Source organism: Polyodon spathula, chromosome 8, assembly GCF_017654505.1.
Source record: "Polyodon spathula isolate WHYD16114869_AA chromosome 8, ASM1765450v1, whole genome shotgun sequence".
Taxonomy (NCBI): Eukaryota; Metazoa; Chordata; class Actinopteri; order Acipenseriformes; family Polyodontidae; genus Polyodon; species Polyodon spathula.
Window position 1 is genome coordinate 42,972,346 of NC_054541.1, and position 72,089 is coordinate 43,044,434.

The window sequence follows — 72,089 nt, forward strand, 5'->3', positions numbered from 1 at the left end:
GTCTAGACAACAGGACAACACCATTGGGTCAGAGGATATTGTGCAGCACACACCTGCAGAGGTTCTACAACCACCAGCTAGAGTAACCATGCCAGATGAACTTGTTCCAAACAATGCGGACACTGTCTCAGAGCAGCTTGCTTTGAAACCAGAGGAACAAACTGGGAGTTCCCCAAAGGTGGGCAGGGACAATCAAAGCATGGCACAAGCTGTGCGTCGTTCCCAAAGAACTGTCAAAAAGCCCGGTTACCTGAAGGACTTTGACTTTGTAAATAAAAATTAAAAAAAAAAAAAAAGTTTGAAATTAAATGTTTATGTACAGTTAAGGATGGACTATTGTGTGTAGTTGTTGTTACAGCAATAGTTCAGAGGCATCTAGTGTATTAGTGTTACATTTTGTTTATAATTGTGTTTAAACTGTTTCCAAATTTTAGAGAAGCTGAAATCTTAAGGGGGGGAGAATGTAGTAATGTGAATGCTTATGTATATAATGCAGTTCAAGTTATGCCACTAGAGGTCAGTAGCGCCCTACATACTTACCCTCTATCTAGGATACCGTGGGGTCGAGGAAGTGCTTAGTTAGAGAATACTAATGTGTAGGTGTGGCAGAGCACAGCTCAGCCCTTTAGAAATTGGCAGGGATGGGGTTAAATTCCCCTACCTGCCTGGGTTCATTGTGTTCAGGTGGCTGGGGTTGATTAGATGATTAATTAATTGTGTATATAGGAATTTGTCGAAGTCAAGCCTTCCTAAATTGCCAGATGTTTCGTTCCCCCCACCTTACAGTAGAGATCGGTAGAGATATGTAGTGAATTTAACCCCCTCCATGCCGATTCAAAACAAAGAATAGTACAATCACAAATAATTAAAACCACAATAATTAATAAAAATCATAATGAAAACAGTAAAAATGATAATAATAACACAAATTATACAGGGCGGGCAGGCACCCCATCACATTTGCCCCCCCCCCCCCCCCCCCCCGCAGCACACATGTTCGCACACGGCCAACTCCCCCTTAAAGTCCGACATGTCTCTTTTAAAGTTCTGGGCAAATGACAGAGGCTTCCACTAGCCCACAAGGGCCAACTCGGCAACCCTGGGTAGTAGCTGGTTAACCCCGGCCGGTGGCACGCAGACGGCATCCCTAGGCAGTGGTGGGGCTGGTGTTGCTATCGGTTCCTCCAGCACAGGGCAAAGGCTGCCAGTTCCTCCAGCAGCAATGGAGGTCTGCCCTGCCCTCCTCTCCCCCAAAAAAACAGGGGGGTGAGCCTGTAACTCCTCCCCTTCAGGCTCTGGAGACGGCGGCTCCTCTTCCGTCTCTGGAGACTGCAGTGTCGGCTCCTGCCCTTCTGGCTCTGGAGGCAGAAGCTCCACCTCCTCTGGCTCACAGGATTGTAGCTCCACCCCCTCTGGCTCATGTTATTATAGCTCCACCCCCTCTGGCTCGCTGGACGGCAGCTCCACCCACTCCTGTACCTGAAATAATGGTATCTCTTCCTTGTCTTCAGCCAAATAACATAGCACCATGGTTGTACTATCGTGAAGGGATGCCGGATAACACTGTCGCTCCCAGACCTCCCATTGCTCCCCATCTCGACACCACAGCGCGTTGATAACCAGTGTGAGGTAACTGAAGAGGGGCATCCCACCTATTTGTGCCCATCCTGCTCGCAGAGACCAAACCAATCAGCCAGTGGCCCCTTTGGACACAGACACGGACACAGACACAGACACAGACACACACACACAGACACAGACACAGACACACACACACACACACACACACACACACACACACACACACACACACACACACACACACACACACACACACACACGTCAAACCAGAGCAGACCAGACTAAGCATTCCTCCTGGCTTTTATAATCTGTGGCCGGAGCCCAATTAATCAATAATTAACCCCCCCCCCCCCCCCCAATTAAGGCTCCAGCCACATTCTCACCCCCCCCCCCCCTTTAAATCCCCCCCCCCCCCCCCCCCCCCGCCGATCCAAAACAAACAATAGTACAATCACAAATAATGAAAACCACAATTATTACTGAAAACAACAGTAAAATTATTATAATAACACAAATTATAGGGGGCGGGCAGGCACCTCATCACAGGTTCATTATAAGTTGAAATATTAGGGTATTTGGGGGAAAAATGTTTTAAAAAACCTATCCATCATTCAAATGTTTTTAGAAAAAAAAATCAAGTGACTGGTTTAAATTTATAATGACTCTCTTCAAGTCTTACATTTTAAATATTTTTTCCCCACTAGGGGACAGTATTTGACTTCATACTGTTCCCTGCATTTGCTATAAACCAAACTTGTGCAGACACTGGGTAAAGAATCAACAGCCATGCCTTTAAACACAGAATCACTTCATACTGTGACTTGTTAGGTAGGACAAAGAAACAAATCCCTCCCAAAATGTATTATTAATGCAGTATCTACCTGGCAGGTATTAAGGGAATAAGGAATGAATGCTGTTTTATTATACTAGTATGCAACAGGATATTTAAAAGAGTTATTAAAAGCACAGAATATTCCTGTAGGAACAACCTTATGATTATGATAGGCTTTCGGTGAGACAACCAGAAATAGAATTAAATATGTTTTTACCTGTTTATTTGTTTAGTTTTTTTTATTTTTTTTTATTAGCTCAATCAAGAACAAATGCAGTGATCAAAACCCATGAAATAAAGCACTGATTACCTGCAAATCTGTCTGTTCAAAACCAGCTGCTATCTACCTTTTCAACAGGTGTTCCTCTAATAAGTATTGGGACATATACATTAAGAACGACTGGAAGTGGAACATTTGTCTGTTTTACCCCATTGTGATCCTTTGCTAACTAAAACATTCCTGGCCACTTTATTAGGTCCTCTAATTAGTATTGGCTTGGGCCACCTGATCCCAACCTTGTCACTCATGTCATACTCCACAAGATGCTGGAAGTGGTCACTAATGCAATTGGTGAGGAATGCAGAGGAAGTTCATCCCTGGGGATTGTGGGTCATGCTACTCAAACCATCCATGCACAATTCTGGCATGGAGGATGTGTGTATTATTGTCTCGGAGGCAGCCATCCCAGTCAGGGTACAAGTGCATCACTGTTGTGTGGAATTGATGTGCAACAATGCTTATGTAAACAGAAGCATTTGTTTGGTCTTCCAGAGTAAACAAAGTACGAGGAGAACTTGCCCTGCAGCAGGGTGATGTCAAAGCAAGTCAGGCTATTAAAGCGGCGGGGTTGTGTATTGGTGCTTTCTGAAATGATTTACATGTGATATGTGATATGCAGAGGTGAAACTAACTTTCATTTCTTACCAGTGCTGTACAATTGTTCAGTCGTCATCCCACAGTAAACGTTTTTGTAAGCTTCTTGAAGGCACTGCAAATTTAAAACTTTAATAAAAATTGAGGTTATGTTTCATTTTGAGTTAATCATTTTTAACCTTAAATATACAGATTAATACTAACAATTACAACACTTAATAGATTAATATTTTACAATTGTTGTGAGTTTTGTCCAGTTTTTTCGCTTAGATTTTGGTGTCTGACCAAATTTATCAGAGCTTTAGTTTTTGCACTGTCCATGTAATTAGGGTTACCAGATTTGCACTGTGAAACCTTTCTTCAAGTAGCTGACACTGTACTAAATCTGAAGGCGTTAAAATAACAGCATATAATGATGTCATTTTTTTTTTAAATTAAACATCAGTCTATTTATTGCAGATGTTAACAGCTCATTATTTTCTTTATATTATCATCTCAAAACATGTTAAATCAAAATTATTAAACAAATAATCTAGAAGAATGTTTCTTTTATTTTCGAATGGCGCTAACACAACCTAATAAATTACTCTTCTATTACCTTGCTGAGCACACCGATGCAGTTTTATACTTAAAAAACTTTTCAAAATGCAGTTTAGGGGAGCTAAGTACTATGCATTATATATAAAAAATATGTATTCGCTAAATTATACTATAAGTGAATTATATGAGGCAGTTAACATGGGATACCAAGTGCTAGTAAATATTTTAACATGTTATTGGATAGTAATGGACTGTTGAACTAAAATTGTTTGCTCCAAAGCTGGTAGTATCAGCTTTCTTCCATCAATCCTACTTTTTTCTAAGTAAATAAAATAAATGAATGTTGAATAGCTCATAACTTTTCTATTGACATTGCTTTCACGGTTTCATGTCTACAGATTCTGATACATAAAAACTCATTGTAAAGTGGTGTCAAGGCCCCACATGAGTAATTGACATTAATAAACTAAGAAATCATACCATCCCTTGTAGCTATGTCAATGTATTCATATTTTCATCCAGATCAATGTCTTCATGTTGAAAAGAAGTTATACCCTGCAAATAATTTAAAGCCGATTCTACAGTGTCAAGAGCTGGCTTTGTGGATCTCTATGGGCCCCCCAGAGTCATCAGTGCATTCATAAAGTACTTTATTTTCTCTTCTGAGATTATTTGCTTTTTGATAACTCAAACGTTCATTCATTTATTATTCATAGAGCATCACATTGGATACAATTCTGGAGTCATGTTTTTTCTTTGTGTTTATTGATTATTGCACACAATTCATCAGAATACTAAGACCCAATTAAACTATTAGCAGTCAGTTTTGTGTCAAATAAATTCTTATTTGAATCCATTATGGTTTGCGTACATAAAATTCAGACATGAACAGGTTAACTGGCTTGTGCAGGAAAACACAACTGTCATCCTTTGTTGTTTTTTCTAATGTGAATATTACAGTAGTAATCAAATCTGAGACATGGATAGTCAATTTTAAATGATGAGCAATTATAGTTACATAAGAAGACAGGCACACTTACATTATCTGCTAATCTACTAAATGGATTATTATTTGCCAAGTTATGTAGTCACCCCTGACTATGATGCTGGTAGCACTAATTTTCTTGCTGGTTTACCCATTTGACATTTCAATTTCTCCTGTATATACCCACAACAAACAATAGTTCTATGCTTTAATTATGTACTGTTCAAGGCCACAAGTGGTAAACATAAACGCACATGTAGATAGAAGTTATTTTGGTAGATTACAGGGCATACAAAACCACGTAACACCATGGCAACAACTGAGCCACTGCTCTTACATGTTAAGTACTTGTGGAATAAGGGTGTACTTACATGGTAATGGCCTTTACCACATTGTTACCATTATTACATTAGGTAACAAGATGTTATTCACAAGATAGGCTATAATACAAAAAAAAGAACTGGTAATATTTATTAATTTACTTATTTTGTCGACATTATGTTTATGTCCAAATGCCATGTTTAATAATTAATCCGTTGATAAAAAGTGGGGGGAAAAAACAAGATGGTTACAATTGAAGGCAATGCAGATGCCAGTGTTTTATGCAGTAGTGTAAAGCAATTATATGCAGGCCACCAGTTTAGCATGCAGTTTATATCTATGATAACAACTGACAGGGCTGCATTTATCGTAATATCTCAGACAGGCTTCATAAATTCTGTATTTATGTTATTTACTGTATATGTTAAGAGGATGATTCAGAATCAGAGGCAGAGCCACAATAAATTTCTTGTTTAAATTTTAAAGTAAGTTGTAAAATTGTTGAGATACTTGAGTTGGAATATTGTTTCAAAATTGTATAATTCTACAAAAATAACATATTAAAAGCGTTAATGCGAGGCCGAAGGTTTCTCACTGATAATTTACCCTTTCTCAGTCAAAACGGCAAGTTTCTCAGTGTCTAAAAAGCTTATATATTGATTCAATTCCAATGGGGCAGTGGCGACTGTCTATCACAAGTCTAGAGTCAACTTAGAGGAAAGGAGGAGGGACCATCAGCACAGCAATCAAGAGGCTGTTCACATTGGAGCTCTCATGGTTATTTTATTAATCCGAGCCACTTCCGATAGCAGATTGTTTGCTCCAATCACGCCCGTCTGAATACCTCCTAAGCATTATTGTTTCAGACCAGAGAGAAAAGAGCTGCAGTCATCAAATTCTTTGAAAAAGGGATTTCTCAAGGATATACTTTGTAAAAACACACATTATACTACGGCTGAGTACCGTTTGACAACTATCGATAGTCAAGCCTGAGCATTGTCTTTGTGTAAAAGGATTTAAGGAAAGGGAAGCTTTTATTTTTCATTAAATTTGGAATCTGCAATTATTTTTTGCATTAAATGCAGAGCTTCTCAATAAAAACCCTGCAGGCCTCATCCATGGTCTTAAAACTATGATTTCTGATCATGTGTTTTACTTGTCCAAATTCTTGGCTGAGAGTCAACAGGTAAGATGCTCTAATACAGATTAGTGAGTCTCTCTAATACCAGGGACGTGCACAGTAATACGTGGGATACTGAGACCTCAATTGTTTTTTTAGTTTTTTTTTTTAAAAAGGATGCAGGGAGCAGTGGAACCATTTTTACATGTTGCATTGCATAAAACTTCTTTGTAATATAAACAAAATTATTGGATAGGGATGAAAAGGGGAAATGTGGTCTTTTACATCTGTGTTTTAGAAACTCACTGCTGTTATTTTTTTTTACATTTTATTATAATATCCTGCGTGTATGACATAGAATTCTGTGTAAACGCGACCTCTGGAGATGGCACCCTACAAAACTTCAAACAAGACCTGCATTTATTCATTTGAACTACCCCTGAGTAAAATTTATGAAAAATAACCAAGATCGTTCCAAAAGTTGTATCTTTGGTTAGGAGTATTAAGCATCTTGGCAACGTCGGTCCCTAGTGAGCAGGTATTGAATAATGTTGAGCAGATTGTAAGCAAGAGCCAGTCATCACTTAAATTAAAACAATATGTGGACAAAGCAATGGGCAACACTCTTGTTACTAAACTGCTGTGGACAGTGATAACTTTTTTTAGATTAATTTTTCTTTCTCTTGGTTGGTTGTTACTTTGACTGGTTATGGATTTAAACAACATTTTTATTTTTTTTGGATTTTGCTTTTACCCCCAACTGGTACGATCTACAATTTTCCAGAGCAGATGTCACCAAGCTTCCGATCTCTGGAGGACAAAGACCAGCCCTGCAGGCATCCACCTGAACTCACTAGGTGGCTGGCCAAGCGTGATGGTAGCGTTTTGCCTCCCTAACCTGCTGGAGTGCCAGAACAGATACAACATTTCTTGTGGGATCCCCAGCGAAGACCAGTTACTTTGTACAGCCAGGATGTGAACCTGCGCTCCCCTGACTATATGACTCACCCTGCACATCATGTGGCCGTGGTTTTACCAGGTGAGCCATTTGAGGATCTCCTAGTTTATATTCATTTTATTTAGGGATTTTAGCTTTTTTGAAGGTTATTCTTTGTCTGTGAAACTAATTTTGTTTTGGTGTTTCAAAAAAAAAAAGAATAGCGACTAGCATATACTTTTTAAAAGTTATTTATTACATTCTGAGACATGACTCTTCAGGAAATTAGAAGTGTAGTTGCTACTAATAAGTTCCAATGGGGAAGTGACTTAGTACCGTGTGAAGTATGTCAGAAAATGTTTTTACTGAACAATAGCTTTCAACAGCAACTTACTGGCATGTAAGCAATCCAATCGTAATGATTTTATTACCCAAAGTGGGCATAAATCAGTTGTATTACTGTCAATATGATTGAAATCAAGTGTGACAATATAAGACAACAGAGTAATACTCCACTTTTTAAGTCTGAACACAGCTGAACAAGTTTCCCCTAATATGAAACAGCCAAAAAACAAAACAAAACAAAAAAAACCCCAGCAGTTTACTGTTGTTTACAAATAAGGCCATTTTTGTGATCTGCTTTCCTGAACCATAAAAAAATGGTAATGATGATAGAATTTGCAGTTTGCCATTATCACAGTTTGTCTGCTCTTATATTACTCAAAACAAAGAGGACAAATAGAAAAATAAATTTGCAAGCCAGTACAAAAATTATAAGAGACATGATTTATCTAAACCTGTGTAAGAAGAATTAATTATTACATCTGACTTACTGAAAGGCATCCATTTTCTATTTTTAACTGTGTGTAAGCAAACTTTAATTGGTATGAACTAGTCCCTATCATACATTCTGAGGATTCTCAGCCCTAGTTCAACAGAACATCAAATGCACTTACAAACATCAAGTATTGTAGAAGATACACAGGCTAATAGCACAAACATCAAACGGAAACTTTTAGCCAATGCACCACTGCACAGATCTAAGGCAGAGAACTACATCAGCCTCCAGAATCTCAGATCAAATATTCCTGCATTCCCCCCTCACCCTTTGGGGCCTTTCCTCTAATGAATAATTCAGACTGCAGTGCAAAGTACTTTGCATACTGACAAGATTAAAAAGAATGTTTTGTCTGGGTTAAATTTACAATCTGAATTTTTCCTTTCAAATGTCAAGGGGTAATTAAATTAAGATGGTTTGCTGTGCAAAAGGGACCGACCCTGTCATAATAATTTCATTTTTCTTGGTTGAAGGGGATACTGCATTCATTTCCACAAAACCTTTGTTCTCTTTTAGCATGCATTACTTGGCTCTCGCTGTCCCATGGAAATACAAATTAGAAGCAATTACAGTGTTTTTCAGCTAGGTAGTAGTTTTATTTTCAGAGAACTTTAAATAAATGTAGAAGCACATGCTTCAAATTATTATTGAATGAGAAGCTGTGTGCTAAACAGACCTTTTGGTTTTAGAGAAAGCGCCCCATTTCTCCAGTCCTGCTACACATTAAGCAGGCATTTCAAAGAAGTAGTGGGATATGTATCCTGATAAACAAATTAGTGGACAAATATACTCTCAAAAGCTCTCCATCCCATTGCCAGTGTTTAAATTGCAAGATGTGTCTGCACAGGTTGCAGTCCTCATAAATTGCAAATCTACTATGCAGGCACTACATCAAATACCAACATGGGGAAGGTGCTGAATAGCAAACACTCAGGAGTCTCTTCCTTGCTTCCAATAATATCTCTCGACCGTCTGGCTTATGCAGTGGGGTTACATGGACCTGAACAATGAGAGCAAAAATTGCTGAATGACAGATGAATGTGTAATGCAATGTATCAAACTGAGATGTAGGTCCCATGCTCTGAAAAATATTCTTTTTATACATTTCCAGTTGACTAGCTCTTTCCAGCATGATACTTTAATGACTCTTGGATTTCAAGATGAAATAATCTCTGCTGAAGCAGTGGTGTATAAGCAGCTGCTGCTGCTGCTGCTGCTGCTACTGCTGCCTCTCCTCTGCTACTGTATGCACTGGAAGCAGCGTGAGGGATTTGTTGATTTGTATGCAGGATCTCAATGCTGAGGATAATGGATTTATGCTCTGGCAAAGATGTGCAGAGCCTCAACTGTGAAAAGGTGTGTGTTACCTGTGGTTTGACAAGACACCACACTCTGAATACCTAGGCAACAGAAATGAGCTATCAGCCTCATTTGCTTCTTTATAGGTAAAGTTGTTTCAAAATAGTAGGATAATGGTAAATTGTGTTATATTATATACCTTATCAAGCTCATAAGCCAATTAGCTTGTCTATAGCAAAGCCATCACCTGATGGCAAATGAGTGCTTAATATTATCAGTTGAAAAGCAAAACCTTGTGTTTCATCCCTTAAATATCAGTGGAATCATTTAATTAGGATTTTTTAGTATCCACATTTAAAGTATTACATTATGGGTCTTCTAATTACACTGTAACAACATGGGAATTACACCTAACAAACATCAAACTTTTTTGCTGTGAATAGCCACAGGAAGCAAGCTTGTGTAGTGTCAGCAGGGGGTGTATTCAAGTTCTAAAAAACACAGGAAATGTAAGTTTCCAGGAACAAATACATTTCAGTTAACCCATGTGCAGTACAATATTGAGGTGTAGAATTACGATTTCTGACAAATGAAACACAAACAGTTTCTGACAAAGAGGACATCATTTCTGCCAACACAGAACTTATGATTGCAACAATTATATATACAGTCAGCACTCGGATACACGTCAGTGGCGTTTTTTTACGCAAGAACATAATTATATATATATATATATATATATATATATATATATATATATATATATATGTGTGTGTGTGTGTGTGTGTGTGTGTGTGTGTGTGTGTGTGTGTGTGTGTAATAAATGATTGCATGTACCAGTTTTCTGATACAAAGCCCATCTCTTCAATATTACAATTTATTTGTCACAGGCACGTTTTTTTTTTTTTTTTTCTCCCGCATGCACAAATTTTCTTTATTGTGCAGTTACACTGCTCTTCCTCTAGTTTTACCTGATGAAAATGCAGCAACATTAAACAGTTTTAGATTCTGTGACATTTTGATTTCATTTTGCTGTTGGGTCGTTAATGGGGAATTTACATATTGCTACAATATGTACCGGATTTAAAAGTATGTACTGTATTACAGTCCATCAGTCTGTAGTCGACTCTTTTGGCAAGTGATATTTTCAAAATCATATCGTTCTGAATTAAAATACTTCTTCTGTTGAAAACATAGAACTGTACCAACAAAACCAACTACTGTACATTTAAATGGAAGCCTACTTATTTTAAAACAGTCCTTTCAGTTATGTATTTTTGACATGGTATCTGTTTTGTGTTCTCTGAAAAACGGACAAGGGTTGGAACGGGCCAAAATGAAATAATCAGATGTACGTCATACTCTTTTAACCATCACTGAAGTCAGAATTTTATAGGGTCAGATATGTGAGTGCTGAGTGTATAACAAACAACAGCAACTCTGTTTCTGAATCTTAAAAAATGATTGAACACTTAGTGGAATGAGGAGATCAAAAGTTATCTAGTATTTCTAAAGCAGCAATTAATTTAGTTGTGAAATGAATACACCTCAATATTGGAACAACTGAACTTAAAACATAAGAACCAGGATAATGGCTTACACAATCTATACTATCTGAAATGTGAACCTGTCCTGCTATGTGTTTGACTGAGCTTACAGCACACCTAACACTTTCACATATTGCTAGATAAGGTCAACAGGAAATCATGTATTGAATCAATGCATTAAAGTGTAAGATATTGCAAGCATCTGTTTCGTCTTGTATCAAGAGGATCTTGTGATACCCTTGGACATTTACCTATAACTCTCAAAGGACTAACAAGAAACTTGGAAAGGCTACACGGCTGTGGACTTTTAATTGTGACTGATGGTACTGCTTGCTGATTCATGATTTATTCACCGATTTCATGGGAGTTGCCTGTCTAAAGCAACATTTTCCTTTGCTAAACATTATTTGCGACAAACAAAGTGATAGAGTGGAGTCCTACAGTGTATTTAATTAAAACAAAAAGGTTTAAACTGAAATCCTGTAACAGGAAAGCTGGCACAGTAAGTTAGCATATTGACACAAAAAGTAATTGTATTCTGTTTGTTGCAGATGCCTGGTAAATTAGGTCAGGTCAGGTCCTCTCATCTGTGCCCCAGTATGCGTTTCTCTTAATAACTATATGATTCGGGGCCAGTTCAACACAGCAGGAACTGCAGCTGCTTTCGAAAACGGCTCTGTTTATTGGTGTGCCAGTGCAAAAGGTACTATGCTGATCAGTGCACTGCTGGATATTGTTTTACAGGTTGTTCATCATAATGACTTTGTGGAGTCAGCTTTTTGACTTGGTCCTTTTGAGAAATAATTTTCAGAATGGTAAATGATATAGGTAGGTCTACCCAGTCAACAAGGAGATAGTATTCTTGTCTATGAAATAGACAATAACAATAATGAACAAGTTGCAAGACATGCATGCTGTTTTGTGATTGGGTAGAGTGCTTTGGGCATCTACCCATTTTGGCTGTTTTAGCCAAAGTGAAGGTCATGTCTGTAAAGGCACAAAAATGTTATAAGCATTTGTTTTGTTACAATATAAACAGTACAGGAGCCACTTGGATACAGGAAGAATCATGTAAACTATTTATTTAGCAGTTTCCTTTTAGTTTTATACAATTACAATTATTGTTTAATTACTTATTACTTTTTCTCAATGGTCTTCACAATTGATAGTGGAACTTTGATCAAATAAATCAATTGTTTAAGAATAATAAAAATTGACCTATATTAAATCACATATTTAAATGACAGTTTGAAAGTTAAGCAAATCAGTGTAAATGAGTCCATGATGAGGAGCATCAACCAGCAATAAATCCTATGAAAATAAATAAATGAATAAATAAATAAATAATAGCTAGATTATATAGATAGATAGATAGATAGATAGATAGATAGATAGATAGATAGATAGATAGATAGATAGATAGATTACTTCAATAGATACAATAATAACATGGTAAATATGAATAATAGTAGTTACCAGAAAACAAAGCTCAGTAGAAGGGATAGACACGCAAACAAAGTTTCTTATTAAAATGAAAAAATCTGTATTTTAGCACAGACCTGGCTGTAGACGGTTTAAACTAGGAGGGGGTTAATTGTTCTTCAGAAAAAACGTGACCTCCCTCCATCAACACTATTTTCTTTGAGCTAATAATCCACTTCCAGGGTGTATTGGATCGCTTCGAGAACATGTGTGAGCATGCAGATCATCTGAATTTTCTTATGGGAGCAATTAAGTTAATATGCCCAGAGACCTACAGTATAGGTGGTCCTGGGCCTTTGACAAAATCTGTTCTGGGCTGTTTGGGTGATATGATCATGAACCATGCTGGGGCTGGATAACAGCTGATCAAAAGCAATCTGACTGAACAGATCTTTGAACATGTGTGCTCTTATAACACATTGGTATACCCAAGCTATTTGGATATTGATCAATAAATTCTCATTTCATTTTATGTATCTGAAGATAGAGAATTTTATACTGGAGAGATCCATATGAAACACACAAATTTCTTACAATTGTCCTGTCACGATCAGAAGGTATTTGTCCTGCTTTTTTGATTGTATTATTTACTACTTTGAAGATTCACTGTTAAGAATCTCTTGGTATTATACTGTATTACAGTGCTTTTAACAACTCGTCAAGCAATTCCTATTGAAAAGATACTGCATCAATGCAAAGGAATCAGCATAAAGGTATCTGTGAAATTCTGTAACTCTGGAACAGTAAAGGTTCATATTGTGCACCAGAGAATTTAGTGATACTGTATTATTGTGACATTACATTGGGCCTTGTACACGTAGCTCATTCATAATTTAATGCCTGTTTTTGTTTTGTTTTTTTTTACAGCCAGTCTTTGTAAACACGGTTTTGCATTCGTGAAGTATTTTGTTTGTAGGTACTGATGCAAAATATAAAATGTGTACAAATGACTTGAAGAAGGTGACTTTGCTTTGTTAATGCATTGTTTTTCACTGGAGCAGGGTAGAAACCCTAGGTTGTAGCTATTGAAGTGACTGCAAACCCCAAATCTTTTAGATTGAAATCATCTGGAATCTCAATGAAAGAATAGTCTGTTCACTGAAACTATATGCTCTGTGATTCCATTGAGATCATGTCTGATCTAAATGAAAAAAACATTGACTTGAAGATTTTTGGATTAACTAATGAGAATATCATGTATTTTTAATTAAATGTCCTTTTCATTCAAACCATTAAAAAAAAAGATAAAAAGATGATAAGAGATGCATTTCAGCCACATTTGTAGGTTTTAAATGGTTTTGAATTGAATATAAAAAGATAATTGAGTATACTATAATATTGCTGGATTAATATATAGTAGTAAGCTATATTTTAAACGTTTTACTGCAGATTACACCAACCTCAATTAATACAAATTCTGGAATACATACGTAACATAACATCCAAGACTAGTTTTTGTTTTTTAAGCGTGCATTTATTGGCAAGTCACTTTATTTACTGGTACCTTTGCAGACAAAGTACACAGTGTAATTTATCCACTGTAAATGTAAATGTAAAATCATGAACAGTTGTAAATCTTAAACCAAAAAACAGCCTTCCTTGGTGCAGCACAGGTGAGTAACATCCAAGCAAAGCAATCAAATGTCAATAATTTTCCAGAGACTTCTAACAGCTGGTATGTGATAAGTATAATATATGGAGTATAATGTGTGTTTGTTCCACTGCTAATGAAAGAAAACATATCAAAGCAAAGACTCAAATAAGTAATCCCAAGATATACAGATATTCATATTTAATAATAGTGTTGGCACAATCATCTTAAATGTACATTTTAGAGCTTTTTAAAAATCTGCTGGTGTATTTTTTTGTTACCAGACTCATCTGCCAATGCCGTTGTCAGTAAAATCAAGCAGTGTTTTGCATATGGTTATTTTGGTGTACTGTAGGTGTCACTGTAGCACTGCTCAGACCGGTTTCCAATTAAATATGATGAAATATATGAAAAAAAAAATTAAATAGACACCCAGCTTTGTATCAGTGAGACAGGCCAAAAAATAACATGCCAGATTGTAAAGGTACAAAACATTAAATGCAGACAGTGTTATTGCACCATCTACAACAAAGCAGAACCTACAACACTGGTCTTGTATTCTTTGTGATTTTGTGATTGTTGAGCTTTATTTAAACGATTTAAACAGTGACAGATATTAATCCTACCACCATCCACAAAACCTGATTTTTTGCACTATAAACAGTTTTATTATATGAAGTAAATGTAATATGTTGGAATAGCAATCAATGGCATATAGCTCTGCTCCTGTTTGATCATTCAAATAGAGGCTGACAGTTAGTGAAACAGCCTCAAATGGTGTCACAAATATCCAATGGTAATTTATCCATCAAAACAGACATTATATTACTTCGAGTTAAATCTTTGGTAGGGTGATTATGATCCCAGGAAAAAGTCTCCCAAATAGTAGAACAAGAGTCAATAATTAAATCAGGTTTATTGTTGAAAATGAAACTAAAAATTAAATTATTTAATTTCACTTTGTTGTGTTCTCAGTCAAGTTCAGCGACCCCTAAAATATCCTTGTAGCTGTAGGGCTTTTTTAACCAGGCGCAATTATTTAATCACAGTGCCTATAGGAAGTATTCACCCCCTTGGATGTTTTCAGTTTGTTGTGTTACAACCTTAATTTTTTCTTTAATTTACACAACCTAATCAACACTTATTCAGTGTGTGAAAAAATGGGGGGGGGGGGACCAATCAATTAAAAATAAAAACCTGTAAAGTCTTCATTAGATAAGTATTCACCCCCTTTGCTGTGACACTCCTAAATAAGCTCTGGTGCAACCAATTGTCTTCAAAATTCACTCAATAAGTTAAATGGAGTCCATCTGTGCAATAAAAGTGGTTCACATCATTTCAGATTAAATACGCCTGTCTCTGTAAGGTCCCACAGTTGGGTAGTGCATTCAAAGCAAAGATAGTACCAGGAAGACCAAGGAGCTTTCAAAACATCTCTGGGATAAAGTTGTGGAAAGGCACAGATCAGGGGAGGGGTATAACAAGATTTCAAAGGCATTGAATATCCCTTGGAGCACAGTCAAGTTGATCATTAAGAAGTGGAAGGTATACGGCACCACCCTGAATCTGCTTAGAGCAGGCCATCCTCCCAAACTGAGCAGCCAGGTAAGAAGGACGTTGGTCAGAGAAGCCACCAAGATGCCAATTGACAGCTCTGAAAGACCTACAGCATTCCTTAGCTGAGATGGGAGAAACTATCTATGTGTCAACAATAGCTGAGGCACTCCACAAATCTGGCCTGTATGGAAGAGAGACAAGAAGGAAACCATATCTGAAAAAAAAGCTCATGTAAAATCCCGCTTGGAATTTGCAAAAAGGCATGTGGGAAACTCTGAAAAGATGTGGCAAAAGATTCATTGGTCCAGTGAAACAAAAATTGAACTATTTGGCCTAAATCCAAAGCGTTATGTCTGGCGCAAACCCAACACAGTACATCACCCAGGTAACACCATCCCTACTGTGAAGCATGAGCATGAGCATGGTGGTGGCAGCATCATGCTATGGGCATGCTTTTCATCGGCAGGGACTGGGAAGCTTGTCAGGGTAGAGGGCAAAATGGATGGAGCTAAATACAGACAAATCCTTGAGGAAAAACTACTTCAGTCTGCAAAAGACCTAAGACTGGGACTGAGATTCACCTTTCAGCAGGATAATGACCCCAAGCACAGAGCCAACGTGACACTGGAGTGGCTTAAAAACAAGAAAGTGAATGTCCTAGCGTGGCCCAGTCAAAGCCCGGACTTGAATCCGATTGAGAATCTGTGTCAAGACTTGAAGATTGCTGTCCACCAATGATCCCTATCCAACTTGATAGAGATAGAGAACAATTTTTCCAAGAAGAATAGTGCACGATCCAGATGTGCAAACCTGGTAGAGACTTAACCCAAAAGACTCACAGCTGTAATTGCTGGCAAAGGTGGTTCTACCAAGTATTGACTCGGGGGCGAATGCTTATCTAACCAAGACATTTCAGTTTTTTTATTTTTCATTAACATGTTTCACAATAAAAATTATCTTGCCTCTTAAAAGTGTTGAAATGAATCCAATTTAAGTGTATCAAGATTTCAGGTTGTAACACAACAAACTGTGAAAATGTCCAAGGGGGGTGAATACTTACTATAGGCATTGTAAATGTCGATTAGGACCTATTTCAATGGTGGCTGGATGGGCATGATTGAAAGCAATGGCAGATTCCCATAGTACACCCTGATTTACAGGTTAGCTCACTATTGTGTCATTTTTAAAATTACAAGTAGAATGTGTCATGAATGCGTCACTGCAGAATATGATTACTGATTAGCATGAGTGGCCGAGATTCCAAAAACTATTCAGAAAGGAAAAATGTAGGTTCATTAGAGGCACAACTGACCAGACCAGGAGGCAAGCCTGGGCTGTGGGTTGTTTACATTGGGCTGCACAAGTTTAAAGCATAATTTGTATTGTTTATGCAAATGATCTGCCCTAAATCGTCTTCATTTCTTTAAAAGGGACCAAGTCTCAGGTTTCACATCGCTCCACATAAGCATGGCTTGGCTTTGTTTTGCCAACAAGAAATTGACAGTTAATTTCTATTTGTGATCATGCCAAATGTCATTGAAATATTTAATCTATGATGATAAATTGACATATGGTGTTAGTTAGGCAGCTTCTTTAAGACATTAGTTCCATTACTTTTTAAATATTTTTTACCATCGTTTTAGCTGAGCTTGCCCTTTAGCAAGATTTGGAAAAGTTTATACCATTCCTGTGACTAACACTAAATAAATAGTAGACAGAAAAGGCTCCTAGATTAGCACATATCAGGAAATGTCTATTCCAAACAGCAGAAAGGCCGTTCTAGGATAATGACAACCAGATGTGCTCACCCTGCAGGTTCGTGAAGAAATATTACAATTTTCTTCTTCCACATTTCTCTAATTTATGAGTTTAACATGCCTTGCAAGAAAGGAAAGGAAAGTAAAAAAAAAAAAGAAAAACTACACATTCTCACAAAGCAGCATGTGGAACAGAAAACAATGTAACATTGGTCAGCAATGAAGTTGCAGATAAGGTATTGCATTACTCCCTAAAAGAGTGATAAGAAAGTTTTTTAAATGCATTTCCTTGCTTCTCATTTTGCTTTTTTATTTTTATTTTACTTCACTGCAGATACAACAATTATTTTACATGTGTGGTTCATAAGATTTACTCCAATGGTCTAATCAGACCTTACAACACAGGAAGTGGTAAGGTACCTGGAATCCATAGCACAGCCTCCAAAAAGAAAGAACATGACAATTCATTTTAATGGAGTATTCCCAAATCTTACTCCTATTTTGTTTTTCAAACATAGATGTTCTGACCTTGCCACTTCCGAGTAACTCATGTTATGTCTACGATAATGTTTGCTTTGAAAGCTGTTTGGTATATCTTTAAAATGACTGTGCAGCTCTTAAATGAAAATGTTTAATAAAAGTGCTTGGGCCATATTTTCATTGCGCATCTTCCATTCTTTAATTAAATGTTATTTATTGATAGGTGAAAACAATCATGTTAATGTTACAAAATGAGAAAGAAACACCAGTTAATCTTCAATTTGAATAACTGATTATGCTATCTGTTAACACTACCTAAATAATGCATAAACACATTGAAGCTACGTGATTGCGCTTCACATAGGTAGTGGAATTAATCAAGCATGATTTCTGCTACAGCGTTGGGGTGGTAAACTCCACCCTCATCCCCATTGACTGGATTATTAAACTGCTATTATTAGATTCAGTGGAGAGAGTAGACTTAACACACCATTGCAAAGATTTAATCTTTTTCCTGTATCTGATGGAAGCCGGATTGGGACTTGCAAAGCAGAACCTTTGCATGTGCAGCCAAGCTAAGCCCAGCCAGACCATGTTTGGGAGATCTTTGTTCGAGGCAGTTTGGCTGTTGCAAGCCCAAGCTTTTATTTTCCTCCTTACTGAGCTGACTCAGAATCAGACATCAATTATTGTCAGTCGTGGCAGTGCTATGTCCACGGGAGGTTGAAAGCACTAGCCTCTATTAGGGCATTACCTGCAAGGGTATGTTATAGGATATGATTGTATTATTTTAAACACTGCTGGTTTATTATTTAAATGACTAGAAATATAATATGGTGTGACCTTTCTGTGCTAGTTATTATAATGTATTATGCATGCTTGGTTAGGAACTGTTTATGAAACTAACAAATGCATGTTGTGACTTGTTCTCTGAATCTGTCTACCAGGACACTGTGTCTTCCTCCCTGTGGGATTTCACGTGGCAAACTATTTAAAATGAATATAAATCATATCCCACATGAGCTCCAAATGCCTGATTTGAAATGACTTTCAGGCACTCCACCTTGAGCCTGATTTAAACCCTGTTACCTGAGGTGAAAGGCAAGTACCCTTACCAGATGATGCACTCATGCAGGTCAAACAGAAATCAAGTGGGATTTCTTTCATTCTGGGTGCCAGTATATTTGTCTGCGTGCTAGCAACTGATTTGTGGCATATAAAAAATGGTGTCTGATGTACAAAGCACATCAGTGTTTCTAGACGTGTTTCTATAAGTGTTGTATATCATACACTTTAAAAAAATATTTTATCCATAACTTAACAAGTTCAATAACAAATGTTTCGACTAGACATCTTTTTAAATATCATCGATGTAGACAAAGACTTATATTCAAAATGCTGAATTTATCGATTTTGGCATTGAATTTATCAAGTTTAAAAAATATATACAGTTACATACCATTTAAGAAGGCTTGTAAGACCACACTGAAAATATCAGCTCTAGATGTTTTTCCTGTAAATGTACTGGTATGCAAAAAATAGATTTCTTTTTATATTTCTGTTACAGAGCATTTATTTATAACATCCAGCTGCTGCAAGAATGACTATATATGCTTGCACATTTGGCTTATATAGTATCTCTGTGGGAAAACTACCTTTGCTTAGGGTATGTAAAACTGGACAGTCACCACAGTCTGCTGTGGAATGCTGTGAAAAAAAATAAAAACTTGAAAAACAACCACCAAGAAATTATATTTCTGTGCAAATATGAAAACGGCCGCAGCTTTAATCTTAAGCAATTGTTATGCTTTTTTTTCTAGTTTTAAAGCATTAATATTATTTTTCCTCTTGTAAAAGTGATTACAAATATTTGCAATGAAGCAGAACCTTTGAACAGAAAGTTCAGAGATTTTTTTTGTTCTGAAATGTTGTTAAATCCCAGACAAGCTCCCAAATATTGTTTCTAAAAGACCCAATCTTTTTTTTTTTTCAAGTGATGAAAATTTGAGAAAAATATAAGGTTGTGTCTGTTAATTTAAACAGGTACTATTTAAGGACAGATTGTCAAACATTGCGAGAAAATTGCCCATGGCAGTTTGTTTAGTAATGACACATGAAGGAGATCGTTGTTAAAGGTTTTATAGTACAAGTGGTAGGTGGATATAAAAAACAACAGTTATCTGGCATCCCCTGTGACAGTGATAAAGGGTTGGTGGAAGCAGAGTGGTGATCTTCTTAGCAGGCTAATTGCAAATCCATTTATATCAGATGGCCAATTTGTTTTTATTGTGCCAGTATTGGCGGCTCCACTAAGTATTGGCCTCTGGCTTCTAACCCATCAGGTGGCATGTCATCAGCTGGAAGAGATCCAGGACTTGACTAAATGCATGGACTATATCAATCCAACTCTCCTTTTTTAAAGTAGGTGTAGCTAACAAAATATTTCCTTGCCAGCCGTGCATTTCCATTTGTTATGTAGTGCTGAAATATTTTGAAATTACGTTTTAAAACATGAAATATCTGGTACAATACAAAGTTAGAGAGAGTTGCATGTATTCTTACTCAAACTAGCGCATCTGTTACCTCCACATGGCACGGTTACCTTCTTATTTACCATACAGAATAGTAGGACTCTAGCTGAGAGTTTTTGTGTTTTTCTTCCATGATCACAAAACCACCCTGGTTACTGGTATTTACTCTCCCGCAGATTTAGAAATCCATTAATTGCTGTGATCCAATTTCATTATGAATGCATGATCTTGCCTGAAAAGTATTCTTGCAAACTAATTAAAACAAGCTGGTTGACTTTCAAACCATTGCACCGTAAAGCTGCACTTAACTAAAAAAGGGGTCATAAAAGGAGTTTTTGGGTCCATTTCAATGCATAACAAATGCAGGTCTTGTGGTCTTCCTTTCTACCTTGTCAGACCTTGAACAGTACTGCTTCAATACCTCAGGACAGTGCTGTCTTTAAGGTAGGACATTAAGGTAAGGTCTAAACACTAGGTTTAAAAAAACATGCATTTCATCTCCAGTTAATTAAATTTTTATATAGCGCCTTTCATAGTGGACCACCATCACAAAGTGCTTTACAAGATACGAGACTAGGGTGTGTGAACTATGCATCAGTTGCAGAATCAGTTTACAACAACATCTCACCCGAAAGATGGAGCAAAAGGAGGTTAAGTGACTTGCTCAGGGTCACACAGTGAGTCAGTGACCACACAGCCTCCTTATTAGTTAGGGAAATTAAGTCTTACCTGGCTGTTGGAGTTAGTATCTAACACGATGCCATAAGCCAGCTCCAAAACACATACAAAAAACTTATTTGGGGGACGGGATATTTACCATGACATTTTGGGCACGTATATCTAATATATTTATATGTCTCCTACTAAGACTATAGCCAGATCTCTCACTGTTTCCTTTTGAAACAGGGTGGAATAAAATTACAAAGCTGGATAAATAAAATAAAGAACTTACAGCACAAGCCAGTTAAATAACAAAAATGTTAAATAAATCTGCAAAAACAGTGGCCATTACATGTGCCATTATAAACAACCTAGATTATACTATTTGTGAAGGGCTGAATGTAAAACAAAATCAAATTGTTCAGTGTTTCTGTAATTCCATCATTAACTATGAGTGTAACCTAACCACTTAAAATGTCACAGGTGTTTGAGGATGTATTAAACCACCTAAAAAAGATTATTCTGATTAATATTCTCAAAAGAACAGGCTGATCTTTGTAAGCCCACTGTTGTATACAATTTACCTTTGTTTGACAGGTGTTCTGCTTTGAACGCCCAGAAATACATAATTATGTATTAATGTTTACATATTAAGTATGCTAGGGAGCCATAAATGTTATCAAAAAGTTAAAAGCCCTATGAAAATGTCATTTGAAACTACCTTACCTTTAACTGATGATATGCTCAATATCTTTCAGTGTACCCAAGTCTGGTCTGGTACAAATGGTCTCAATCAATTAGTTGCAGCCTGGAAACTGTCTCAATGAAGATGTAATGTACAGTTTGTGTGAACAGTAATCAATATCTGTATTGCTGGAATAGGGGCAGGAAAGCATCGATAAACCAAATACAGTGCTAAATGTAAAGTATGATGAGGGATCTACAAGCTTACATCTGGAAAGGACTGATGGTAGATATCAAAAAAGCATTGATCTTGTATACGTCCCTATTTTGGAACATGTCTTTTGAAATAAGCTTTACAGTTTGGGTGTTGTAATAAGGGAAATGTAACAGCAAGGCTAATATGCAGTATTGTAGTATTTGTGTATGTGTGTGTTTGGGGGGGGAGGGGGGACTGTGAGGTAGGCTTCTTTGGGTGCAAACAGTTCTCTTCACTGCTATGTATCTTTCCCTGTCTGCTCTAAGCTGCTGCTGACAAACATGATCCCAACCTAATGCTATACACTGCCTGAATGTCAATCCCCAGGAGACTATAAAACAATCCAATAACAGAACATACAGACAAGGTTTAATGTAGCATTATTATTTATTAATAATGTGGCGATGTGTTCCCCTGCTGACTGGCATATTCTGTTTATATTTATATATCAGTCAGTCATCAAGCCAAGAACCCATCCCCCAACCCCCTCATTTTCTTCTTCTGTTTTATTAAAACATTGTGCTTTCTCTGGTGATGTGGTCTCACTATAACCCTAATGGTATCATTTGAAGGATTGTCTTCAAGCCACTAAGATTCAAATATTTTCTAGTATGTTTAAGAAACAAAATCAAACCCAAACAAAGAATATATGTATATATAGTCTCTGCAAGTCACCTTGGATAAAGGTGTCTAATAAATTTATTACTAATTATATATATATATATATAGATATATATATAGTATATAATATATTATATATATATATATATAATAATATATATATGATACTGACATTTACAACTTGAAGATAAAATGACACCCAATACTCAGTAAACCTCAGTTTGTGCCAAGGTTCACAAGTGTTATTTGTTAAACCAAATATTTTTATGGGAAAGTAATTTCATAAAAAAAAAAAGCTACCTTAAAGATAAAAACTATTTTTGAGCACAATTCTCGTGTTTGACTTCAAACACTCAAGCCCATGCTCCGGGTTAGTTTAAAATTTGTAAAGCCAGAGACACGCTGGGGGGGGGGGGGGGGTGGTGGTTCTAAAGGTTCTAAGCCTTCTGCAAAGTTGTAATTTTTTTTGGAACCCTCCCCCTTCCCTATTCTAACGGATGTAATATGAAGGTTAAGACTGAGTATAAAACAAGACCCCCTCCAGCAGTAGTTGTGAAGACAGATGTTTATAATAGCGGCTAGACCTAGTTACGGTCTTTTTCACAACATGACATTATCTCATTATTGTTTTATTACCCCATGTTTACTTTAAATGACAGCAGCTTGTGAAGCCCACCTGGGAAAACCTGTCTGACTTGCTGATAAAAATGTGAAAGGATCCCTGCAGTAAACGCACAGTTACCACGACAACTTCCTACTGCTAGTCCAAGGATTTTCATTAGGTCAGGAGGCTGTGAATCTTCACTCTGTTTTATACGCTGTAATATTACTCACTCTTTTAAAGATGTTTCAGGCAAATCAAGAAGGCATACAATAGTAGCCTACCCTGTGATAAGGGCTAAACTGTTTTGTGTCCAGGACAGTCCCTGGCGTTAAGTGAATAAACACATTTTATTTCAAATATATTTGAATGAGTTCCAACAAAAACAATTTAAACCTGCGTATGGCTACGAAGCTGTGGAGCAATATAAATAAAATGTGTCTACTTGATGAAAATTAATTTTATAGCCTTGCCTGAAGACTTTTAAAAAATATGTTGGCTCACCCAGGGGGGAAATTGGAAAGAAACAAGTGAATGCTTGTTTACAATTTAACATACAGACTGTCTGCCTGTGATTTAGCAAAAGTTTCTCATACAAACAGTCCTGTGAATGCATTGAGGTCTATGAACCTTTTCAGTCCAGTTGGTGACCTGTACACAGCACGGAAGCAGCCTTCGTTAAGGTGGTAAATGATTTACGTTAGAAATATCTGTAGAGCATCTTTTTTTTCATCTATGAAATATCGCTCACCTTAGATCATCTTTGTCAATGTTTGATGCAGAGAAACTGTTACATGCCTTCACTTCATTAAGAATTGACTACTGCCTTGTTTGCAGGTGTTTCCATTAATGTTATTAATAGGTTGCAGCACGTTCAAAATTCTGCTGCTCGAGTTTTAACAAGAAAAAGAAAGCCTGACCATATAACACCAGTTTTAGCATCTGTCCACTGGCTACCAGTTAAATGTAGAATTGACTTTAAGATCTTGCTACTGACCTTCAAGGCGTTGAATAGGCTGGATGCATCTTACACCAAGGATCTGCTTTGCTGCTACATTCCCCAACACAACTCGCAGTCAGCTAAAAATGTGTCCTTTCCGTGCCAAGAACAAAATTATGAACTATGGGAGATTTATACACCTGTGGCTGGAATCTGTTTTTTGACATCATAGTAAATATGGTTTCTTGTTCAATGTCAGTAGCAGTCATAGTGAGCAACTGTTTCTGTGAGGTCCCCATCTTGCCAAACTTTGCATTACTTTGAGATATGTGCATGCGTTAGTGTTTCATATTAATGTATTTATCGTCATGGTTTCATAGTGAACTTTCAACATTATAAATTAAATGTACTTTTTAGACATCAAAGCATTATCAAAACATCAAAACACAAAACAGATCAAGTGAAATGAACACAGTAGTTATTACTTTCCTTTCTACCTACTTTTCTTGATACATTTGCTTTGATATATTTGCTATATCTAGCCTCAGACATGTTATAACCGAATCCGCACTATAATGTGGCGCGTTATACAGATGTAATATATATATATATATATATATATATATATATATATATATATATATATATATATATATATATATATATTGTAGGGTCGTTTAATGAAGCTCAAAGATGATCAGAGACAGTCAAACACGCCAGATTGCTGCTTCAAAGGTTTATTGCAGTGGTCATCAAACAACAGAGCGCTCCGGAGAATAACAGTCACTTCATCAGTAACCAGTGTATTCCACCAGGGTAAAGCATGTACATGGGTTATATAGTTTCTACATAGTATCCCTTACCCCTATCAGAATCAAGCACGCAGCAAATAATTCATTAGTCACTACCTCTTAATTATTGCTATACCCCTTGGTTTAATCAATCAGCACTGGCTTTGGGGCTCTATGATCCCCTCCCTGTGCGCTTGTTATGATTCTAAACCTTAAGCATTGCACATTCTTATCTGAGATGTTCCACCACCCAAACCAATCGAGCCCGCCATTGCTGAACCCCCAGTCCTTACCTGATGTCTGGGACAGACTAATCTTAGCAAAGTCAGTAGCCATATTGACGTGGACCTCTGCCAGCACCGCTTCTTGCTGGATTTCAGTTAAAGCTGCAGTGATTTTCTTAATAGTTTGGTATAAGGGTCTGTGATCTATTGTGTGTAGGAATGCTTGAGCCTGCTGGTCCTGGTAGGGGGTAAGGGATGAATTACTTGGCTGCCTAAGGTTACAGTATGATTGTGTTAGTGGCACAGAGGCGGGTACCCGTTGATAGGTTAGTCAAGTTCATTCGAGCATTACAGGTACATACACAACATTCATTACTAAGTATGCTTCCATTACCCACCCATCCCACATTATTCAAGGTATAGACATGGTTTCCCTCTGGCATCCTCAACGCTTGTACCCAGCGCAACGCCTGGCATTGGATCGGTGTCATAATTTGGTAAGTAACATTAGAGGTATGTCTGGAGTCTCGGGCTGGGCGGGTGAGTACAGCGTCCCATATTCAGCCGCCCATTCAATCCCAAGACCACCTTTTTTACTCTTTAAAGATAACCTGTGCGAAATAGGGAGCCTATTGCTTAACAAATCAGTTGTATAGCGATTAACCTGTGCCATCATGAGGGTTCCCATTCTATAACACCTTTCTTTATTCTGAGTAATATTCACATCTGACATTAGAGCAGTAATTAAAACCCTGAGAGATCTCACTACCAGTTTGTCCCATCATTTTGCCGTTTCTGGAATTTGGCATTCACATTGTTATCGTATGAGGGCATCCTTCATTTGATCTAGGAATATTTTAGTTAGAGATGGGAAACCAGAGCAGTTGGTCTGGAACAGTTTCAGCGAGTAATCGCAATGCACTGTGACTCGATGCCAGACCACATCCTCAATGAGCCCTAATGGTTCCCCCACTTCTATGAGCCCATGTGGTGAAGGGGCAAAGGGGGATCCGATGGATCCACCGATTCCATGTTCCCTTTCCCATGACTGTAGTGGTCCTTATGTTACACCAGGTGTGGGTTCTGGCGTGTTTGACTGTCTCTGATCATCTTTGAGCTTCATTAAACGACCCTACTATATACAAATATATATATATATATATATATATAATATATATATAATATATATATAATGTGTTGTGTGTGTACACACACCCACACACACACATGTGTGTATGTGTGGGTTTTTTTTAATGTAAAGTGCTTTAGGATTTATTTTTAATGAAAGGTGCTATACAAAATATATGTTTTATACTATTATAATATAATGGAAGAATAGTGGCTGCATTTACGTAAATAAATTTCGTCAAGTTTCAATATAAATACAGAAATTCAAAAAAAAAAAAAAAATATATATATATATATATATATATATATATATATATATATATATATATATATATATATATATATATATATATATATATATAGAAGGAAAATTGTAAAATGACTTTTTTGTAATCTTGTATTAGTCAATCTCCCAGAGAAGGCAAGTGTACTCAGCAATTTTTACTTTGAAAAAGAGAATCACTTTTGAACTGTCCTGCCAGTGGAAAGTTTACTTGGACCATGTTCAGCTGGACGCAGTAAGCAGGTGTCGAGAATATAGAAGGATCTGTTATTATCAAAAGTGCAGTGGATCTTAAAGAGCAAGTTTTGTGTATGAAATTGAGTTATCTAATGTATTGTTGGTGTTTAGATTCACTTTGTCTAACTGTCAGAGTCAGCACAAATCACTACCAGGTAACTTTTTAAAACTCAAAAGTTTAAAGCACCCAAGCCTCAACAGAGCTCTCAGAATAATGGATAAACACCCAGTACATCACGTAGACCAGAGTGTAACCAGTAACCTGTCCCCCCTGTAACTCTCTGCCCCCTCATTCCAGTTATTTCATTCTCAGGATGACTGAAATCTCCAGACAGTTACTTTTAGCAGAAATGTATTGGGGGGAAAAAAAGAAGCCCTAGTGGTCCCTTAAATAACTAAAAGCTTCATGCAAACGTCATTCAAATATTGATGTAATATCAATCAAGTCTTGAAATTTAAATACTGCATTTTTGAAGGATGCTAGTATTCCGGAATTTGCTTGCCATATATGAATTACTTCATACATTTTTGTCATCACTTCCAAAAAAGGCACTCCAAAATGTAGCCTTTAAAGCACAATTGATTTTTTAAAATACTAAATACTAAACCCCCTGAAACACATTTTATCCACACAAAGGTACCTAATATTTTGCATGTGTTTCGTCTTTGATGTATTGCCAGTGCAGGAACAAGTCCAGCGCTTTAATATGCCTCCTTGATTTTTTAATGGGACAGAATGTTCCCACAGTTTCAAAATGTTATTTAAGGTCTGATAGTCCTCAGAGAGCAGTGCCTGCCTCCTCAGTCAAATGTTCGGCACATGTTTTCTCTCTTAGACGTTGCCTTTTTGCGCTTTGATTTTTTTTATTTATGTTTTTTTTTTTTCTAACATTTGAAACCACTTCTAATGGAAAATGCAGCTGCTGGCAAGATTGTTTTAAATGTACGTGGAAGTGATTTCACAAGCATTTCAGACTCTGATGCATTGTAACGAAGACGCTTTGCCCAATGGCCCCCTCTCCCCACAAAAGTAATTAAGCATGAAGCTGAGATTTAAACCTGATTTCAATCCTAGCATCTCATAATGAGCACATTTGCACATGTGGCATTTTGACCTTTCATGTGTCAATTTGACTGTTTCGTGTAGAGTACAGTAAGTGGTGTTCTAAACAAACTTTTAGGGTTTGTACTGGGGATTGAAATTCACTTATTTCTGTAAAAAAAGCAATCAAATGGAATTACTTTGGCAGGTTTTATACAACTGTATTAGGTTGTTTGAGTGTGTGGGAGTCTCAATGCCAGTGATCAATGTGAAAAGACAATCTATGTGCATGCTGTCTTTGGGTAGTACAATATGGCTTACAGATGTAGGGTGAGCATATCTAACACTTTGAAAGGTCTGGAAATAACTCGATGTGTGTTTTGGCTCACTTTTAAAGTATTAGATTTATAACACCATCTGGAACATGAAAAGATGTGCATCACAATCTTAAAGAGATGCAATACCACAATGTGCTGTATTCAGTACGAGCATTTGACAAGGATAATTTCATTTGCATGTGACAGTTCTTGCATTTTTATATTGTTTTAATGAATTAACTAAACACAGTGTTGGTATAAAAGTGGAGGAATGCATTATAACAAGTGAAATTAAAGGAGGATGTATTTGTATAATATATTATAGTAGCCCTAGATATTGATGTGACACAGCCAACTTATTTACTTATTTATTTATTTGTATCAGAGAGTTTGTTTCAGGTGGCTTGTATGGGATAGTTTGTATCAGATCAAAATAACGTCACATTAAAATGAGCTGTAACATTTTTAATTACTTTATTTTAGTAAGGGACATGTCTTGACATTTAAATACTTTGATGAATACCTCTGCTGGAAAAGGTTAACCCAATCATTTCTACAGTACTGATTCAATTGTGCTAAGACCCTGTGCACGCTATGCCTTTAAACCGTATTAGTTACCTTTAAAAGTGTTAAATACTGTTAGATTCTACACTGCTTAACGTTTAATACCATAGTTGGGACCACCTCAGGGGGTAGTCTTGAGCCCGGTTCTGAATTAGATCACATTGGGTAGTACGGTTTGTCAGAAGTGTGGACACTGTAATATCGAACTACATTTTTTGTGTATCCTTGAAATTGAAAATAAAGTTCAAGGGGAATGGTCACAAGTTAATCTGCAGACAATTCTAAAAAACAGGGACGATGTTTGTCAAAGTAGTACTTTATCATGCATGACTTCACACTGTGTTCCCTGCTGTGCAAGAAATGTGTAGGTGAAACACCCTAACAGTAGGGGGAGCATTCCACTCTGAAAAGGGAGGAGAAAGTTACATATGCACAAACAATACCCTCTTTTAATAATCTTACTTATATTTCAAGAAATCCAGCAGAGAGAGAGTGCCAAGACATTATCTGACCAACTAATGGAGCCACCACAGATTTTCATCCAGTCTAGAAAACATTAGAAATCTTTATAATAAAAACAGTGCAATGGCCATTTAAATTAGCTCCACATTTAAACACTCTCATTTTTAACTGTTTATTCACATGTTTTTAAATACTCGTAGTAGAGCTAAGCCTTGATTTCACTGAGTTTGATTCAGTAAGTTCCCAAACCAATTATGGTAGTTATTACACTCTGTAATTTTGAAATTATAAGACCTGTTTTTGTTTTTATATCATACATGTTTGTGCAGGTTAGCTATGTTTTGTTATGAAACAAGACATTGTGCCTCATCAGAAAAGTATGGAAATTTATTACAGTACCATACTTAAAAAAAAAAAAAAAAAAAAAAAAACTTATGTTCTCGAAGTAACTTACAGTAATGGAAAAAAAGTCATTTTAGCAGCCTGAATGAGGTACAGCGAGTAGATTTTTACATATGAGCCAATTTACAGTAAAGCAATACCGCACTGTGCAAATGTGCATGTCTTTATGTGACACCTAAAAATGTATAACATGTGAAACAAAAATCAGATTTTGTCAACATTTATATTGAAACAATAATGATTAAATAATATTCCCTGCTGTTCTTTGTAAATTAAAAAATCTCATGTTTAGATGTATTGCATATCACCACCTATGTGATTCTTTCAAAAAATAATCTGAAATGTTAGAGAATATAATTTTGTATATGGCTCCCCACCCTAGTATTGTGAAATAAATTTTAACATGATGTCTTAATTTTGTTTTTTTTAAAGCTGTATTGTGCAAACAACATGTTAAACAATGAACAATAGTTCATGAAAGTAATTTCAAGGGTCATAATGTATTTCTCAATTCTTTAGTAGATTCCCAGTGATGGTTGTGCATTAAGACAATAACCACAAGCTATCATTCATTTGACATGTCCATTCCCTCTGTTAACGTCAAGAACTCAGATTTCTCCTCACCGTTTCCCTCCTTCAGAAAAGTGAATTGAAGTGTGTCACAAACTCTATTGTTTGCTTAAATGACCTTTTTTATATTGTTATGATGTTCTTCAGGCATTGGTTGTAATGTACATGTGCCGGTTACATCTATACGGATCAGCCTGGCTGCACTTTTATTTACATTCTGGACTATTCCTATTGTCTTTTGCACATTGTGGTCATCACTACTGTTGAAATAATGTAAAAAGTGAATACTCTGCATGATGCAGATTATACTTCAGAGATTGGGATTTATGTTTGTCTTCTTTATGGTTATTTGTATACGTTAGACTGGGGTGTTTAAACTGTCTTTACAGTCCAATAACATGATCGTACCGTTACATTTTAAGTAGGGCTGCTAGATTATTATTTATTTAATTTTTTTTTTAAGGAATAATTTTGTGGATAAGTCTCTTTTTTATGACTTTAACATATTTGGACTTATTGACATATTTGTCACAGGAGGTACTCTGTGTCAAATGTGTTATTGGTAATCTAAAATTATATATACATACACACAGTAGTTTGCAGAAGTATTCACCCCCTACCAATAATGTCACATTTTGTTGAATTACAAATAATGTGTGCACAGTTTTTCAAACAAACTTTTTTTTATTCAAAGCTGTAGTAATTAAATTGAACACTGTTATATGAGGAGGAGGTTAAATGTCAGCAAAACTTGCAAAGAAAATGTACAAAATGAAATTTACTGGTTGCATAAGTATTCATCCCCTTAAGTCAGTACTTGGTAGAAGCACCTTTTGCAGCAATTACTGCTATGAGTCTTTTTGGATAGGTCTGTACTAGCTTTGTCCATTCTTCATGGGAAAATCGTTCCAGCTCTGATAAGTTTGTTGCGGATCGTCGATGGACTGCACCATAAATTTTCGATTGGATTCAAGTCAGGACTTTCACTGAGCCACTCAAGAACATTAATTCTCTTCTTATCCAACCACTCCAGTGTGGCTTTGGTTTTGTGCTTCGGGTCATTGTCCTGTTGAAATGTAAATTTCCTCCCCAGTTTCACAGTCTTGGTTGACTCAAACAGATTTTCCTCAAGGATTCTCCCCCCTCTATCTTGACCAGCTTCCCAGTCCCTGCTGAAGAGAAGCATCCCCACAACATGATGCTGCCACCACCATGCTTGACAGTTGGGATGGGGTAGAGTGGGTGATGTGCCGTGTTGGGCTTGCGCCAGACGTAACACTTGGAATTTAGACTGAAAAGTTAAATTTTTGTTTCGTCTGACCACAAAACCATTTTCCACATGCCTGCAGTATCACCTGCATGCTTTTTCGCAAATTCCATACGTGCTTTAAGATGAGGCTTTTTGAGTAATGGCTTCTTTCTTGCCACCAGTCCATACAGGCCAGCTTTGTGTAGGGACCGGCTTATTGTTGATGTGTAAACACTGACTCCCATCTCAGACACAGAACTTTGCAGATCTCTCAAGGTCATTGTAGGCTTCAATGTGACATCCTGAACCAGTTTTCTGCTTGTCCGGCTGGTCAGTTTAGGAGAGTGACCTGATCTGGCTAGTGTCTGGGTGGTATGATGCATCTTCCACTTCTTAATGATGGACCACTGTGCTGAAAGGGATAATCAGTGCCTTTGAAATTTTCTTGTACCCTTCTTCTGCTCTGTGGCTCTCTACCACTTTATCCCTGACTTGTTTCGAGAGCTCCTTGGTCTTCTTGATTGCTTTGTTGGATCACTATGTGAGTTGCAGATTGAAAGTCTTTATATACTTGAGGGAAATGATTTACAACTTAAACCACTTTGAGTACACACAGGCTGAAACCATTTCACTAATTTTGTGACCTTTCAAACAAATCATTTGCACCTGAGATGATTTAGGGCTGCAGTAGCAAAGGGGTTGAATACTTATGTAACTGAGATTAATCTGTTTTTCTCTTTAAATCTTACTTATTTATATTCTATATGCATTTTTTTACTTTATCAATGTGGAATTCCTTGTGTAGATTCTACATAAAAAGTGTTATTTAAAAGCGTTCTGGAGTACACTCGGGTGCCAACAAAATGTGAAAACTTTGCAAGGAGGTGAATATTTCTGCAACCCACTGTATATACAGTATTATAAATCTCAAACAGTTTGTGGCAGAAAGTTCATGTATTTGTTTTTAATTTTGTTAGCTTGCTTCTGTCCCTAACACACCTTTCAGTGAGTGCCATGACTGTGAATACAATGGTCTGCTATACTAACAGGAGGCAGGTGGTGTTGACTTCAATAGCAGCACTGTACCCTCTTTTCTCACTGGCTCTCACTTTCCTGTGCCAGTGTGAAGTCTCACAGGGTTCTTCACCTCAGATGAGGTTGCAGAACCCTACAGAAATGGTTCTGTTTTTCACTCTTTTCTTGTGTAACAATTTTGTCATGTGTTACTAACAATAAATGTCATTACATTGTTATTAAATATGCAGTTATAGAGTAGTTACATTGCAACTACACGTGTACATATATTGCAATTACATAAGGTGTGAGCTGTTCATTTTGCAATAGGCCATATTGCTGCACTGTAACATAATCATATGTGTAATCACCCTAACCAGCTTTGTCATGCCAGTTGATAACTGATTCAAATTGGATTTGGCTAAAGCATCTTCTTAGACTGAAAAGAACCACATCATTATGCTCATCTGAGATTTCTAATCATTTTCTGGATTTATTTAGCAAGGAACAATTGTCTAGATTTTGTCCTTTTAATTAAGTTGGGTTGAAAATGTGTCTTCATTTAGGTTACATATTCCAATATGAACCTATATGTAATTTAAGAATAAAAGGAAAATCTGAATAAGGTGTAATTACATAAGCTGTGATTGAACTCATTCATTGGACCTTACTAAATTAAATTAAGTTATGCAATTGCAGAACGGTGGAAAAACTGGGCCCATTGTCAAAAAAATAATAATTAAATAAATAAGTAAATAAATAAACATTTATCTAATTACTTGTAAAGCTACCTTACCTTTTTGAGCAGTTTTTAATATGTAATAATATAGATGTGAAGTGACAATATTAACAATGCTTTTTGTAATTGTCTACGATTTTGTCACGGAGGTCACGGAAACCGTGAAAATCGTAAATTTGAATAAAGTCCGTGAAATCTTGAAAATGGATGTAAAAACACATTTGATATGACGCTTCTTTTATTTCCTGTGTCTGTAACTATGTAGGTCAGCGAATGAGATAGCTGAGCGAGCAAGCATGTAAATAGATGACAGCTAAAATAAACAAATTGTGAGCGAGCGGTTTAAAGACAAGAACATGTAACAGAGAACAAAAGTTTACTGGCTTACAGAGGCTTTCTTTCCAACACGCTGTTTTAGAATCGTGGAAAACTCTGGTTCATACTTCTGTCGCAGATGAATGCGATATGTAAGGCACAGAGCTATAGTTGTGCAGCTTCAACATTTGCTGTACGAGGGATGCATCGTGTCGCAGGCCTTTTGTCTGCGCAAAGTGGTCACAGCTGTTGTTCGTACTTTAAATACAGACTGCATTCACGAAATTGGATTCATTGACATTTAAAGTAGATGTGCTGAGTTTTTTTGTCTGTGAAATATATTAACAATTACCATGCCAAAACTGTAGCCATAGGCATAATCAGTAAAGTAAAGGATACGCCACAAGTCTAGATTAAACTGTGTTCCTACAGAGTCATTCATATGATTTAAATACAGTTCTTAAAACACCCAAACAAGCAACATTCCTACTTGTCATTTCCCATTCAAATAGTCTTTTTTCTACATGCTGTTTTGTTAGTTTCTTTGGCCAGTGTTGAGTGAAGCCCTATCAAACTAAGTAAATGATAGATCACTATTTGTTTTGTGTTGCCAGCTGTCAAGGAATCATAATTTTTGACCAAATCACCAACTCCAGTTTGAGAGCTGTAGTCCAATAGATCAACGATTAAGGCATATTTGTGTACCTGTGTGCCTTGTTTGTCAAACAGCATCCAGTCCAATCTTTATTAACTGTAGTCAAATAAAACTTTCGCTACTAATTGGACAGTATGAGAATTAATTTAGCTTAGTCCCACAATATTGAATACACTAACTGTAAAGAGTTATCAGACAGATATTTTGTCTACTTGTTAACCAATATTAGTAACATAGCATGATCTTTTCTGCTTATTTTAAAAGGGATGCTGAACTCCTGGCTGTACAGCAAACAAAATTGAGCTTATTGAATCTTACAAGGGAGGAGACAATAGCTTTACAATACAGCCAGCATCATCATCAGCAGTAGTACATCTCTCTCTGGTAAAATGTTCGGTGCTGTTAATGTGCTTTTTTTTTTAAGTTTTACTATTATCAAATACAAATTGATTGCAGAACAATTTTCATTGCTGCTGCTTCCATCTTTGTATCCTATCTGCTTCCCAATAGCTTTTCAACAATTTTCTTTCTAGTTTTTATTTCATATTAAAAGATATTGATTAAAAAAAAGAAATAAACAAACAGACACTGCTGCAGACAGCCTTGTTAGAGTGGGCCACACTGTTGAGCCAAATTACATAAAATATACTGTAGGTGTTTCCACAGTGTTGCATGATGAACTGTTAGCCAGGCAGGAAAAAAAAGGGGTGTTTGGAAAGCCAGCAATCAACGTCTGCTCCCACTGTATCTCCATTGAGGGTTAAAAAAAACATTTTGAACATGATTACAAAGACAGCATACATTTGAATCAGATAGTTTTTCCATTTCACACTGATAAAATCATCCCACTTCTGAGATTTACTTAACGTACACTTATGTATCACTCACTGAAGTAAACTGTTGTCACTGGAATGTAAGCACACATACCACATTCCCTGCCTCCACTCCCATTTAGAGAAAGGAAAAAAAAAATCATGTGATTATTTTAGTAGAAATATGCATTAGTTTAGTCTGTAATTATGCAGTACAACAATAAAATTATTATACAACTTGATAGTTACTTGATGAAGCAGCCCAGATGCAATGTTTAGTCTAGGTCCAGCCTCCTGCAGGCTTTTACCACCTGGATGAAGGAAAAGATTGCTGTGCCAGTTACAAACCCCTATCTAGAGGCAAATTCAGAACACATCATCTTCCTGGGCTGGTGAATAGGCCACATAAGCAATCTGAACTTAGCAGTGTACAGAGAGAATTGACGAATTACAAGACAGTAAGCAGAATATTTGCAAACATCAGAGAATATATTTAAATACAACAAAAAGTCTGAAAACAGTACCACAAAGAGCGAACCATATTATTATTATTATTATTATTATTTATTATTATTATTATTATCAAGTGAAAGATTCAAGTCACCCAATATATCACTTAATTTTGCCTTCACACAGTAAGGAAAGTCAATATTACAAATATCAATCATGAATCCTCAAATAAAATACTAAATTATAAATGACTGCCCTTTCATGCTACAAAGAATTATTTTCTATAACGATTTTGTTAAAAGTGTGTAATATGAAACTATATAACCTTTATTGTATTGGACATAAGGGGGAAAGACAGCTTGGTTTTATAACAACGTAAATACACTACAAAGCTATAATCCAGGGAGTTTAAACGCACAATTTGGAGAAGAGCTTTTTAAGGCTTAATAGACAATATTATTATTAGTAGTAGTAGTAATGGCTCCACTGTTTAAAAAAAAAAAAAAAAAAAAAAAAAAAAAAGTAAACTTTTTACTGGAAAATTTCTCTGTGTACTATTACTGTAAACTTTTTTTGTTTTTGTAAATATACAAACTTTAACTGAAATATAAATCTGCAACGGTTACAAAACTTTTTTTTGTATAGATTTGTTCACCCTGAAGTACCTTCAACACTGGGTGAAGTCTGAAAAGAGAAGTCCTTTATTTATACAGTTGTGACTGCAGGCACTCAGATTTGTATTGGCGTGGTTCTCGTTAAACTGACATTTTTTTGCATTCCAGCTCATGTTGTTTTAAGACTGGACTGGCTGGGCCTGGCTCAGTCTAGACACGCTGACCATTTGTCCAGAGTGGTTCTTGGTTAGAAGCAAGTAACGTACATATCTGCTATAAATACAAAGTTAGAGCTACAGTACCGGTCTCAAATTAATCAATGACCAATAGCCACCTTAAACACATGCACAACTGTACAGCCTAAGTAACTAACAGAGACAGATGCCTCCATATATTGAGATACTTTCAATACCTTGTGCTGAAGAATGTCCTTGGCAAGTCTCATCACAGTTGGATGCAGGGCTCTAGATATTGTATGTAGTTCTTGTGCAATTTGTTATTTTTCCATTGAGATAAACTATTAAAAAGCAGCGCCGAAAACATTTACGCCACACATAATAAAGGAGTTTCTTAGATCTGTGGATTTTATAGTATTAAGTTTACTAATACCATCTGTATGTGTTGGCTGCACCTTAAATACAACTAAGCTACTTTTACAGGAATGCACAATCTTTCTCGGAGAAAACAACCTATGGAGGCAGCAATTACCAGGGGTCTGAACAGTTTCCCAGATGAAATAATTGTGCTGATTAATAATAGGAAAGTGGGATAAAAATACAGTGATCGTAGCAGCAGTTGGAGGATGCAATACCAAAAGCTTTGTTGATCCTTCCCTCTTGCATTAAAACCGATGCTGTTGCATGCACTTTAAAAACAGAATCGGTACAACACAACTCTCAGGAACTGCTTTAATAATTGTCTTAAACAGGATTTATCATGGCTGAGGTCAGAAAACAGGATATTTTTTAAAAACCAACATGTGAGGGTTTTTTTTTATGTCACGGTTTCCACCTGTGCAGACAGTTGGGATTTTACAATGGTACTGAAAGAGTTACAAGCTATGCCTCAGAAATACCACATTTTACAGGTCTACATTATTGTGGAACATTTGTCACAATGCCAATTGCTGTGGCAGCCTAGCAATTTCCACCTGTGCCCAGACAGTTGGTGAAATTTTTACATTGTAAAAAAAACTAGAAAAAGAGTGTGAACAAGCTATGCCCCCTCAGAAATACCAAAACAGTTTTACAAGGTCCAAACCATTAATTGGTGGGAAACATTTGATTTATTGCAACATCTGCAAGTTTAAAAAACACCTGAAACTGCTTTTAACTATTTAGCTTCTTGCACTACTTGTGGGCTGGCTATGCAACGGGGAAAAAGGAGAAAAACTGTATGAAATGTGCAAGTTTGGAAAAAGGATAACTGTAGATAAGCTGTAAGGTTTAATACTCATTATACTGTAGTAATACAGTTTCCCAGTTTGTTTTATCTCATTCAGCTGCTTCATAATCTAAACCCCTCGTTGTTTTGGTGACATAAAAAAGAAATTATCAGTAGTAGACATTTGAAATAACTAGTCATCAAAAGTCTAGCATGGGTTTCACAAACAAAATCAGTTTTACAGTCTTTTAAAAGGATTATAAGGCTACGAAATGTGTAACACTTTCTTCATTTACATCGCACAGTAATTTGAGATTATTCAACAACGAAGTATGAGACAAACAAAATTAAGGAATCTTTAATCAGTTCAGGACTGTTGTTCTAAACTTATAAACGAAGCAAGTGCCCCCCCACCCTCAATTTGTATATTGTACAATTAATTTCTCTCTAGCTTAGTTTAACAATCTAATATGCATTATCAACATCTGTCACCACACCACATCTGGCAGCAATGAAGACAAATTAGCAACACAATTCAGCTAATCTGGCAATAAGCCTAAGCATGCAAAATCAATTTTCTGTGCTTAGTCACTGGTGGTCTGAGGAATGATCGACTTTCTGTCTCGTTCTCTGGCGCCCAAATCAAAAGGGGGGGAAATTATACAGCAATCTGGGTAAAGTTGTTTTCTGAATCTGCCATGGCAACAGATCGTCACGTGAAGAATTGTTGCCGCTTTTCGTTTTTCAAAGTATCACCGAATGTGATTATTAAAGGAAAGTGCTTCAAGAAACAACTGGTTTCAGCCTCAAAACGTTGTGGAAAGCTAACACACGTCTTTACAGATGATGTACTTTATTAGCAGTTTTTTTTTTTTAAGGGGAAAAGGGTAAAAAGCACATAAGAAGAGAAATTGACAGGAATGTTTAAAAAAAAAAAATCTGAAAAAAGTGAGAAAACCACACCACAGTTAGAGGAAAATAAATGTGCCACCATTACACCTAGCTCTGTTTAAGATACCATGTAACATTAAAACAGAATCCCTTATTGTTTACAAGTTAAAATATTGTACATGACAGGTATCAGGTTTTCTTTAGGTCAGTTCAGTGTTTGAATTTGTATTTGTTTTACTTAGCCTCTTATGCACAAGCTGCTATTAAAAAAAAAAAAAAAAAAAAAAAAAAATCACCTGAGAAAAGGTAAAAACAAATTGAAAAAATCTCAGGACCTTAAAGCCGTCCAGGTGCTCCATTTTTTCTCAAGACATATATTTAAGTACTGTACATCGCTGCTTCTTAGCATATTAAAATCAGTCCAGCAGTTGTAACCTGGGAGCAAGTATGACAATTGCAAGCTACAAACCACCCAGCAAAACACAGCTTTATACAACTATAAACCATGACCATTTGAAGGGCTAACTTCTGCTCAATACCTACCCTTAATTTCACTGACATGTTTTTCCTTCTCCAGCTGCTTATCCTGTTTTTTAAAGTACAGATTATCCCAGAAATACGTTGGTTCCTCTTGGAATGTAGTTTCTCCAGAGATGAACTCACAGTCCCCCTGTCCCTAAATTTCTCCACAATCAGTTTAAATTCCAATTGCTTAGCCCTTAATTTAAAATCACAAATGAATCACAGCTGCTGCAAGAACCACATATGAAAACTGTGATGAAGCTACTTTCATTGGGTAGAAAACCAACCCAAAATGAGCAAACATGTCCTCTTGCAAAATCTCTGTCCCGACACTACGGGTTTGACTCTGTCTTTTTCAATCTATTCCTACAGGTTGCTTTCAGCAAAACTTTCAAGCATTAAGCTAAAACAGTATGGGAAGTCAAATAAAACAGTCACAGCGTTCTCATTTTTAAATGTTTATAGCAGCACAAGGAAAGATGTTTTATTGTGAATATGTGCAAAACTTGCCTAAATTTATCAGAAGCTTAATAAGTTGTTTCATAAACATCATGTAGTAATTTTATCTTTTTTTTTTTATCATCTTGCATTACAAAAATAAGGGAAATACTTATGGTCCTATTTACACTATTCATTAACAAAAATTATAGAAATTTGTATAAAATGCATAAAATTAACAATGACAATAAACACTCTTCTTAAAGGAAGTTGTTCCATGTTTTAAAAGATCCTCTTTTTCATAGTTCGTAAGTTGCTATACATTCTCACCAAATGATTGCAAATCATTTGTTCAAATTGCTTGAGCACAGTTCAACTGAGGTAGTTTTTTTTTCCTTAATAAAAAGTTCATACATATTCCGCTATGTACTTATTCTGTACGGTTTAAAAGTGTCAGTCAGATGGTTATTAAAAGGCTGTTCATAGATGTCCATGCTCTGTCCATTTGTAGAGTCAGCACAGTCTAAAACATTCTCCTCCTCAGGCTCTGAGTCTGTGTCCACTGTAGCATAAGGATTTTCATGTAATGTCATTGGGTTGTAAGGAGCTGAATAAAACTCTTGTTGTGGCCTCCATAAAGACTTTCCAAATGTTCCTAAAAAAAATAGTAAGAACAGAGACTGAGATACATAGCAATTTTACCTCTTTTGAAGGACAAATTAAACTCATGCATTACGGTAACTTTAAAATAGTTATAATGCTATATTTCCATTCCACCTACCCATGAAGGTGTTGGGTGGCATTCTCTCTCGATTTCTATTGAAGTCTGGAATGTCACTGTCAGCTGAGGATCCTTCATTCTGTGTGTGAACTGAGCTGTGGAGGCACCCATTTGGCAACTGCATTAGCATGCTGGCAGCAGCTTGGTCAAAGGGGTCCTCCAGGGGGTGTGTGCAAGGATAGTATTCCTTTGACTTACAATACTTAATGTTTCCTTCATAAGGCTCAATGCAAACAGGTCTCTCATCAGGGGTACAACCTATAAAAAAAGGAAAAGGTAAATACAAATAAAACATGAAAACTAATATATCCATAGCTTACTAGGGCCCCAGGATTAGTGACTCATTTGTCTTGCCCATAAAGAACACCTTGTAACACACGTTGTGCGAGACACACCCAAAAAATACATTCAGTTAACGATGGATACATAATTCATAAAGTAAAGCATGAAGAACAGGTTAAACTTGATGCAAGTAACATGTGCCAATGTGTTTCATAACTCAAATAAGAAGTATTTACCATTGAAGCAAGCTCCATCAGATGGGTCAGTGCCATACAAATTTCCTCTTGTACACACAGATCCTATTGTCCCTTGGTAGTGACACAGCAGTGGATCCATGACAGCCTCCATATCCATTTCACTCCCAGTATCTAGGCACATACCTGTCAGTTAAAAAATGATGAGGCTTAGGATATGGCGGCATGATCATATTTTAATATGTACTGCAAATAATGAAATGAAGGGTATGCATTTGTCTTCATTCATATCTTAAATAAAACAGCAAGACAAGTTTGATTCCACAGTGAACCCTTGTCAGGTGGTCTATCAGGCAGAAATGTGTATTTGGTCTTGTTAAGTCTTACCATTGAGATCTCTTTGTTGTAAATAATATCCAGTAATTGAGGATGCCATAAACTGGTGGTGACTGCCATTTTCTGAAGGAATGTAGCCATCTTGTGTGTCAGCCAATGTTCCTTGGGATGACAAGTAACTGGGGATGTCTGTTGGCAAGTTAGTCTCATCTACGACCAAAAAATTAAATCAGAATCAGCAACTGTTTAGAAAATACATTAATTAATGAAGACAAATGCATACCCTTGCTAATTTATATGCTAAAGCATTTTATCAAACAGTAAACGCTATATGATTATATTATATTACAAGAACGACATTTTCAGTGTTATTTTAACAGCCAACAATAATAAAAAGAAAACATTCCACTGCTTTTATCTTTGTTACAAAACAAATGTGTACCCTGACAAGAACAGTGCAATAAACTCTGCCATATTGAAGTAGGGGAGTCAGTGCCCACAGTGCAAAGTTTACACACCTGTATTTGTTACACTGCAGTCCTCATTGCGTCTCCTTGTGTGGTATATGATGACCACCCACACAAGTGATGTTCCCACCACACAGCAAACAACAGCAATGATCACTATGCCAACTGTAGTCCAGCCATCCTCCTCTAATGTCTGGCCAACAGTTTGAGTGGAGTCACAGTTTGGGCTGGGGACCACATTCAGTTGAATGTTGCCTCTTTCCGTTCCCAGCGTATTGGACATTTCGCAGGTGTACTTTCCAGCATCTTCCACATTTGTATCTACAATTATAAGTAGTTGGTTTCCTGCTGCAAAAAAGTGTCTTTCAGTTACAACCAATGGGCTGTCATCTTTTGTCCAGTTCAATTTTGGGGGAGGGCTGCCACCAGCAATACACTGAAGTACGGCTGTTTCTCCTTTTGCAACGGTTCGATCCATTAAAGGACGCATGAAAGAAGGTGTTTCTATGAGAAACAGAGAAAGAGAATTATTTTTTCTGAGCTAAAATGTGTATCACTATAAGCCAGGTCAACATGCTTTACAACTGAACTGCCATCTGAAAAAACAACATTTAAATCTATAAAAATTGGATATAAATAACCACAATTAATCTTTAATGCACAATTCTTGCAATACACTTCCATCTAACTTTAAGCATTTATGTTCTTACCCAGCACAGTTAGGGTGGCATTTGCAGATATCGTCCCAGCACTGTTTTGAGCAGTACAGCTGTATACTCCTATGTCCTCAGTTTTGACATCGACAATAAAGAAAACGTCGTCCTCAGGCATCACATGCATGCGTCTCTCCCGTGCAGCAGGGAAGTCTGTGCCACCATCTTTCTGCCAGGCTATCTGAGGAGAAGGGTGTCCAACTGCTGCACACTCCAAGCGGGCCATTGCTCCTGCCCTGACGGTCAGATCCATGGGCATTTTTGTAAATGATGGAAGCACTGGAATTTAAAAAAAAAAATTCAAGTTGAATTATAAAAATGAACATTGCCAAGCTCATACAGATTCAGTCCGTGTCTCTGCAAGACCTGCATTTAGCTTTGGTAAACAGCAGAGATGCACAAATATTTTCATTTACAGCTTGTTCATAAAGATACTAGTAGAATTGTAATTTAAAAACTAAATAAATACAAAATATAAACTTCAAAATCTTCTACAAATGTTAATATAGCGAGAAAAAAAATGGGACAAACAAGAATATGTTTGCATGTCTAGGAACTTCCTCGGTTTCAGGCATTGCCCATTGTTAAATGTGAAAATAAACACAAAGGGCACTTACTGTTTACAGTGAGCTTGGCTTTAGTGGAATAGGACGACCCAAAGTGATTGGAGATTACACACTGGTATTTGCCTTCCCTGCTAAAATCAACATCTCTTAGCCGAAGAATTGTAGTGTACTCCATCACTTCTCCTCCTTGTGCTCTGAGATGGGCATAATTCTCTATTTCAGCATCATTCAGAGCCTCGTTGTCCTTCTTCCATGCAAAGGTCATCGGGGAGTCACTGCTACTTGCAGCAGAACAGACAAAACTCACATTGTAACCCTTTATTGCTGACTGGGTTTCAGGCTGCACTGTAATCTGGGGTTTGGGAAAATCATCTGAAAAAAAAACAAAAAATATCTCATAACACTTAATGTACAGCAAGGGAAATGGTACACAATAATGATTTGTTATTGGTAAGGTCATGCACTTAAAAACTGTTTATTATAAAAAAATATATATATTAAGAATCTAAAATATCAACAACACACACACACACAAAAAAAAAAAAAAAAACTCACCACACACAAAGTCTTCTTGGTTCACAATAAATATACTTTTTCCTTTCAACAGCTGGGGATGGGCACAGATGGCATTAATGAAGGGCTGAAAATGGTTATCTGCCACCCACTGAAGGAGCCATTTCAGCTGGCAATCACATAGCAGGCTGGACGTGTTCAAGTGTCTGGTGAAAGCAATTGTACAATTTAGATCACATACAGTTAAGCTGACGCTAACAGAAACAGACAAAAACCCTGAGCCATGTAAAAGTTACATTTACATAGTAAAAGCTAAAAACTATCTGTTGAAAATATGTAGACGACCATAACTACTACTTTATTTAGTGCTGGGAAAAGGTGTAAGAATCAAGGTTTTGAATGTAAGTGAAATTCTATTGTAATGTGGGACACTGCGTCAGCAGGACAAATTGGGTTTATCCATGTATAATAAATTAAGGGGAAAAAGCAGAATAAAACAAAAACAAAAGGGGGCTTATGAAGGAGACGTTATTAAGGTTTGTAAAAACAATACTTACAATTCCTGAAGTTTTTTCATTTGTGAAAAGGCGTTTCCTTGAATGGACATTATAGCATTGTTGTTCAGGTCACTTGAGGAAAAGGAAAAAAAAAAAAAAAGAATTATGTTGAACTTGCACACATCTGTGAAGCTATAACTTTTCAACCAGGCCTCCTTACACCTTTGGTTAAGTTAAAATAGCTGGAAAGCTAAACTGTCTGCAATCAGTTCAACAATCAAAGCAGAACAGTCTGTGCTGAGGGGCAATTAAATGTGGGCTGCACCACAGTCAGTTAATCAAGCAGTTCCTAGCTTTAGCTCTTTTAAAATCCAGCATGACTGTGAAAAACTAATTCAAATCATGTGTTCCTGGCTCAGAACTGCAACATTCATGCCTACACCCACATACAGTGATCGATCCGAATTCCACCAGGGTGGAAAGTCTGACTAACAGACTGCTTGGTTGCTTGTCTGACCTAATTTATAGAACAGAAAGAAGAAAGGAGACAGTCTGATTCCAAACAGCTGGTTTAGTTTACTGCAGTATTACATTCAACAAATTTGGATTTTACTGGTTTAAAACACTTCTTTAAAAAAGAAAAGAAACACTACCAAAGACTGAACAAAAAAAAAAAAAAAAAAAAAGTTTGGATACTTACAGGTGCTCAAGCACATCCAGTCCTGAGAATGCCTTTTTAGTGATAGACCTGATACGGTTTCCCTGGAGAACCCTGAAAAACACAAGAAGCATGTGCCATAAAACCACTTTTCAATCACAGAACAGCAAAAATCTCAACAGACTGGGTTACAAACTTTGGCTACTAAATAGATACTTTTGGTTGTCCAACTGGCTTTCCAGTTCAACATTCCAAGAAACATAAAAGGCCCTACTGTACACATTGGAGCACAACTAGGTTAATTCTACAGTTCATACACTGTACCCAGGCAAGCATAACAATCCAGTGCATTAAACACATCATCTGTGGGTTTCTGAAGTGTCTAAGGAAATTATGGATTTTTATAAAAGTAATAGTTTAGAGACAGATACAATTCCTTTACTTCCATCAAAGACCACTGAGTGGATAGGAAACCTATAGCTTTACATCACTAATCACTTCCATTGGGAGTTGTGTTTCTTGATCAAAGTCTACTTCTTGGCACCATAGTCTCCTAGCCATGACCCATAACCTCACCCCAACTCCCTTCATCTTTATCAGAAAAAAGAGTGAACAGCACTTCCTCATTTTATAAAACACCCCCTAGTCACTTTTTTTTTTTAGATTTCTGTTGCAGTGGGTAAAATATACAAACTTACAGTTTTTTCAGTTTGTCCAAAGCAGAAAAAGCTCCATTCATGTCTTCAATGGTCCAAGAGATTTCATTGTTTTTCAAGTCACTGAAATATAACAGAACTTATTAATACACATTCTTTTTAAGAGAACCTGACAAAACATGCCTCCGTTTGAGCTTATTTTGAAGTACAAGAATCAACTTAAAATATTTAAACTCCCTTTGGTTTATAAGGGCCCCAACTGCATAACTGAAAGCACTGTCTCCTGCTGGTTCTGCAGACTATAAAAAGTTAGGGGTTGTTTTTCAGGTCACACAAACACGTAGTTTGTATTTTATAAAGCATAGGTGGTTATCACAAATATTTATGATTTAAAAAACAAACAAAAAAAAACAGAACTAAAACAAAGAATCTATTTAAAAATAAACTACATAAACACACATCTTCTAAATATGATCCACTTAACATCTAAAGAGCTCAAGCAGTGAGCAAACAAATCCTCAAGGAGAAGAAACAAAAGCTTGCAAATAATTTCTTTGACTTGAATTTCAATCTATCAATGGGCTCAACTACCTTTTTATTCTTGTTTAACTATTAGTTTCCTTTTCCACATGCTTGGCTAAATTTGAATGACCTGGACCTTGGTAATCATCATCAGCCCTTGACTACACACATGCCCTAAGCTGACCTCTGGAGAACAAATCCCGACATGCTTCCTTTTACCAACTAAAGAGTTTTCAAACAAAACTGGAAGAACTACATTCCCTAGTTTATGTCAAACAGTGTTTTCTGTAACTTTATTAAGCAAACTAAAAACAAACACTTGTGTACATTTTATTTTTTAATCTTACATTGTCTTGGAGAAATAAATTACAAATAGTCATAAACTGTCGTAAATATGAGCCGTGAAACAAATTATTTAACAGTAAACACAAAGTTACAACACAAGTAAGGCTTGCACAATTAATAGTTTATATTAAGATAATTACAAGACTCACAGTGTATATAAGCTGGAAAGACCCCGGAAGGCGCCATCAGCAATGAAGCTCACTTTGTTATTTCCAATGTGGAGTTCGCCAAGCAGACTGAGACCCACAAAGCTGGATTCATCTAACCGTGTTAACTGGTTTGAGGTGAGATCCCTGTGAATAGAGCAATGGAGCAATTAAATGTGTAATCATGGGGCCAACCATACTTCAGAAAAATGCTAACTCTCTGATCAACAAATGATCTTCCCAGTGAAATATTCAGGACTTGTTTCTTACTTCCTTTCCTGGTACAAGCAAGCCACAGATACAAACAAGTGGCTTTGTTTTGTGCAAGCCAGATACATGTGCTCAATGCAATTGTACAAGGTTGCACATTCAATGCCAATCCAATCCAATCCACCCTCACTGAAACAAATGCAAAGTTTGTTTTACTCGTATCTGTAATATAACAGTACCAGGAAATCAGTCCTGTGTAGGCATATTTTCTCAGAGAATTCTCAAATGGAAAGTTGGTAGACACACTTAAATGCTGTGCATACATTTTTTTTTTATGCTATGCAAATTACAGTTCGGACATACTGCACTGCCTTCAAAAAAAAAAAGTGGCATGGTTTTCACAACAAAAATAAATCTTTCACACAAAAGGCTGTTGCTATCACCCAGTTGTCACCTTGGAAACTTTGTTATGAAAAACTCACAGATTACTAGTAACAGGCTCATGTTTTGGCATGAACTCTACACTCAAACTGGAAGAGAATAAAAGCAACTCACAGCTCACTGAGTTTCTGGCAAAACTCCCAGGCGTCAGGTTCAATCCTGCTGATGGCATTCTGGCCGAGGTGGAGCTGCTGTAACATCAACAGGCCGTACAGCCATCCTTTACTGACTTCCGTCAAATTGTTACAGTCCAGTTGCCTGTAAATTTGTAGAAGGGACAAAACCAGATTAGATATACGTGCCAACAGTGCTCAAGATTACATTCTTGACTTTACTACCGAGTACGCTCTACCGATGAAGCACTTCTGGTAAAAATAAATAAATAAATAAATAATTATAATAAAATCTTGTACTTACAAAACTTCCATACTGCTCAATCCCCAGAAAGCTCCATCCATGAGTTTACTAATGCCATTTCTCTGAATTTTAAGAGACTTCAGAGAGCTTAATCCATGGAAAGAAAGACCATCAACCTTCTTAATGCGGTTTCTGTTTAGTTCCCTGAAAAAAAGTAAAAGTAAAACAATATATTATTTTAGAAAACAAAACAAAACAAATATTTTCTTATATTTAATTAAACAAAACTTACAAGTGTTGCAGTTGGGAGAGTTTGAAAACCTTGGGAGGAATAGATGAAATTCTATTTCGATTCAATTTCAGAATCTGGAGAGAACTTGACAAACTGTCAAAGCAACCGGGTTCCAGTGAGGCAATCTTATTGCTGTTAATATACCTGAAACAAAAACAGTTTGACAGGTTAACACTTGCGATCAAGATAAAAATAGGAAACAATCAGACATATAAAAAAAAAGCATCTAACAGAAATACTTACAAATATTTTAGCTGCAACTGAGTGAATGATGTGGCCTTCAGCTCCACAATATTATTGTTGCTTAAATCCAATGTTTCCAAGGATCGAAAACGATTCAGCTGTTCTGGGATCAACTCTCCGATCTTGTTATTTGATCTGCAATAGAAGCCGTAGAACATTAGAATGCTAAAATATAATGTGTGCTTCTGCTATATACATACTATTATAGTAGGAACATACAATACCCAAATACTAACTTTTACATTCTCATCTAAATACATACTTGTGGTAGATAATTATTTATTTTCAGGTGTTAACCGAGTGGTGTTTTCTCTAATTAAAGCTATGCGTTACAGGCTGGTTTATACAATGTTATTTTGTTTATAAGGTAATTACTAATAAGGTATTAAAACTGGCAATTACTATAGTGATGAATAACATTCCCTTAGTGAAAGCGCACCACAGCAGAAGACAGCAATTTCCTGAACTGCACGCCACCTAAACTGCAGTGTGAAAGCTGCTTGGTTATAAACATAACTTGCACAGTGCACTCTTTGTAGAAGGACTGCTGCATAGAACAGAAATCCTTTATACAGTACTTGGACATGCGTGGTTGTTCCAGTATCCTGACTGTGTAACAGAACTTTCCTAAAACCTTGTAATTCCACAGTATTTTGAGGATTTTTGGTTTTTTAATGTTTTGTTTGTTTAAATTAACATTTAAAATAACCATAGCTTCATTATTTGCAGTTATCCATTACCAGTAAACAACACATTATACTTAGGACTTCCGATTTTCGGTTTTAACTGATAAAAGCAGATGAAACACCCCCCGATACAAAAAAAATGAAATCGGTGGATAGCCAATAAACATCGAAAAACACAAAAAAACTGTGGAAATGAGATTACAATCAGGATGAAGGCTTGTTAGCGGGACTTAAAGCTGTATTACAGTTAAAATACGGAGGATTTAAAACAGAATTGTGGTGAAATATACAAAAATGCCTACAAACAAAAACCCCAGAATGTACCCGTGACCATAGGGATTTCATTGTGGAAGACAGGAAAGGAAAGGAGGTACAACATAAGTGTGCAAGTACTGTCGAGTTATTACTATACATATTGACAGAAAAAAAAAATGCTCAAGCATTTTGGAAAGTAACCAAAAACACTACCATTTCATGCAGTATAGCAAAAACAAAAGCCCCCCAAAAAACAGACTTTCATAAAACTCGAAAATAGCTAAAAAATAAGCACAGAAAAACACAATTAATAAAACCTGAAAAACATAAGCCCTAATTCTCTACTTATACTGTATTTAGCATGGATTACATGACAATGAAGATGGTCTTTTACTCAGTCCCTTTCTTACCTAAACTATCTCATAGGCTACATAATGTAAAAGTAAGCAGTTTTCCATGTTGTAATAAGCAACCAGTAAAAAGTTACAAATTTGTCTTTTGTGTACGGATTTGCAACAGTCTTTGAAAAGGTGGTAGGTTACTGTGGATAGACAAAGAAAGCGCACACTGCTATGGTTTCATTTTACATGTCCCCTGTACTAAAAACCATATCAGTCCTCACTGGGAACACTAAAACCTGACTTTCCAGTTTTGTGCAGGAAACCTAAACCTAGAAGGCTCCAGGCTGCTTGAGAATAAAAAGCAACTGTCAACACTTAACAGCCTCATACCTTTCACACAAGATTCAGCCCAGGGCTTTTCAGCTGTGATGTGGCAACATGATAGGGGGCTTCAGTGGCTTTTTGTGCAATGCCTGCCTGCATGCCCGTTCCCTTTCTGGGTACAAAAACGCCTGATCAAAATAGGTGTTTGTAAACAAAAGGGAAAAAGTAGCACCTCATCTATTTCAGAATCGGAAAATGATGCCTCAGAATTCTGAGTTAAAAAAAAAAAAAAAAAAAAAGAAATCTGCACTACAAACAACTAGCCAGTCAGGGGGGGGGGCACTTTACTGAGAGATTGCAGATTCCCTTACAGTTCGCATGCCTCAAGGGCATGTCAGTGAAGACAGAAGTCTCTATTTCTAATGTATACAACTTGAGATCTACTTGAAGCACTATCCCGAATGGAGTTCCAAGTGTTTTATATGCGGGCGTATGATATGGACATTTCACACATTCACAGTGAACAATGCTGTCTAGAAGAGCCAAATGGGTCAACACTTTCAGTACCAATGCCTTACCATACTTACAGTGATGTGCACAGTAAGAGACTGCCCAAAATAAAATCCTAAATGACAACTTCAGAGCAGGCAAAGGAACCAGATACAACTCCCTCTTAAACAGGCAGCTTGATAGACTGCTGTGAACAGAGCTATTGAACTCAGGGAGCTTCACACTCACTGTAAAAGAAAAATGCACAGCAGATCAACAATGCCACTACGGAATTGCCAGTGTCATCTACTGTATTTTAATTAAGCTACTTGAAATGTAGCAATACTGATTGCAATTATAAAATATTTAAAAAGGTCAACTGATGTGAAAAAAGCTATCCTGTAACATGTATTTTCTACCTTCAATTCACAGACTCTCAGTCAGTCAGCTTCAGTAACAAAGAGTGACTGTACAGTAAGCAGGTTCCATTTGCTATCTTTTAATCTGCAATCCTCCCCACTAACAAGAGCAGTATTGTACATTTAACTGGAGAGCTTTCAAATTTGTCCAACTAATTTTCTAGCAAATGAGGTTATTCTGCACGATTACTCAATATTTTAGAGCTGGAATAGCAAGCCATGAACTACACTGCTGCGATAACCCAGTATTTTTAAAGGATGAGAAAGAAATAACTGACATAGGGATAACAGTAGAATGTGTCAGAAACGGCTTAAATCAAAACACCTTGGTTTATTAAATTTGAAACACTTAAGCAAATATAACATTCAGAATTTTGTAGTGAAAAGATTCACCATTCTGAGGGAAAACTGTGCAAAAGCCAACTAATACCAAAAGGAATGTAATTGTTTATTATTCTAGCAAGCAATCATTCGAGAGAATGTTTTCCAGTGACTTGGGTCACCATTACTTCCACCACCTGTATGATTTGTCACCGTCTCTTTTTACACTTGGCTGATCAATAAGCAAAGACCTGCCAGCACCAAATGCTGTATCTAACACTCACCGCCTCACTTGCTGCTTTTATACACTTAAAATTATCTCTTCTGAAATGGGCCTACATGTGTTGTCCAAAGTCAGTCCCTGTCAATGGAGCAGTACAGTGTTACAGCAGTCCTCCTACATTGGCTTGGCTTACATGCAAAAATAAAAAATAAGCCTCACCTTTTTGTCACAGTAGGTTGGTAGTACTTTTCAGGCAATTTGGGTTAATGTAATATTGTGCAGCTTTCTTAAACTGGGTTTACAAGAAGTTTTTAGGTGTTGAAGAAATGCAGCGTGCCTCATTTGCCCCCCCGCAAAAAAGAAATCAACTAAATTTAAAAAGGGTGGAAAACAAAACAAAAACCCACACATAGCATTAAACAAATACTAAAAAAATAAATACCAACATCCCATATGAGAGTGCATTGTACTACCCATCTATTATTTTCTAAACTCTTTTCACTGCACGTGTATTTATATACATATTAAACACATTCTCACGATAATGGAGAGAGAATCTGGACTTTCTAAACTGCATGTAAACCAAGCCATTAAGAACAAAAATATGTTCCATGTTTGCAAAGGAAGCACTAGCTCTTAGTCAGTGACATTTGGAAGCAGTTTATCAAATGCATCAGCCATAATAAGTAATCAGACATTCAACAGTTTATGAACAGCAACTGCTAACACTGAGCAAAAACAAGTTTAGAAACGCCCACAAACAGCAACAACCAAAGCCAATGGAACTGGAGAGCAGAACGTTCTGAAGCCATTAAAGAAATAAACGCACCATTGAAAACTATTAGCTACTTCTAAGTAAATAAAAAAACTAAATACTTTTCTGCTGCTGTAAGGAACGTTCTACATATAATGAATAAGACTGCAGAAACAATGAAGCCCTAAAAATATACCCCTTATAATTTTAGTACTGACTAAGGTTTTCCTTCTCCTGCTTTGAGATTTCTGGCAAAAAACAAACAAAAAAAAAAAAAAAAAAACAACAACAACCACCGCAGGTATTGAATGTCACTCAGTTCTTATTTAAATAGCACAGCAGACAGAGTGGCTGCTCCAGCTGACTTCGCTGACCCAGGCCCAAAGGAAAAATAAACCCCAATAAAAATCACCAGATGTGAGCAATTGAGTCGTGATCATTTTCATTAATTGAACAATTTCCCAGGAATTTATGGTTTTACTCTTTGGTTTTTCTATTTATTTTATGCAGGCAACAAAGGTTTTATTGTGGCATGACTGGGTAAACCTAGTTTACAGAAAAGATGTTGGTTTTAAGACTGTTTTCGATTTTATTTTTTTCGTTCCTACCGGTAATACAAATAATAATAATAAAAAGAGATAATAGACTTCAACCAACAAATTCCATCTTTTATGTTTCACATGTGTTTTAAGTACTCGATAGGCTTTAAGTTTCCAAATGTAAAAGCAATCCTGGTTTTCATTAAAGGCGCCACAGCAGAAGAGAGAGTCATATGATGGCTTTTAAAAACTCTGTTCTTTATCCAATAGGAAATACCACACACACTAGTGCACTGCCAGCACTTATAAAATGGGGGATTTGTTATTTGGCATATAAACATTAGATTGATTTACAAGATTAGACGCCATAGACTTACTCAAAGGAGATGTAAAGAAATATGGCTGGCATTATTTTACCAGATACACTCAAACAGCGTGCTGCAATGGTTTTAAAAAACTGTATGGAAAATGTGTTTTAAAAAGGACAGAAACCCCAAACAAGGCAAAAAGAGAATTAAATGGTTCTAACAACTTTCTATCATAATCAAGACAATATACAATGCTAATATACTTATATTGCCAAACACCATCATTAATAATGAATAACAGTACTACTCATAATACTAACAGTACTGGAGTGGCTTCAAGCTTTCATTCAAAGCAGCACCAGTAATCACATTACAGTACATATAAATTAGATACACACACACACACACACACAGAGAAATCATATTGCATATCATATGTAATGGCAATGTAGGTGTTAATGAGAAAGCAGCCGTTCTTTTTTTGTTAATGAATGAACACATTTCTTGGTGAAATCGGATTATCTGCCAACTCTGACAAGCACATTTAAGCTAAACTCTGTTTTCCTTTAATCAAAAAGGAAGCCACATTTTAAACTAAATCCCCAAATAAACATATATTAATGCTTCCTTGTCAATCCTAAAAGCAATTCAATATATTTTACTGCAGCACCAGATAAAAAATAAAAAAATAAAACTTAAATCGTTCAGGGGGGTTTGCCATAAAATAATGGACAGACCAATTTTACTTACACAGAAAGGAGTGTAATGTTTGCAGATAATGGCCCCAAGTCTGGTATGGAATCCAATTCATTATTATTCAATTTTCTGGAAAAAAAAAAAAAAAATTATTCACACAAGGAAAACATGATATACATGTTATATTGTATTAAGAAAATAAATTAAATAATTTGAAGATAACAAAAAAACACAGCTTACAATTCACGTAGGTTGTGAAGCTTTTGGAATGTGCTTGCTTCAACAGATTTTAGTCTGTTGTTGCTCAAATCCCTGCAAAAAATAAATACAAAAATTAGCAAAACAATTAATTGTACTCAACCAATCTGTAAAAGTATGCCAACATTTATAAAGAAATACATACATCTTGAATAGTTGCTGCCTACACTTAAATCAACAAAAAAGGAAAGAAATGTACCAAAAAATAATTGAAAACTAAAATGTCATGGTTAAGAAAAGGGCTATGCAGAGTTCAAAATGAGACAAAAGGTAGTTTTTATGTATTTATTTATTTATTGCAGTTTTTAATGGCTTAAATGTACGTCAAAGACTAGATTCTTAACTTCAGATACAACCTAAAACCTTGAAACTACCTTAATTGAAACATGTTGCCAAACAGACTACCAGACGCAGGCAGGCATGTGCAGATATGTTTTGTTGGGAGGTGTAACATGCACAAATGCTGGCAAAGGCCTGAAACCATAAACCCCTCCAATTACAGCCACTGCTGTGCATGATAAACGCACTGGAGCCAGGCACTTTCACTCATAGTTCAGAATGCATCCATCTGGAGTTTACCATGGAAACCTTGAGCAAAACAACTTACATTTTATTTACAAACTATCACACCTTTTTCTTTTGTTTTAGCATGGTTCTCACTCACACACCACAAACAAAAGCCAACACAAAATAACTAAAATGACTTCATACAAGCGATAAATCAAAGATCAACAAGATACAATACAGGTTTCAAGCACTCCCTGCTCCTTCAACACTCTCGATTGTGTTATCTGCAAAAGTATGTACCTTAAATGTATCTAGATTAGTATGAAAAAGTTTTTTTTGGTGTACTCAGGCAACATTCACACATACTGAATCAAAAAAAGTAGCAGTTTCCCTGCTTTAAGTAAACTTTATGTTGACCCAAATTTTCTTTTAATAACTTGCAAATGTCAGCCACTACAGAGAAGAAGCATTGTTAACTAGATCTGTATACTTAAAAATAATGAGCTGCTGTATGGCTTACACCCAAATTCAATTTCTATGACTAGCAACTAACCGATTCAACAATTTAAACAATTCAGTTACTGTAGTTCTTTACTTTACACTTGCATTTACAAAGTAAACTGCATTTTGTTATCAAGTTTAATAATCCCCCAACTTGTTCCTGCGTCCAAATCATCCCTTTTTTATTTTATTAAGTAATTATAGATTATAATGTGTCTTTGTTCCCACTGTGGGGCTGTTTACAAATTAACATGCAAATTGCTAAAAATGACCTTTTGTGTTTCACTCTTTTCAAAAACATCTGCCTTTTGTAAAGTGTACAGAAGAGTGAGGAAACAGCCCAATGCTTGCAAAACAATGCAGCCATCACGTAATAACCCAATGGGGACTTGCAACGGCAAGAACAAAATTAGCTGGTTTAACTATCAAACATTTCTAGAATTGCAAATTGAATCTGTTATGATGCAGTCAAATGATGAGTGCCCCCCCCCCCCGTAATTGGAAATCTGAATCCTGTCAAGTTCTCTTTTTTTTTAAATGCAAATCCAAATGACAGTTTTTTTTAATCAAGCCCATCGGGGCCTTAGAGCTGCTAAATCAGCAGAAATGGAGAGAGTTGGGAAACACAATGCTGAGCTGTTAGCAGTTTAAAAACGCGCTCAAGAGCGAGTCATAAATAACAATGTTATCGTGCAAAGTTTTAGTGTGGAAAATTCAGAATGGGGCCGTGTGCGTTCTGCTGGATGTATTAAAGCATTGACTATGTTGCATTTTGTTCCACCAAAGGTACAACTGGAGTACAAGGTACTACAAGTTACTTACTGGTAGAACCCTTCTAAACTATAACTTTAATAGGTCTCAAATAGTATACTTCCTCAACCACACTAACATTTAATACTGTACCTTAAAATGTTTTGATAATAGCTGAACAATCCTAAATCAACTGCCAAACTTGTAAAAGGCAGCTCTGCCAAATTACAACAAAAAAGATTTCACCACTGTACTTACAAGCATTTTATTTGTTTAAGACACTTTCAACAGCCTACATTTCCTTTACTAGAATTAATGCATTTCTAAAACAAACAAACAAAAAGTTTAAAATTCAGGCATTTGGTGAAGTAAAGTCACTTCACTGCACACTTGTTTACATTACCATTGATGAAGGTGCTGTATTGCCAGCAGCAATCCCCCCCCCCCCAACTTCACAAAAATAAACAAACAATTCCTGCAAGTCTGATGGTACTCTTAAGAAAACAAAAGCATAAACATACTTCCAATTACAAAAGTATACTTATCTTTACAACCACAGCACACAAAGGACTGTATAACAACTAATATTACAAACTATAGCAGACAAATTACAGTTGTTATTTTATTCTTTAATTTATATTTAAGTTATCCAGTAACCAAGTGGTCAGGCGCTCACATGAAACTAGTACTGGCAACAACAGACGCATTCTTATTTATACACCTGGACCCTGTGAACAGATGGCTTTAAACCAATTTAAACAAGAGTGGAATGCTTGTCTAAAATAAACAGTAAAACTTTTTTTTTTTAAGTTTTGTTTTTCTTCGTGAAGTTATTTTTCAACGTCGGCTTTGTTTTCTTTTCAAATGTGTCTATCTGTAGCTGTACCTCTCAGAGATTTTGACCATATATATATATATATATATATATATATATATATATATATATATATATATATATATATATATTTTTTTTTTTTTTTTTAATGCTCCTTCCCAGGCCTACGTGCAGAAACTAGTTTCACAAAAGTAATAAAACACGACAGGACAGCGTAATTAAGAATTCAAACTATACTCTTTGTTCTTAGCAATACAAAACTAAATGGTTACGGTTCTGTTCTCAAATCTTCATTCTGGGCATTCATATAAGCCAGGCACCCTACAGTCATTCAAATGTTGAGCCCCCCATGTTGTCAATACAGCCATTCTCATTTCATGAATAAGGTAGCATGACCCCCTGGCAGTAGAGGCATTTGAACAGAATTAGCCACAGCTAATTGAAAGCCCTCCTGGGGGGGGGGGGGGGGGGGGGGTTTAAAACGACCAAATTGTATCAACATATTTTGCACTTAACTAAAAAGTAATGCATTTTGTAAAATCGTCATGACACCTAAATTCAAATAGTTTGCGTTAAACGACTTAAAAATGCATTATTATTATTATTATTATTATTATTAAAACACCTTTTCCATAATTTTGAGACAAAGTGGTACAAAACCCTTTTAAGTTAGCTTTTTTTGGCTACCACTTATAGTTTTCTTTAAACACACACAAGTGTGTGTGTGTGGAGGAAGTGATGGAGTTGTCACCAAAACGTTACTCGTCCTAAGGCCCTGAGTAAATTGTGAATTCCGTCAAAATATGCAACATTAGTCATTTCTATATTAAAAAGTAACTGTTTTGTAGTGCGGGAAGATTTTCCCAACACAACAATATTACAAAAATTACGATTATCACTATTTCATTATTTTTTTGTAATGTTAGTATTGCACAGTTACGATAACTTATCAGAATGGCACAGGCATATTATGTGACAAAAAAACTACCAAACACAAAGAAAAGCTGGTCCCATAGAAATCAGTACTTAGTGTAAATCGAGTTACGGTATACTTACATCTGTACTATCCACATGGGGAGATTTCCGGGTACTTTATCCAGTCTTCTTCTGCTACAGTCCACTAGGTCTCCGATACACGAACAAGGAGACGGGGATGACCTACTTTTTTCATAAATTCCTAGGGTTAGCTCCAATCCAGAAAACAGTAGCAGTATGATGGAAAGCCGGGCAGCGCTTAGCGACTGCCTCGCAGCAGACATGTTTAGTAGCCACTTAATCTCCTCCGAGTCCCAAAATCTCTTTCTTATATGAAACCCGAACTAAATCCAAAAAGCTGTCCTGGTCCAAAGAAAAATATCTGTCAGACTCTTCGTAGTGTTGTGTAATCCTGCGTGTTCACCTGCAGATTCCTCTTGATTATAAATTGCACAAAGTATTTTTAAACAACAATGTACAGTACAGCTCACACTAACCGTTAAAAACTTTTCTCTCTACTCCGTCCATGCAGGCTGTAACTTAGAGCCAGGCTTCCCGCAGCGAGCGATCCCATTGGATAAGACAGCTGATGCACGTGACATAAACAGGTTGTGGACAGAGGTAACAGAGCGGTTGTTGGGAAATGTAGTTCCAGTTTTGTTGGAAAGCATGGCACTCGCAGCCAAGTATCTGTCCTATTACTGTTTCCCTGTTATGGACCAGATATAGGGAAGGTAAATTTATTTCCTGTACTTTTATTTCTTCATAAATTCATTTAAACTGTAAGATATATGCTATCCTGTTTTTACCTACGTCAAAAATCAGTTGCTGAGCAAAATGCTAATAAGCAACAAATGCACCTATCATTTAATTCATCGTATATAGTGACGTTTGAATTTTATGTCCAGAAAGTTGAGGAAGGATAGCTACTAAAATGTGTGTTGTGTTTCTCTACTACAAATCCCAATAAGCAATGGGTCTTTCGCTTGGGGGAGGAGGTGGGCGGTTGGAATGTGTCAACCTATGACTGTTACCTGGAGTGCTGGCAAGGGCTGGAGATAAGAGCTCTAAGTGCTAAGTTGTTGATTTGAAGCTATTGAATGAGATGGAATACATATCCTATGCTTTGTCCGGTTAACACTGTGGATGAGCAAGGGCGAAAACATACATAATGTGAAAGTAAATACAACTGACTTATTATAAAATAAATAATAATAATCTTGTTGACATACATACAGTTTCTAATTGTTGTCTAACCAGTACTAAAAATCCTGCTTTAATTGTTTTTGTCTATTCTATTCCAAGAAAGAAAGAAAGAAAGAAAGAAAGAAAGAAAGAAAGAAAGGGAAATGGCTACTATAGGCAAGGGAAAAACAACTCTAAATGCTTGACACATGATTTTCTTTTTATTTTAGGTTTCAATCTTAACATTTATAGTCTGGTAATAATTAAATAAAGTAAATACATAAATGTTCACTGTATTCTACTCTTTTCCCGCAACGTAAACCATAAACATAGACCTAAATGATATTAAACCCATTGTATCTATACACTGTACTTAACACTGTAGAGTTTAGTTACGTAACACTTGTGTTTTTTGTGTGTCTACACTATATTCTCACAAAATGAGCACTAAATAGAGTTTAAACTGTTGCATAAGAGCTGTGTTTATTTCTTAAACATTTAGTTTTTAGGACGCAACCGGATTTGTAAGGATTTGTATCCAAATATTTATATCAAAATAATTAAACTAAACTGTAATGGTATAAATGTAATATGCAGTGCTGCCCGACTGATTTTAATATAAAAATAAATAAATTCATCATAGGCTATTTAAAACTATTGTCATAAATACTCAAACATAACATTTACATGATAGTATTATAAATGTTGAATATTAGTGTAAGGTGTGAACGGTGAGCTTATTGGTTTCACAGTTTACACATGTCACAGATATAAGGAATACAACATTCAGAATAGGCTGTAAGTGATAGTAAAAAAGATGTGTATTTTGCAAAGTATGGCCACCAGAAATTACATGTGTTGTATGCACTTCAAAAATCTGCAAAACCTGCATGAAACGTCATGTGTTATTATATTCACTGCTACATATACCTTTAAGGAAAACAATAAAGTATACTTAAAAAATGTCCTACTAATTTCAGCTGTTTTTCTGCTGTGTTATAAGTACATGGTGCATGTCTCAAGGTGCATGTAGAAGTATCCACTGGTAGTAATTATAGTTGACTTTATGTGATCCAAGACTGAAACCATGGAAACTAAATTATGCATAATTTAGGAGTTTTGATTGCATGTAGCAGAAACAGATGAAGTCTTCCAGAGAGCCATGCCGTGGGCACAGATAGTTCAACTGTTACAGATTTCACCCAACTACAGAATCCTTCCCCCTCATCAAGTTTGAAAATTGCACATCCTGCAGCAATTTACATTTAGAAACAATTAAGCATCTTCAAGGCAGTTCATATTCAGAGGATTATGAATGTAAGCAAGTAACATATTATTATTGTGGTTTGTTGAGCATCAAGTACAATGTATAGTAATATAATATGTGTGTTTGTGTGTGTGTGTGTTTGTAAAACTTTTAAAACTCATTACAATGTACTTATAAAATCAATTCAAATTGCATGATTAAAGCAACGTCTAACAAATCAATGTAAATGATATTGTTTGTCAGGACATAGTTGCCCCAATTTTATTTCTAGGGCAAATACAGCTTTAATTACATGCCCTCATGTCCCAAAAACGTTTATAAACTTTTTGCCCCAGATTTTTTTCATGGGTAATGGTGCATAATGTCTTGTTTAATTACGTTCATGCATACAACTTCTACCTGTTATCAAACAATCTTGCATGAAAATCGTACATTTTAATATTTATATATAATAATATGTGGATGACACTTTGATTATGTTCATTTTGAACTGGTTTGCAAACTCCATAAATTTATTGTCCAATCAAAGCTCTGAAAGAAAACGGTCAAGAATGGGCTTGAATATCTGGACAGCATAGATTGAAAAGAAGCAGTAAGGTGACTTTTAAACACATCATGGGAATTTTAACAGTGAAATAGAATAATATACAGTTACAATATGCAGCTAAGTGGGTTTGTTCAAACATACCTTTTTATCTCTGGTGAGTCTGTTAGAGTACTATGAAACTATCTTTTTTTTTTACAGATATGATCTCATTATCTGGCATGGCCATATTTCTTTATCACAGTGTATGTTTGATTTGTAATTTAGTGTCACAGTATGGATAATATTCCATTATTAAAATGAAAAAAAAAACAATCTCTGCATTGTGAACCATAATATTGTAACATTAACCATAATTCATTAAGACTTTCAGACGACAAACTTCTCTACATTTATTAAGTTTAACTTTAGTACTACAGTATAAAAAATTATGAACAAGCAACTAATGTATTCAGTATATCTTAAGAACGTTCACATTGGTGAATTTTCAGATGAATAATATATTAGCTTGGTAACAGTAAAAGAGATTTTCCACCTTTCAAATAAAATGAATACATTATTATAGATTCCTCTATATATCTTAAGATTGAGTGTGGAAAGTTATGGTGGAAGAACATTATAAATAAAATTTTAGGAACTGTAAGGTGTTTGGAATCAGACAGGTAGTCCTGGGTGTTGTGGTAGATCATGTATGAAGTGCACTTAACAGCATGTAAGTGTGTCTAAACTGCAAAGTGTGGTAGACAACTAGAACAAATAACCACATCATGCCAATGTTTATTAAATGTGTATAGGTAAATTGTGAATTCCACTAAATAAAGACAGCTGTACATGTATGTATTTGCCTGCAGTCTGAATTGTAATTATTTAGAATGTGGTGAAAGTTGGATGGACCAACTTCTTGAAGTAAAATAATATTTGACTGTAAAAACTTCAACACAGTGAACATATGCATAAATACCAGTGCTGCTACTGCAAAACTTGTTGTCTTGTAAATATAGCTTTAAACAGTCCTGATGAATTCAAGCACACACAATATCTCCCATATGTTGGTCATTTTGTCATTGCGTTGATGATATCACTGACATGGTATTTATTTAAAGATATTTACAAGGGTTTTTCCCCAGCTCCAAGCAATGTGTTTTATAGCCAGCACATCTCTCCTCAGTCCTGTTAGATCATTGTACACTACATCCTTTTTGGTTGGTTATGTATTTGCAAAGTGAAAGACACATGCCTATGTGCAATCAACTGTAGGGGAGTTGTGAGCAGAAGTAGAAAGCAGTACAAACCGGTGAGGCGTCATGTTTCATTCAGCCCTAATCAGCCTGAAATTCAGAGAAATCTCGAATATCCACAGCACTCTGGTATTTTTCAGCTGTGCAATAAATCTCAGCTATGAAATTATATTGTTTAAATATGTCACTCACATTAGCAATATAGATGTAAAGTAGGAAAAATTACCTTTTTGGTAGATTACGATGCTAGAACTATACATTCCCCATCATTTACCAGTCGTGATATCACCATACCTACTTGTGATTTATCATGATTTTACTATGATTTCTGACACCTTTTGTATGCTTGTACCCTATTATGCCACAGTAAAACTTTATAAGTGACGGGAACGATACTATACTTTTTTTTTTTTTGTTTAATGTTAATGTATGACATTGTTTACCAGCAATACAATAATAGTGTAATTCAGTTAGACCTGGCTTTACATTTTGAGGGTGGATTCAAAATTAAAAATACATAAAAGTCTTTAGCACTTGATAAGGACATACTTCAGTTACTGGCACAGAAAAACCTAACTGTGAAACATGTGGAACGAGTGAAACTGTTCTGTTTTCCTCTGCTTTTAGATACCTGATACATTTGTTCCCTGTTTTCTCTTCGATTAGAAAGCCACATGTAAAAGCATTTCAAGCTGAAAGTTGTTTAAGTAATCAGCATGTTTCACTGAACTAATCCTTTTCAAGAGTCACTTGATAATTACTTTCTGAGGTGCCTCCAAAGGTTTTGGGCCTTGTTTACTCTTTGGATTTCCACGATGCTTTTTCTGTGTCTGTTTTCATCTTCAGGCTTTTATCGCAGACTCTGTAACGGTGTGTTATAAACGGGACATTTGCAAAGGCTGGGTGCAAAATTATAATCTTTCTTTCTTTCTTTCTTTCTTTCTTCTTTCTTTCTTCATAACTGTACACAAATGGTCATATCATATTGAAATTGTTTACATTGATTCCTACCAAAATCCATTGCTCTTATAACACAAAATAAATTAAAAAAAACTTCTTTTTTTTGCATCTGTGCCAGACCGATGTTGTACTTTACATGCTAACTAGGATAGAAAACAAAGGAAGTAATTGAAGGCTAGGAAGTAATAGAGGAAGTCCTCAATTTCAGATCTCGCATACAGATTCACACAGTTTGTGGGGTCTGCATATAAATCTACTATATGAAACACTGTGAGATATTTATTGAGATCAGCTTTTACTTATATTTTAGCACACAGAAAAACAGGCCAAGCAGCACAAAAACTACAAAACAACTATATACAAAATGGGATCAAAACATGTTATAATTAGTAATAAGTTCTGCAACCTTGCTTCTTTCTGTGTAAGGTTCTTGCAAAATATAATTATTTGGATTAGAAATACTGTAAGTAGATAAAAAACAAAACATTAATAATAATAATGTGTAATTTTTACAGCAGTTTGACAGCGTTCGTTTTGTAGATAAAAAAAAAAAGTCTGTAAAAAGGCTGTAAATAGCTTGTTAAGTTAGAGAGAGCAAATACATACTGTACATATGGGTATAAGGTACAGATTATTCTTCTTTCATTATTAAATATTTTATTGTTTCTCTGCTCCCTTATTGGGTACCTCTTAAATGGGTCTGAAAAGTACAGATCTACATACATCTGTCATGTTAAATTAATACAAACTGATATAAATTTAAAATATTTTACAGTAAAGGGACTTAGTAGCATAGTGAATTTTAATAACCCTTTGGAGCTGCAAAAAAATACAAATAAAAAAACACATTGTATGAAATAATGCTATTTATCTTTTCAAATATATGCAGAAAAATAACATCTGGCATCTCATTTGGAACCCTACTATAATATAATTTGAAACAGAACAGACTTTTTTCACAGACTTATTGTATTCAGTTTACCTTGAATGTATAGAACTAAACCATGATTTCTATATATGAAGCATGTACAACCTAATCTAATTAAAACATTATGTGAGTCACTGGCACACCACTCTTATTATTTGGTACAGAAAAACAAAAAAAAACAACCAAATAAAGCTCCATTTGGTATGCATTTGTTTTACAAAGCCCTGTATCTTAGAAGTTTTGTATAGGGTTTCTTCAAACCTCTGTGCATGTGCTGGCCTGTTAAAAATGTCTCTCCATTTGGCTATTCAACACATGTGTCTTTCACATCCCCCCACCTTAGTACTGATAGACATTCAAATACAAATGAATGTAACACCTGTGAATGATTATATCAAGTTAACTTGTGGAATGTATCTGTTGCAGCTCATTTTTAAGTGTGAAATACTTATTATGGCATTTTAGTCACCACTGCCATTCTATTGTTGTTCAATGACTTGATTGCTTCCTTCATGACTGATAGCAAATGCAGTCATTATTACCAGTGAACTACCATGTCAATTGTGTTAGACTAAAAGACTGAGCAAAAATTAGCATTTTGGTTTTCAAATCAACATTTTTTTTTTCAAATCACATTTCTCTTGAGTGTGAGACCTCTGCTGTATTTTGTTAAGAGGGTGAATTTGTTGCTGAGATTTGCAGCAATGCACATTTAGCAATGGTGCACCAAAGCAACCTGTACTCCACAATTATGTTGTCCAAGTCGCTCAACTGGGAGCAACACACCAGGGTTTAGTGCTGTCCCCTGCGAATCTAGCAACTCATGTAATTCATCGTCACATACAAAACAATATCAAATTAATCTGTGAAATGCAGGCTTAATTCGATATTGGAAATCATATTTTATCATAAACTTTATTGCTTTTACTTTACCATAGTTTGATTTTCCAGTATACAAAAGGTGTCTTTTTACCCTACCAATCCAGCCTGGAAGCACTTACTGTATAGCAATTCTGATCAGTTAAAGCAATTCTGAACCAGTCGACGGCTACAGGAATTGGTAAACACTATTTCACTCCACTTTAATAACGATGCTAATTTGAAATATTCCACAAGCATTCAGTTTATTTGTGCAGTCATTTGAAAACCTCAATAATGGCAGAATTTAGTCTAAAAGGCAATTGACTGCAGAAGCAAGCACATTATAACCAGTGATCTAACCCACTTCAATCCTGCTTGACTGGGTCACGATGCAATCCACTCCACATGGAAGCATACCACAACACATGGCAGTCTTACATTGCCCAGAGGTGAAGGATTTCCTGTAGGGGCAGGAGGGAAGGCTCCTGATTTTTTGATTGTTTTCTTATGGTTCACAAGTTGCTTTGACTGGCTGGTAATGTTGAGAAAAGCCAGCATCAACAAAAGAAGATGGGAATAAACAGTATATTATTACTCTCTCACACTCTCTGCCTTTCACACATTCCCAGTCATATTAAACGTTAAAATCACCTGAAAATGTTTGTAGCTGAAATGGGATGACAATACTTTTTTTTTTTTTTTTTCAGACACTTGTAAGGTGCGGTTTAAATTCAAGACAGTAACTTTCTCGTTTGTTTGCTGGTGGCGTGGATTGGATTTGAGACCCAAAATAAAACCCATGTATCTAAATAGTCTGTCATTCTACTGAGCTTATTCTTTTTATATTGCATTCATCACAATTATGCTGATTAATGTCAAAGTGCAATTAAAACTGCAAATGTAAAAACTAGTCACAAGCAGAATGATAACTCAAGGGTTGAAAAGTATACCAGAGTTGCTTATTCCTATAGTAAAATATTTAACAAAGATCTTGAAAGCCTGGTCCTAATGCATCTATTGTTGCCTTTATCGATCTTATTTGTTGATGTATAATTATAATGAAGTGGCTAAATGATAATTTAGGCAATGTCTTTTGATGTTTAAAGCTAGCAGTGAAAAAATGTATTTAACATTCACCAAGGTAAGTAATAGGATCAAAGCAGTCACTTTGTTGTGGTGATAACAAAACTTGCTCTCTTAATAAACAAGAAACAAGTCTGTGCAGAACCAAGAGATGCAAATATATCTTCTTCAAATGGGTAGTTTTATTTATTATTATTATTATTATTATTATTATTATTATTATTATTATTATTATTATTATTATTATTATTATTATTAAATTGTTCATAGTGTACTATAGCTGCATGTTACTTTGATATCCTAGAAGTCAAATTCAGTCAGCAAAATACTTGTATCCCTTCCACACCTTAGTTGCTTGACTTCATTTGATTTTGGCAACACAATTCACAGCCCTGGAGGTGGTGTGGTTTTTGGATTACCCCCTCCCCCGGTTTCCCTTTGTCACAGCTTATTTGCGATGTAGTGTATTGTAGAGGCAAACAGAGATTTGCTGTGATGTCTGAAGGTGATATTTGTTTAAATGTTAATGATTTTTTTCAGTAGGACTTCACTGTTCTTCTCTCCCCCCTTTCAGCTACCTTTCTGTCGAGAAAAGCCATTCATTCTAATTGCCTCACAATTGCACCACAAGATCTGGAATGTCCTTAATGAATTTTACATTTGAGCACAGGAAATGTGTTAAGCTTCAGAGTTTAAATATAATTTTTCATTTTGACATTATATATGTTTTAGTGACCCCTTCATTTTTAACAAGTCTTTGTTGCTTAGTTTAATTACTAGAAGAACCACTTAGTATGCCATTTTAGGATACTTGCTCTTTAAATTAAAGTAGCAGTCACTTAATTTTATGGGAGACTTTAGGTTCTGATTAATAAACGTCTATACCATTGGCTTCCTCCCTGAATAGAACAAAAAAAAAACACCATTTACATAGCAACAGGGGACATTACACAGGGTTTGTACAATACAATACCACTCTGGATGTCAAGTTACACTCAGCATTTTATAATGATAACGATGTATTTTAAAACCCAGTGCACTGCAAGTTAATCCAACTAAAAAGCTGCAAATTAGGTTTGTGATTGATCTATTTATAAACACAATACAGTTTACATGTACAGCTGTGGTCAAATGTTTTGCAAACACCATTTTTAAAAAAAGAATATGTGAACATAATGTAGATCTTTTATTTAAAATCGTGTAATCAAAGAAACTTCCAAATTATGTCGCAAAAATGTTGGAACTGGAGCCCAGTCGTTTCAATAGGAATTTGTGTCATTTCAATATAACATGCAAAATCTAAGATGTTGCATTACCTATTATACTGAACACTAAACACCGACATTAAACCTTAAAGTGAACCACTAAACCATAATGTGTTTACTTCAACATGCTTGTGAAGGACCAGTATGTATAACTTACCCAAAGTATCCTTCTTGAGACCAAAACTTTTTAATTATGAAGAGACTCTGACTAAGAGGCTTTCAAAAAATAAACAGAAATGAGGAGAGCCAGGCCCACTTCTCTCACTGGAATTGGAGTAACCAAAAAAGTAGATGGTATCTTGCTCCTCCTGGTATCTTCAGCTTTTCATATCAACACACTGATTGACAACAATCATCTCAATTTGGATTTATCACAGCTAATACATGTCCACAGACAAGAAGGAAATTATATCCTTTCTAATATATGAAAGAGGAACTTGTGGATGAATTACATCAATTTAATTGAGGAATAAACAGTTGAAGGCGGGGGGGGGGGGGGGTGTTCTTCACAAAATCTAGGAATAAAAATCAGATTATATTTTGAGATTTCAAAATGCATATTATGTTGTTTAGCTAGTGATTACTGGTGGTTTAAAACATTATTTTATAGTAAAAAAAAAAAAAAAAAAAAGTAACAAAACAGTAAATTACTTAAATTCCAGAGACTAGTTGAAGTACAGAGTGACAAAGCTGACTAAAAACATAGGAAATGTATAGAATACTTTGGGACAAGCAATAAGGCACAGGTTCAATCTTAAATAATATTTTTCATTTGTCTGACCATTAAAATAATATATAACAATATTAAACTACATATGTCGAGAACAATCACATAGCAGCTTTTTTGGTGTTCCCGGACTTCTTCTAGTATGGTATGTAGTGTGGCACACTGGGGGTTGCTTTGCTTGTCTAAATGAAACAAGACCATGTACAGTGTTAAAAAACACAGACCCCTTAATTAAGGGGTGGTGGTCGCGAGTGTTTCTCTACAGGCCTTAGCCTTCACGCAGACAAACCCGTGTGCAGGGCCTCTGCCCTGTCACAGTAGTCAGTCTTCCCCAGACAGACAAGTACTTAAAAAAAATAAAATTAAAATCCCACTTAGTGAACTATAATTGCAGGTATGTACTGAATTCAACTGCAAAATTGGGGGTTAAAAAGCAAGAAATTATCTAATAAAAACGTGTCTTCCATTGCATTCCTATGAAACTCATACACTGTGACGGACAACTGTGTATTTAACCTTTATAGTAGGCTACCATGTTATGAGTAGAGGCTTGTTTGCCAGTCACATAAATAAGCTGTTCAAAGCATGACTTTATGACAGGCATAAGACTCAGGATTTGAAAGACCTAAGGAGAGTGCAAGCCCTGAGATCAGGATTTAGTTTTTTGGGGCTGGACCAATCATAAGATTCCGATTCAAATCAGAGCTGACTCCATTTTACCTAGTAGTGAAATAATCATAGTGGCACATTGCCAGCCATTATACTCAGAATAGTAACAGCAATAAAAATGTAGTCCTGACATGTCTAACTGCAGGTATAACTCAGCCAGTAAAAACACAGGGTGGGGAATATTACTTTAAGCAGTGGCAGACAAATTCTGTTTATATAAAACATAGTATCAGTTGAAGCTTGGATAAAGACAGATTAAAAAAAAAAGTCGTCATTCTTTTAAAGCGCAACATAATATGGGTATGAAATATAAGTTACGCTAGCTGATATCGTCTGCTTGTTCAGATGCATTGTGTAAATCATTTTCCATTCTAGTCACATTCCTGTAACAATACAAATATTTAAAGCACGATAATATGGGTATGAAATATAACAGTTACGTTATCTAATATAGCCTGCTTGTTTAGATGCATTGCGTATTAAATGCTCCGTTCTAGTCACATTCCTGTAACAATTCAGATATTTAAAGCACCTTCAGTAGAGCTCTTACACCAATGTAACTATTAACCTGTCTCCTTAGAGGAATTTAAGAAATCTATCAGTAAGAAATACCGCTCAGATCAAATGTAGTATTTCTTACATCCACCACTAGGGGCGGAGCGTTGCCGGGGAGCAGGTTAATCTTTACACTGTGGTATACCAACTGTACTTAGAAATAAGCCACGTTTGAAAGCTTTATTGTTTGAGAGTGTTATTTCTTTCTTTCTTTTTTTTTTTAAATCACCAGGATGTGATGACTGAAATAGAAAATCACATACACAGTAATTGTGAAAAACAAGAATACATTACCATTTAATACCTGTCTCAAGTTGCTCTTTAACATCAATGTTCCTTCCCTTAATTTGCTGCAGCACCCTTTTAATTTCTCCCTCTATTATTTACCTTTATCTAATGTTCTCTCTGTGATTGTATCCATTTCAGAGGAAATATCAAGAAATAGGTTGTTCAGCTGTTTCACAGTTTTAATACTAGAGGATGGCATGACGTGTTAATTGAATTGATTATTAGAAAAACAGGTGAAGTCAAGTTTAAACTCCTATTAAGAAATATTAAGGAGAGGCATTTTTTTAAAGTAAACAAAGGGCGCAGTAAAAGAAAAAGAAAGCAATGACAATGATAGCTATAGAAGAAAGGATAATGGATAGCAATACGGTTACAAAAAATTTACTGATTACAGCATGTGAACACCATCAATTTTATGCTTGTCTTAACACAGAACATTTCGTTGTCTCATGTTTTGATAGGTTCCGACATGTGGTATATACTAGTCAACAGCATTGTTTAAGAAAAAGACAAGAATACTGGTTTGTAAAATTATCGTGTAAGTTTTTTCGATTATCTTTGTTTTTTTGTTTTTTTTTACTGCTGATTACACAATCATAAAGTGTATGTTGTTCTTGAAAAACAGGCCTTGCCACACCTTGCTACCCATTTGTATTCGTAAATACATTACGGTTTGCTGACTTTATAGTGTGTGAAGTAGAACACATGGTAAGGGAATTGCACTCTGGGTAAAACTATAACAACCTAAGTCAAGTAGACAATCGTTTTGGACAGTGCCTTCTTCAGTGTACACTATTTTTCTTTTTATAGTTGTACCTTCTGAATTCTGATTCCTAGTTTTGAAGTTCTGGATGCTCTGCAACATGTTAGGTGTCAAGAAATGTTCCTGATCCAAGAGAATATTGTTTTCAGTTGTGGACACTTTGATAGGATACACAACAAATGTGCACGAATACTGTAGTTAACTTTTGTTTGTCTATCTGTATGTCACACTGCAAATTTTACATAGAGGACCATTTATCCAATCACAATATAACTTGTTATTCAGAGTGCCAGAATCAGGGGATCGCATACACGTACATACAATTTGACATATATCTACAGAACCACCTATTCAATTCAATCGTAACTAAACTTCTTTAGCACAAGTTATTAAGGGTAATCAGACTGAGGGACGTACAAGGGGTGCCTGTCCATTTTAAGTATGTCACACTTACATTTTTTATTAATTATGATCATTTCATTTTGTTATTACAGATGTGGGAGACTGCCCATTGACTAATGATGGATTGTCCAGGGGTGCCTTCCCACCTCCACCAGCAGAGGAAGAATGCCTGCTCTCTCCACCTCCACCAGCAGAGGAAGAATGCCTGCTGATTTCGCCCCCAGAGCGAGAGGGAGAGCCGCACCTGTCCCCTGCAAGTGATGGAGAGCCGCACCACTCCCCCTGCAAGTGAGGGAGAGTGGTGGGAGACCACCTTCCCCCGCAGAAGTTTCGCTGCCGGAGATCTTGGGGGAGGTCTGGAGGCCACCAACCCCAGCAGCTTTTCTGCAGCTGGATTTGTCCCGGCTGAAGGAGTCAGTCTGGGAGCTGTCAGCACATCTGCTGACAGCTGCACCATTGGCAGCATTTCCACTGCCAGTGGTACAGCGGGAGGAGAGATTCGCCCCACTGTCAGCACATCTGCTGACAACATGGCCAGTATCAGCCTGGCTACTGGCAACATTGCCACCCATCAACCCCTTAAAGTCCCTGTTCTTGGCCCAGGACTTTGAGCGAGACTTTTGGGATTTTAAGGGGGAAGGTGGCCATTGAGGCCATGTGTGCTTTGCACAAGGAGGGGTATATGTGGCAAAGTGCCCCGCCCGTGTGTATTTTGTGTTGTATGTTGTGTGTTAATGTTGGTGTATAGTCATTGGTACATGGGATATAAACGGGTCTGTGTAACACTTGTTTTTGAAAGGTATATTTATATTTAGGCGTGAGGATTGCACAGCACTTCAGGTGCAAGTAAAATGTAATAATATGTGAGCACGGGGAATTGCACTTTATTAATTCGCATGCAGTTGTACCGCGACTCCAATTGAATGATTGATTAGCAATCGAGTCTCGGTACAGCTGCATAAAAGCGGCATGTTTTCACTCACTTGGGGTTGTGTGTTCGGTGAGTGTAGAATGGGTGTGAAGAAGGAGAAAGTAAAACGATAACTAAACATAAGTATATAACTGTTGTTTTGACTCACCAGGTTTGTTTGTTGGTGCACTGTTGGTTTAAGTGTTAGTCCGTTTTGTTTGTCTATTTATTTTGGCTTCAAGTGCCGTGTCCTGGTTTTTGTACTGTTTTATTTTATAATAATAAACCACGCATCAGCACATCCATTTATCATTTCATCTCGCAGTACTGTGTGTTTCTTCTGGTCTGACGCCCCCACTACAGCCGTCTTTGTCACAAAGTGGAACATTCACTTTACTGTTGAACACTGCAGCTTTAATGAACAATAACAGAATAGGCCATTCAATGTAATGCTTTAGCAACGTTCAAAATAAGCAGCCAGAGCCAGCGTGTGTCTATCAATAGGACACAAGCAGGGTCAACCTCATGCTTACAAGTGCTTCAGGGTATCACTGCATACGGGTGCAATTTAATTTGTTTGTTCTGCATACAAATAAATCAGAAAATGAATGAGAAAGCTAATTTAATTAGGACATATTGATTCATAATGTTAAGCTTGAGTCGATACCACAAATTTAATTAACCAAGTAGCAACTCTGTCCCCCCGCCCCCAACTGGTAGACAATTGGGCTATCGGGACCATATTACAGCAAAGGACAAAATATATCCCTGATGAACTATTCCCTACACGTTTCAAACTGTCACCTTTTCTGTAATACACATTACTCATAAGACAGATACTTATACTTACTAATTACTGGGAAAGTTTTGCACAAACGAATAATGACCATTTTACTCCACTTCTTACGTTGTTTTTTTTTTTGTTGTGGCAGAAATGTTGAGGCAATACACATCTCATTGTGAAGGTGTCTACATGGAATTGCCCCATCAGCTAAACTCAGCCAATAGGTTGATAATCTGGAAAGCCAAATTTATTTTCTGGATCTGAAATGAACCCCACTCAACTGAAGCATTTTAAAGCTTGAAATGATGAAGTAAGATAACCAGATTTTAACATCAATATTCTTACTTTCTATTAGCATACTGGTACATTATCTAATACTATAGCTGCATGGTCTGACTCCTGCTAGTGGAATTTGATCCCAGCATGGTAAGGTATTAGGTACCAAAAATATGTAGCAACTTTTAATATATAACATTGCACAGTATTTCAACTATCTGCACATGCTGAATAAAGGACTGGTAAGGAACCAAAATAGAAGCAAAATGCTACGGCTTATCCAAAGGAAGATAATACCTAATAAAACCTGACTTCCACCTCTACAGTGGTGCTGCATATTGTACCACTGAATGAATCTATTGGAAGATCAATAATATTGAGCTTGTCTGTTAATTAAGCTTAACACCCTGTGGCAGCATTAACCTGGTGGTGCCCACTTTATTGTGCACTGCTGGTTTATAGGGGGCACCCAGTTAAGTTGACCTAAATTCTTCCATGCCAGTGCCTTCACTTGAAGGGAGTTCTTTATTTAATCGTATCCTTTATTTAACATAGTTCTGTCTAGTGACTGTATTTCACGTTTTTATTCCAATTTGGACTTTTTGGACAGCTTTCCATTACCGGGGACGTATCATTGGTATTAACCATTATGGTTTGAGAAACAGTAAAAGCACTTCATTTCAAATTTAAACATGCACACAGTCATGATATGCTGAATAAAGCAATTCCAGATGTTTATAATTAATTTCAGATAGCATAAAGGAAATCTACTATGAAACACTTACGTGCTTTGAAAAACACTTTACATGTAAATAATGCTAAAATTCAAACCGTATTTATATGAACCA

The 72,089-nt window shown here is 36.1% G+C and overlaps 1 protein-coding gene across 1 annotated transcript; it reads right to left on the bottom strand.

The window, feature by feature from the left end:
- Nucleotides 1-39,146: 39,146 nt before the first annotated feature.
- LOC121319992 (leucine-rich repeats and immunoglobulin-like domains protein 3) lies at nt 39,147-57,065 on the bottom strand. The gene is made up of 19 exons (XM_041258037.1): nt 56,618-57,065; nt 52,951-53,022; nt 52,765-52,839; nt 47,356-47,490; nt 47,113-47,256; nt 46,881-47,024; nt 46,578-46,721; nt 45,816-45,959; nt 44,842-44,922; nt 44,186-44,257; nt 43,546-43,617; nt 43,031-43,194; nt 42,527-42,847; nt 41,907-42,188; nt 41,248-41,700; nt 40,781-40,939; nt 40,436-40,579; nt 39,918-40,175; nt 39,147-39,791 (listed from the first exon to the last, which is right to left on the bottom strand). Exons 1-19 carry the CDS (start codon nt 56,818-56,820, stop codon nt 39,559-39,561), a joined length of 3,300 nt encoding a protein of 1,099 aa, XP_041113971.1. The 5' UTR covers nt 56,821-57,065; the 3' UTR covers nt 39,147-39,558.
- Between the last annotated feature and the right edge of the window lie 15,024 nt (nt 57,066-72,089).

Bases quoted from the DNA above. Each gene is read 5' to 3' on its own strand.
- LOC121319992 (XM_041258037.1), bottom strand. From the start codon at position 56,820: ATGTCTGCTGCGAGGCAGTCGCTAAGCGCTGCCCGGCTTTCCATCATA. The intron at 52,840-52,950 runs GTAAGCTGTGTT...TTTTTTTTCCAG, and splicing joins CTTCACAACCTACGTGAATT to AAAATTGAATAATAATGAAT. The intron at 47,491-52,764 runs GTAAGTAAAATT...CTTCTATTGCAG, and splicing joins AACATTACACTCCTTTCTGT to ATCAAATAACAAGATCGGAG.